The 72,089-nt window shown below is 37.6% G+C and overlaps 3 protein-coding genes and 1 long non-coding RNA gene across 9 annotated transcripts; 1 reads left to right on the top strand and 3 right to left on the bottom strand.

The window, feature by feature from the left end:
- The first annotated feature begins 24,115 nt into the window (after window positions 1-24,115).
- Window positions 24,116-26,257, top strand: LOC141614079 (uncharacterized). Of its 2 annotated transcripts, none has more exons than XR_012529308.1 (3): window positions 24,116-24,944; window positions 25,046-25,166; window positions 25,328-26,257. It is a non-coding gene; the product is annotated as an uncharacterized LOC141614079 (long non-coding RNA). The 2 variants fall into 2 exon arrangements; XR_012529307.1 differs by having other exon boundaries at window positions 24,119-24,944; window positions 25,323-26,257.
- On the bottom strand, window positions 26,175-41,579 carry LOC141614063 (putative disease resistance protein RGA1). Of its 3 annotated transcripts, XM_074432825.1 has the most exons (4): window positions 41,304-41,579; window positions 41,012-41,120; window positions 31,518-34,920; window positions 26,175-30,831 (listed from the first exon to the last, which is right to left on the bottom strand). In XM_074432825.1, exon 3 carries the CDS (start codon window positions 34,877-34,879, stop codon window positions 31,568-31,570), a length of 3,312 nt encoding a protein of 1,103 aa, XP_074288926.1. In that variant the 5' UTR covers window positions 34,880-34,920; window positions 41,012-41,120; window positions 41,304-41,579; the 3' UTR covers window positions 26,175-30,831; window positions 31,518-31,567. The 3 variants fall into 3 exon arrangements, with proteins under 3 accessions (XP_074288926.1, XP_074288931.1, XP_074288922.1); XM_074432830.1 differs by lacking the exons at window positions 41,012-41,120; window positions 41,304-41,579 and adding an exon at window positions 40,208-40,295; XM_074432821.1 differs by lacking the exons at window positions 41,012-41,120; window positions 41,304-41,579 and adding an exon at window positions 35,561-35,885.
- On the bottom strand, window positions 35,975-40,964 carry LOC141614059 (putative disease resistance protein RGA1). The gene is made up of 2 exons (XM_074432815.1): window positions 36,459-40,964; window positions 35,975-36,269 (listed from the first exon to the last, which is right to left on the bottom strand). Exon 1 carries the CDS (start codon window positions 40,517-40,519, stop codon window positions 36,479-36,481), a length of 4,041 nt encoding a protein of 1,346 aa, XP_074288916.1. The 5' UTR covers window positions 40,520-40,964; the 3' UTR covers window positions 35,975-36,269; window positions 36,459-36,478.
- A 21,023-nt stretch (window positions 41,580-62,602) lies between the features above and the next one.
- On the bottom strand, window positions 62,603-68,876 carry LOC141614085 (putative disease resistance protein RGA1). Of its 3 annotated transcripts, XM_074432843.1 has the most exons (5): window positions 66,564-68,876; window positions 64,773-66,428; window positions 63,799-64,125; window positions 63,465-63,658; window positions 62,603-62,889 (listed from the first exon to the last, which is right to left on the bottom strand). In XM_074432843.1, exons 1-2 carry the CDS (start codon window positions 68,861-68,863, stop codon window positions 64,787-64,789), a joined length of 3,942 nt encoding a protein of 1,313 aa, XP_074288944.1. In that variant the 5' UTR covers window positions 68,864-68,876; the 3' UTR covers window positions 62,603-62,889; window positions 63,465-63,658; window positions 63,799-64,125; window positions 64,773-64,786. The 3 variants fall into 3 exon arrangements, with proteins under 3 accessions (XP_074288944.1, XP_074288941.1, XP_074288940.1); XM_074432840.1 differs by having other exon boundaries at window positions 63,465-63,594; window positions 64,773-68,876; XM_074432839.1 differs by having other exon boundaries at window positions 64,773-68,876.
- Between the last annotated feature and the right edge of the window lie 3,213 nt (window positions 68,877-72,089).

Consider the following 72,089-nt stretch of genomic DNA (forward strand, 5'->3'; position numbering starts at 1 on the left):
TTAAAGTCATACTCTCAGTAATAGAAAAGTAATTCACTTGTTACATTTGCCATATCTTGTGTTTTACTAGTGCTTATTATAAATCAGTGAGATACTTTATAGGTCAAACCATCATTAAATTAGAAATTTTTTTTAAAAAAATAATAGTAAACCTAATAAGGTTATTATGAAAATCTTTAAATTTTTAATTAACTCTCATGCGTAAATACAATAACAATCACACGAAAACTACAGCATCATCAATCGACTATTCCATTTTATGAGATACACACTAATACACTATGCATTGTAATTTTCTAAGATATAGCATGTCGTCATAAGTGAAATTATCAAGACACTTGATAATTTACCTACTCTCTTTATACAATTCTAATTCTCACAACAAATAAGTATAATACGCATTGAATTTAGCATTATTTAGGTCCTGTTCTTTTGAATTTAATTTCAACTCATTTCAGTTCAGTTTAGTTCTATTCAATTCAGTTTTGTCCAGCTTAATTCAATTCAGTTCAGTTCTATTCAACTCATCTCTTCACAAATTAACTCGATCTTACTTTAGTTCAACTCATCTCCATTAAGTTCAAATCAGCTCATTTTCATTGAGTTCAGTTCAGTTCAACTCTTTTCAACCAAAAAGAATAGAGTCTTATATTTGATCAAATACAAGGTCAAACTTCTTAAATATTCTATTGTTTATTACCCCATATCTTTTATTAGACGAGCGAAATAAAACGAGTTAATTGTTTAACCAAAGAAATCTCAAAGTCAGAGTTCAACAACTCCTTTTCTTGATAAAAAGTAAAATTATAATATATTTTACATGAAACGTGATTTGATTTGGTTAGAAAATATACAAATAAACACACAAACGACTAATCGAACAACAAATCAACTATTTTCCACGTAATATGGAGGTGGATTACCAAAAGTAATAACTTTGTTTCCATTTTAGTCCAACTTAAATGATTACTATTACGAGAGCAATTAATTAGATGGAAAAACTATCTTTGCCTTATTTGTTCTTCAATCGTATTCATGAATCTTGAGTACATTGTTCACCTTTACAGTAGTGGATAAGGTACATATCAATCACTTTATTTCTTCCATTCACATGAATCTTAGAATTGTACTCCTATGGTAGATTGGTAGGTATGTATAGCTGGCATTTGGATCTTCTTTAAACAACCGCTCTTCCTCAAAACGGAGGTATTCGTTTTAATAATAAAATGGGTCAAATATTATTCTATATGGGCATATAAGACAAATCTTTTGTTTTTCCTCATATATTCTGTTTTTGTCTTATTCCTCTCACATGGATATATTCGGCTCATTTTAAGCTTAAGATGGATATACCCATCTACATAGATTCGTTACTTGATTATATACATCACAATTTTCTTCATGATAAAACCAAACTTTCTTTTTTTCTTGCTATTTATGAAAAATCGGACACAATACGAAAAAAACTCGTGTATTTCCTCACGTGAGTGTCCCATGTAGATAGAAGAGAAGAAAGTTTATCACTTTATAATTTAAGGACCCCCTATTGTTAATTGATTTTAGAGTGGACCTCCTTAGGCTTATATGAAGTGCACAATCTCTCTTCATTTGAGCGTGGCTTAGACCCGTTGCATGATTTCACATGACATCAAAGCCCGTGGTTATATCCTAGGTATGATGAATTGAACTGGCTCACCATCTGATTGAACAATGGGCCTCACATGTGAGGAATGTGTGGTTCAAACCCGTTGCATGATTTAACACACAACAGCTTTAGTTTGAAATGAGGCGGATTTCGAAATATAACCGAACAATGCATGTATAATGTATTTATAAAGTTTGGCAAAAAAAAAAACACAAGGAAAAAAAAGTTTTGCAAGTCAATGAAGCGGTCAATGCCAAAAAGATAGATTAGCGAACATTGGAAAAACGAGCAGTGAATCATTAGAGGCTTAGAGCATTTCAGTTGCCTTTCATCTGCAACAGCATGCAGGAAAGCTTCAGATGTTCCTACTGCAAGCGAACATGTGATGATATATATGGGGAGCGCTACATGTTCATGAACATGATGGTGAGGTAATTTGAGTCACAAAAGTTTTGCACATGCAAATTGGGATCCTTCAAAGGACTTCCCCAAATTGCTTCCTCTCCACAAGGCTAATGAAAGCCGGTTTAATCTCGAATTCTGGCGCGGTAATTTGAGTAGTTGTGATACCGGCCGGAAGCATGGCCGCGGTGGGCTTTGAATGATCGGAAAGTTTCACCATCTTTTTTGTAGTAGATGATGGTGGTGGTGGAGATGATGAACTAGAAACCTCCTCCTCTTCAAGAACTTCTAGATCGTCTAAGTAAGACTTTCTAGCATTTTCAATTTGGATGGGAGAAGTGGCTTCTTTCACTTCCTTCCAAAAACGTCGTCTTCTCCTAAAGGTTTTCTCGGGGTCGGAATCCGGTGAAAGCAATTCTCCTCGACGAGAGGACCTGGGCATAAGACAACAATTTCTAGAAAAATGATAAATAACGGTCTCAAGGAACAAGTGTTCCTCAAGACAAAATAAAACAAGATAAAAATCGACAATTCAAAACGTAATAAAATCGTTTCCCCGGCAACGGCGCCAAAATTTGATAGGCTTATCGCGTACCTATGCAAAGATAATTTCCCTAGACAACAAGTTAATGTAGCAATAGGGGTCGAACACAAGGAAACGGGAATTACGTTGTGAAATGCTATGGAAAGATTCTTATCAAGGTCGATTTCGTTTTTGGTTTGGTTTGTTTGTTTGATGACTAATGAAAACTATGGTGTAAATTATATAATTAAAAGAGAGTCTAAGAGGTTCGGGTCACACATGCAAAAGTAAATATATAAATATGATAAACTTGGTACCAATAACATTGTCAATTGCTTAGGCTTAAAGTTACCTACCTTACGGCATTAGTATCAACCATAGACCGGGTCCTAGAGAAACTTTCGTCCATGACTAGGTCGTCCTACTACACATGCTTTGTCTAATTCGATTCCATGCCTCTCGACTTTTAGAATGAATGAACAAACTTAATCTATGAATAAGACCTTAAACAAGGATTAAACATTATGGTGCAAACATGTGATAGAAGCAATATGAACAATATTATTTTTGACCTATTTTATCATGTTACATATTTGATTTATGCATGGCTCCCCTAGCCCTTAGACTAAGAGATTTAGCTACTCATATTAGGGTATAAATTATAAACTATGTAAAGAGAAATGATAAACATGATTGGGTGATTTATATGAACTAAATGATTTAACATGTAAAAGAAATTAAACTAAGTAATCTAAATAAAGTACTTTGATTATAAACTATGTGAAAACTAAAATAGAAATGTAGAATTGCAAACTAGAATTAGAAATACCTTAATAGAAGAGAGCTTATATGGAAGAACAAATAATAGTAACCAAATGCATGAATATCAAATGCTTGAACAATAGTTTGTAGAACAAAATGTTGAAAGATTAAACTAAAGGAATGCTTAACAATTTGTAAACTAAAATGAGAAAACTAATGAGAGAAAATATAATGCTTAAGGCTATTGTAAGTAAATTGAGACGTGAAAATCAGATGCATAAGCCTTGAAATGCCTATCCTATTTATAGGAGAGGGAAAAGAAACGTAAACGAACAAGAAGCAGCCAACCCCGATCGGGGCCGTAGTCCTCTGGGTAATTTCTCTTAATTCCTCACTTAATTGCTTGAGGAATCCAAAGTATATGCTTTAATGCTCCTTAATCACCCGGGTAAATGCTTCATCTATCATCTTTAGAGCCTCCAAAAAGTATCCCATGCATGTTGGAATCCTATGCTTTCCACCTTGACTTGTACTTGATCATTGGGCTTGACTTTGATTGTTGGCATCATTTGCATTACACATATTGATCCATCAATTTCTCCATGCAAAACTCATTCCATTACTCCATGCTTAGTCCAATACTTGGTTTTATTTTAGCTTAGTGAACTTGGTGTATAAAATGATAGGAAAAAGCCTCTAAATGCTTGTAGACACCTCGTTTCTGCACCTCTCGCAAACCACCCGGTGATGATTGGGCCGCATGTTTGATACGCGGAACGATTAGTGACAATTCGTAAGATTATCGTCAAGTGATTGCTCAAATATTAATGTCAACCTCTTAGTTGTCATCTACGTGCCGATACGGTCGTTTTGGCAGTAATTAGAGTACATTCGAGTCGGGTCAAAAACCGTCTCCATTTTTCGATAGTTGTTGAATCCGAGTCGAGAATGTTCTGGAATGTTCCGGATATTTCTATTCCATATTTCTCAAATTTTATCTTTTGGCAAATAATATCCCGTAATATTCAAAAGATAATCGAATTATTTCCGTCCTACCATAACTCAAACGCGGAAATCTTTCTTAAGCAGGAGGAAACCTCCTGGGAATAGACGCAGCAGGTGCTGCGCCTCTTCCAAGAGACGCAGTGGCTGCTGCGCCTCTTCCCAGGCCCTTCTTTGCATGATTTACGTATCTTTTTTATATCTTTCCGAGATTCACTTCCAAAGAGTCTCCGAAACCCTATTCCTTCACGTGATTAGTATAAATAGGAGCTTTCGTTCCTCATATTTCTCACGCGAGTGTCCGCCCTTCTCTTCTCCCTTTGCATTCTAGACTTCGTTCTTACTAATTGGCGCCTACGTGCTTGGACTTCCGACCACGTAAGCTCGGATCTTTCCGGGTACCAGCCTCTCCGTTGCATGACCGACCAATTTGACCAACTACACTCAATCAATCTAATTAATCAACTTGTTAAATCGTTTTCCTCTTACGAGGGCACTCTTTCCTTGCATTCGCGTCGAGCATTCACTAATCGATCTTCTTAGTTCTTCTCGTTCCGTCAACATGTAAGTCTGAGGGTGTATTAATCTCTCTTTTAATTATTGTATAACAATTGTAAGGTTTATGTCGAATACCCCATTAAAATCGATTTCTAAAACCGTCTTTCAAACCTTTTTTGCGGATTTCCAGTAGACAGACGTCGAGAAAAGACGCAGCAACCGCTGCGCCTCTTGAAGGAGCGCAGCACTGCTGCGCCTCTTCGTGAGGGCCGCCATGATTCTCGCTTCTTTTCTTCTTCCTCCGTCTCTCGTAATTCGTTGTTCAAATTTATTTCTTTTGTTTTGTTAGTCATTAATTCGTTCACGTGATAGTTTAATAATTCACATGTATATTAACCATCATCATTAACATGTTTAAATCGTCATAAAACCGACTCAAATCCCTAATAATCAATATTTGCGGGTTTTCGTCATTAAATTCAATTCGAGTTTTAGAGATTCAATTCGTTCATGTTGGGTTTCTGGGATTCATTGTTGATATATTTTCATCTGTTTAGTCATTAATTCATCGTCAATTCATCATGTTTAGTTAATAATTCGTTCGGTTAGTTTAATTAATCATTCATTAACATCGACCCTTCACATAATTAATCCGTCTTATTTCCGTCTCATCCATGTTTTACTGTTTTATGACCTCAATCATATGTAAATAATTCATTAATCACTTTCATCCGAGTCAATAATTCAATCAATCCATTAATTTACCAATTAACATTAACGATTTGCAGTTCCGGCTTCACAGCCAGAACTCACCCTTGGAACAGACGCAGCGTCTGCTGCGCCGCTTCCAAAGGGCGCAGTGCCTGCTGCGCCTGTTCCAGGGTGAATTCTGTCCCTGAACTCCTTTTCTGCCTTGACCTCGTTTAATTAGCTACGTATTAACTAACTAATATTCGTATTATCACCTTCTGACTTGTTCGTATTTCTTTATTTTATTCTTTTATTTCTTTTTCTCAAATTATCCGTTTTGAAGGTATTTTCGACATAAATCGCCTATCCAATGTAATTAATGTAATTTTTATTATTGTAATTTATTATTGTATATCTTTTTATTGTTTGTATGTTTTCACATGTAAATCAACCTTAAATCCTACTTCGACATTAATTGTATGCTAAACTACTTGTTCACCGACTTAGTTAATTCTCACATGCTAGGATTAATCTATGGATGTTGCATTGCATGCATATAGCCGACGGTATATCAAGTACGAATAACTTCCCTAATCATTAGTAGAGGCCGCTATCGAGGCGGGCGGGATTAGGTGTTCGATCAAAAGAGCTTCCTAATACGTACCCTCACCCCTTACTCCAGATCTCCGTAAGCACCCGTGTTCATTGGCATCCACGAGAGTCATTCTAGACATAGAATGCTAAGGGTAACGATTGCTTAGTGTTCATGTCACTACTTTGTGTCTTGACATGACACGAGGTATTCGAACGGTTCCAATTTCCCATAAAAATTGGTGGCGACTCCATACAAAATGCAAACGCTTGTTTTCGAGCCCCTTCACCAAGCGCCCCCGTGGGCGGCCCGCTGTCCACAGTTTGGCGACTCCGCTGGGGAATATACACTTACGTGTAGCTAAGGGTGAAACTTGAACAAGGTTAGGGAATAAGTTTGTACAAGACAATTGTCGGTTTTCATAACTCGGTCTTCCTAGACCGTTTAATTCGGCCTTCCTAGGCCCAACCCAACCCATTCGACCAATCGTCCCGTCTAAACGGTCCTAATTCTTATTTGGGCCTAAGGATGGATAGCGGTTGACGTCATCCATACCATGATGCTTACTCTTGTTTGTATCAAGGGCCTTCACTACTTGAGGAAATGGACTAGGAATCGGCCTTACTCTTGTTTGGCACGAGCCTCTCCACAGACTTCGGGTTTGATGGTTCGGTATGGCAACCCACCCTTTAAACCAAAACCTTCTAAATGCACTCAGCATCCCGTTATAATGCTTGTATAAATGTGTAAACCTTATGTGATCACCATTTCTAAACAAAACCATGACGAATTTTCAAAAAAATCAAAACCCGTTTTCAATCAAGAATTTCGAAATAGGGCCTTTAATTAGCACAAAATCCGGTCAAAACTCTGTCCATTTGTCGTGTCAAAATTCGGGCCACAAGCCCATTTCAAACCTCACCTCGAGTCCACTCCTACAACTACACTACAGTTGGCTAGGACACACATTTCCAAGAGACCTTGTCTTTCTTCAAAACTCACTCAAACACAAGTGGCACACACCCACTTCACGAGTCAAAACTTTTCCTCTTTTAGCAAGTGTGATAGAATGGTCGATCGTGTTTTGATTCGTCGCCGATCTCTTATCCAGTTTCCAAGATGCCTGGGTCAAGTGATGAAACGAACCTCCAGCAAATTCAAGAAAGTAATGATCGAATCCTAGCCGCGATAGCCCAAATGCAAATTACCCAAGAACAAACCTATGACCGCCTTGAGCTTATCGAAGGCCGTATCTTTGATGTAGAGGGAAAGCTACCTCCCCCTAAAGGCGGAGTGCTACAATTCTCCGATGACGAGTCTAAAGATGAGAATCCTGTCCTAGGAACAACGCTTGACTAAGAAAAGGCTCCAATACCTAGAGGAGCAATTGATGTACCTTAAGGGGATGACATTTACAGGGAGAACAATCGTAAGTATGAAGCCGTCAATTCCAAATTGCCCACTAACTTTAGCATGACGGATATCCCTAAGTTTAAAGGGCATGAGAACCCTTTGAACCACATCCGCGCCTTCAAGGACTACATGTCTATCAAAGGCATCAAACCCGAGATGTTCTTAAGGATCTTTCCTTCATCTCTTGACACCATCCCAAAGCAATGGTTCTACACTTTAGATCACAAAAAGGTCGCTACTTGGGAGGACGCCGCCATCGAGTTCTCAAAACAATATGCGGATAATGCTGAGATCCAAGTCAACATGCGCACTCTAGAGGTTCTTACCCAAAATGATAAGGAAGGATTCACCGACTTCCTAAGTAGGTGGAGGAAGACTAGTACTCAACTAGTTGAACGCCCGGATGAGGCCACTCTTGTGGAGAAGTTCGTGGACAATCTCAAGCCCATATATGCCAACCATTTGAGATATCAAAATATCAAGACCTTCAAAGACTTAACCGTGTTGGGGACACGAATTGAAGACGACATCCGTAAAGGACTCTTGTCCAAAACGGTAGGTCGAGGATATCAAGGGTCCACGAGTCGTTCATACGGCTCTACTAGCAAGACCGACGAAGTTAACCTTCTCGAGCCTTCCAAGAAAACTAGCCCACCAAGGAAGTTCACAAACCTTGGAGATACGTACTCCAACGCTCTAAAAAGGCTAATGAAGCAAGGCAAACTCCAACCCATTGGACCTACTCCCGAACCTGAAAGGAAGTCCAAATTCTGGGATGAAAATTCCTACTGTGAATACCATAGGGGCAAGGGGCATGACACAGAAAAATGCTACAAGTTGAAACACGTGCTTCAAGACATGATTGAAGATGGTCGACTTCCAATTCCACCAGGAGGTAAGCCCAACAACACTCAGAATCCTCTTGGAGTTCTAGTGATTACAAGTGACGAATCTACCTTAGATTGCTCACATCTCATTTCTCCCACCGAAAATGAAATTCATGCAATTGAGAAAGAAAGACTCTACTCTACCATCTCCCCTACCATCTCCGACTTCATCGCATGGGCAAGGAGTATAGATAGGCAAGTGTGGGAACTAGAAAACATGGTAACGACCTTACGCGATCCCAAGGCAACGCCTAAAGAGCGCATACCATTGACCTTCTCTCAAAATGCTACTATGCAAGAAGTAGTCGCCGTGGTTGATAAACTAGTTGATCAAATCATACAACTAGAAAGTGACATTATGAGGATGAAGGAACTAGCTGCGATCAATGGAGTTTGGGCCGATGACGATGAAGACGAATATCTCATCGAAAACTCTTTGGTAAAGGAAATAGTCCAAAATGGTGAAGACCAAAATATGGATCACCTAACTCGCTCGGGTCGTCTATACCAAAGCACTACTCAAAACGGTCCAACCAACGTCATCACACCAAATGACAATGAAGATGACCTCACTGATCATTTGCTCAAGCAATTACAAAAAACCAAGGCTGATCTTTCGGTCTGGCAACTAGTGGCAAGCTCATTTCCGCATCGCCAAGCTTTACTGCAAGCTCTGGCCAAATTGAATGTAGCACATAACTCTACTCCTGAAGATGTAGTCAACTTGGTCTTCCAAGAATCACCCAAGCTAAGTAATCCTATTACTTTCTCAGATGAAGACTTGCCACCTTTCGGCGCCAGTCACAACCTTGCTCTATACATCACTGTCATCTGTCTAAAGAAAAATGTGCCAATGACCTTGGTAGATGATGGCTCCGCGGTCAACGTCATACCCCTCAAAACGGCATACAAACTAGGCATGAAAGAGTCGGACTGGACCCCTACAAATCAAGGTGTACGTGCATATGACGGTACACGACGAAAAGTGGTTGGACTTGCTAACCTAACCATAGCAACGGGACCAATCGAACGAAAGGTTAACTTTCAAATAGTGGACATCGAAGCTTCATTCAACATACTTCTGGGAAGGCCTTGGATTCATGCTTCCAAAGCAGTAACATCCACCCTTCATCAAAAGATCAAGATCCCACTAAATGGCAAAGTTGTGACGATCACTTCGTCACCCATCAAGGCCATAATCGAGAAGCGATCAAACAATCAAGTCCTTACGGATCCCGTATACGAACTTGGGGGCTTCCAAAGTGTAAATGTCATAGAAAGTGAGTTGGCACCCTTGTACTATAATCCCCACTCTAACTTGGTGGTCAACCACATACTCAAAAATCAGGGATACTTCCCCGGAATGCCTTTGAACCCGGCTCGGAAGAACACCTTCGCGCCATACAAGAAAGGCAACTCATCGAGAATACCGCTTGGACTAGGGTACAAACCCACAACAGAAGAAGTTCTCGAAATGCTTGCCCAAGTCCAAAATCGCAAGTATGTAGGAGTCCAAATGAGGCCATATCTCCCTACCTTGAATGGATACTTCGTTCAAGAAGGAAGTTCGGAACTCTTTCACGGATTTCCCGAACCTTGGCATTACCTCGAGAGGAAGTTAGCCGGAATCGAGATCTTTCACGATTGCTACTTCATCCCTCCAGAAACGGTTCCTACCGTCAAAACCCGTCAAGCACCTTGCTTAGACGAACAAGCTGTTAGCCTTTTGTTTGGAGAGGACCGATTTGTTAAGGCGCGCGAGATGAGATCATTACTACGATACTTCAAGACGATCGCTTCAACCCCACCGCATTGATCACGGAAATCGACACAAAGCAGCAGAAAGGATGGAGAAAATCAATCAAATGGACCAACAATCAAGGAAGACTCTTCAAGCTCACCACTTGAGAAGGAGAGATGTTCAAAGGAGAACCAGAAGACGATGAGTTCGAGTCGGAATCGAGTCGGAGTCGGAGTCGAGTCAAAGTCTAGAGAAGTCATTAGAGAGTCTACTCTGTCGTCATCCCCACTCCCTTCGTTTCTCCTAGCTTATTTTCAAGTAGCCACAGTAGTTCGGGAAATGCCCCAATTCTTTGTCCCTTTACCGCACATGACCATGGATCGGTTGGCTTCTTTGTTTCAACTTTACTCAAATCTTAATATGAATAAATCGGGTTACGCTTACTCTTTGCGTTATCTTGAGTGCAATTGTTTATGATGATACCGAGGATGACCAAGACCCGGACTTGGCCGAAATACCTCCCTACGTAGCCAAAGAAATACTACAGGAAGGGGAAGGGGGACCCGTGGTGAGGACACCGAACCCATCAATGTAGGAACCGAACTAGAACCCAAAGAACTTAGGATAGGGACTACCTTGGGCTCTACCGAACGGGCCGATTTCATAAACCTCCTAAATGAATTCAAAGACGTTTTCGCTTGGTCCTACAAAGACATGCCAGGGATCGACAGGGATATAGCCGAACATAGGATTCCGATTAAACCAGGTTTCAAACCTGTGAAACAGAAGCTTCGACGAATGAGAACAGAGTGGGTTCTAAAGATTAAGGAAGAAGTTGACAAACAATTCAAAGCCGGGTTCATCAAAGTTTCCGAGTATTCGATTTGGGTAGCTAACATAGTACCCGTACCCAAAAAGGATGGGAGAATCCGAGTTTGTGTTGACTTTAGGGACTTGAACAAAGCAAGCCCAAAAGATGACTTCCCTCTACCTCACATCGACATATTAGTGGACAATACTGCAGACCACGCATTACTATCCTTTATGGATGGATATGCGGGTTATAACCAAATCAAAATGGCCATGGAAGACATGCATAAGACCGCGTTCGTCACCCAATGGGGAACCTATTGCTATACAGTAATGCCGTTCGGATTGATCAACGCCGGAGCTACATACCAACGCACCGCGACTACACTCCTACATGACATGATGCATAAAGAAGTCGAGGTATATGTAGATGACATGATTGTCAAATCCAAGGAAAGAGAGGGACATATTGCGAACCTTCGCAAGTTCTTCGCAAGGCTACGAAAGTACAACATGAGACTCAACCCTCAGAAGTGCACATTTGGGGTGACATCTGGCAAACTCCTAGGATACGTCGTTAGCCAACGAGGCATAGAAATAGATCCTTCCAAAATCAAAGCTCTGATCGAAATGCCACAACCTCAAACGAGAAAAGGAAGTCGGGGATTCTGGGAAAAGTGCAATACATAAGTCGATTCATATCGAAACTTACGATGATTTGCGAGCCTATCTTCAAAAAACTCAAGAAAACAGACCACACCATGTGGGACGATGATTGTCAAAAGGCGTTTCGACGAATCAAGGAGATATTGGCTAAACCACCAGTGCTCATGCCACCACAACAAGATCAACCTCTTGGTTTGTATCTCACGGTAATCGAAACCGCCATGGGCGCCATGTTAGCTCAAACCGTAGGAAGTGAAGAAAGAGCTATTTACTACCTAAGTAAGAAGTTCTTGGAATACGAGTGCAAATACTCACAACTCGAAAAGACATGCCTCGCTCTTGTGTGGGCAACGAAGAAGCTACGTCACTACATGCTTAGCTACTCCGTCAAGATATTCTCCAAAATGGATCCAGTCAAATACCTCTTCGAGAAACCCGTCCTCAACGGACGCCTGGCAAGATGGACCATGATGCTCTCAGAATTTGACCTCAAATATGTGCCACTGAAAGTTATAAAGGGTCGCGCCGTCGCCGAATTCTTCGCAGAAAATCCCATCAACGACGCACAAACCATAGATACTTGGTCATTTCCCGACGAGGATATACTTCAAACAGATGTAGACTCCTGGGACCTATACTTCGATGGAGCATCAAACCTAAGAGGATTTGGGATAGGAGTGTTGCTCATTTCTCCTGAAGGTGAGCATACACCGATTCTTTGTCAAACTCGACTTCGAGGTGACAAACAACGCCCATGAGAATATGAGGCTTGTCTAATTGGACTACAAGCGGCGAGTAAGCTTAGGCATCAAAAACCTCCGAGTGCACGGGGATTCGTCACTAATCATCAACCAAGTTACGGGATCCTGGAAAATCCGAAGTGAAAGCCTAGCACCCTATCAGGCTAGAATAGACCAAGTCGCTCAATTCTTTGATCACGTAACCTACTTACACCTACCTCGAGAAGAAAATCAATTTGCAGACGCTCTTGCGAAACTTGCATCTTTGATAAACATGCCAGATTACATGATGGAAATGCCTTTATGTATCGAACGACGGTCGGAGCCGGCTTATGTCCATCAAATTACCGATGAAGAAGAAATCGCACAGGAGCCCTGGTTCCAAGCAATCCTGGATTTCAAGCTCAATGGTACCTATCCGCCAGATATGGACAAAAGGGGACAACGCGCTATACGCCTACTAGCTTCCCAATACATCCTAATGCAAGGAGAATTGTACAAAAGAACACCTCTTGGTGTAGTCCTACGTTGCCTTGATCATTCGCAGGCACGAAAAGTGATGGAAGAAGTCCACGACGGAGAATGCGGTCCTCACATGAGTGGACCTATGATGGCAAAGAAAATCACACGTCTAGGGTACTATTGGACCACAATGGAATCTGATTGCATCAAATATGTGAGACATTGCCACAACTGTCAAATCTTCGGGAACGTACAACATGTCCCTCCTTCGATGACATCTCCTTGGCCATTCTCCGCATGGGGAATTGACATAATTGGGAAAATAACCCCAGCCGGAACAGGAGGTCACTGTTTCATCCTAGTAGCAATTGACTACTTCACCAAGTGGGTAGAAGCGGCTTCCTACACCGCTCTTACGGCCAAAAATGTAGCCAAATTCATACAAAACAACATCATCTGTCGATATGGTTGCCCACATGAAATCATTAGCGATAACGGGTCCCACTTCCAAGCCGAAACCGAACAATTGCTAGCCAAGTAAAAGATCAAGCATCATCACTCCTCGCCCTATCGACCACAGACTAACGGCGCGGTAGAGGCGGCTAACAAGAATGTCGTCACAATCCTTAAGAAAATGACTGACAATTATAGAGATTGGCCAAGCAAAATACCCTTCGCTTTGTGGGGGTATCGTACATCAGTTAGGACGCCCACTGGGGCTACTCCTTTCTATTTGACTTACGGCATGGAAGCCGTACAACCAGTCGAGCTAGAAATACCATCCTTGCGTATTCTGCTAGAAAGTCAAATCCCGGAGGCCGATTGGAAGAAAGATAGATACGAAGAACTCATCCTCCTGGATGAACGTAGGCTACGTGCCTTACATAATGTCCAAACATATCAAGCACGTATCAAACGAGCTTTCAACAAAAGGGTTAGGCCAAGAAACATCAAAGAAGGAGACTTAGTACTCAAATCGGTCGAGCTCTTTTACTGTCGACCCAAGAGGAAAATTCAAACCTAAGCGGGCCGGACCATATCTAGTCAAATCCATACTCCCGGGGGTGCGGTTAGAATCACAGACCTAGATGGGAACGAGTTTTCAAACCCCACAAATCTCGACCAACTGAAACGATACTATGCCTAGAATAGGACAAAAACGCGCCTCGCGTAAACCTAAGTGTCGCTCTTGTGGCACTAAATAAACGGCCCCTGGCCCATTTGAATGTCACTATGCTCTTGCATCTTGGCAAACTTGTCATCCTCATATCGTCAAACAAACTAAATTCGCACCTCCCGAGTAAGCAAAAGCTCATGCTTATTTTCTATGTTCATTACAAGCTCTTGCTTCGAACAATTATTCTTTTACATTTACTCGAACTACGCGCAAGGGTTTGATTTCGCTTTTTTTAAGTGAATACGTAGGCAATCCTTCACGGGATTCAACCCACCATTATATTTAAAATGTAAATAGAAGGACATTTGCATTGCATATGAAATTCGACAAGAATAATTAAAGAAAATCACAACGGTTTCATAACCAGTTAACCTTTTTATTTCATTCAATTTCTAATAATAATAATACGACAAATAATAAAAATAGATTAGGCTAGGATTCTAAAAATCCCTCCTTATTACAACAATAATAATAATAATTAAATAATAAGTAAGACTTGGGCTATTCCTCCATCTTTCCCTTGCCCTTGTCGTTCTTGTCATATTTCTTGTCACGACCTCGAGCCGGGCGCTCTTGCACCACTTCAGACCTAATCACCAACGGTCTTTCTCGAGGCCTGACTCTTCCATTCTTGCCAACCACCACCTCCGCGACGGGGAGTAGTCTTCGATTTCTTGAAGGATGAATGACTTGGAACCCGGCTTCTTCTTCTCCTTCTGTCAGATGCTTCTCCTTCTCTTTCTCTCCCTCTCGCACCCTGTAGTCAACGGGCTCGCGCTTCCTCAGTCTTTCGCGCTCTTCCGAAGTTGCAGCCTTCCTCCACCTCAGATAAGAGTCCGACACCCACAAGGCATTGGAGGAGAAACTCAAGAACCACATGTTTCTTTGGGCCCATTTCATAGACCACTCTCTTGGCTTTCGTAGTAAGCGCCATAGCGATCTGGAACGGTGTCAAGCCTAGGGATCATCCGCTTCAACCCGACTTGCCTCATCAATCTCTCGGGGAGATGCATACCATAAACTCCAATCCGGGAATGCGCACGGACCTAGTGGGATCCAAGGAAGACACTCCAAAGGATGGACTTGAGGTGCCACCACGGAACGACCCACCCGATCGGCGGGCCATCATCATTCTTGACTTGTTCTTCCAATAGTCGCAGATCCGGGTGAAGTCCACCATGTACAGCCGTGTCCTCATCGAAATCATACGGGCATGATAGGAAAGTGCATGAACTGGGGGCTCGAGCAATCGGAGCCGTTCCATAAGCCAAACCTACCAAAAAACAGGTATTAGACAAAAAAAAAAAAAAAAAGACAAAACGAAAAAAAAAAAAGAAAGAACGGTGTCTTTTACCTGTAGGATAACGGGACTTCCCAAGAACGGCAGATCACGGTTGGATTTCCTATTATCCAAACCCAAAATGATCTCCCCAGGCATAGACAGTGGGCTCTGCGCGACTCCATTTGCTCAATAAGGCCCGGAAGACGAGGATCGCCTCTCAAATCTTCATCAACATGTCCCTGGAAGACATATACATGCAGCAAACAGAAGCCAAATGCTCTCCTCCTAGCAACATAAGAGACAGTAGGGTCGGCCCTGTTGATGAATCGGTCTATAAAATCTAACATCCTCACGCCTTTCGGGGTAACTAAGCGATCCACCTCCAGTCTAGTAAGTCCAAGCAAATCTCTAAACTTGCTCTTATACCCTTGAGCAGTAGAAGGGATGGCAGGTAGATGTTCAGGGTCCCACCCACCAATAGCAGCAATTTCCTCCGGAAAAGGACAAATATCACCTCCTGGGAACGCAAAAACATGATAATTTGGGTCCCAATAATCAAGGCAAGCATCCAAGAACGGTTTTACAACCTTAATGAGTTTCAAACTCAACAAAGACCCAAGGTTATAAGCACCCATATCGTGTTTCTCAATGTTCGAAAACTCATTAGTCCATTCCTTCAAGCGAATCTCCAAAGTATTCATGATGATAATTTTCTCTTGAAAATTTATTGGGAGTTTTTTATGTGAGGCGACGAAGGAGAGACGGAAGAATTATATGATTTAAAGCTTCGTCGACGCTCCTATTTATACTAATTGCTGTTTCCAAAAATCCGTCAGAACCGACCTGCTTGGGAACAGCGCGGCACACTTTGCGCCTCTTCAAAGGGACGCACTCATCTGCGCCTCTTTGACCTCACTTCGTGATTTCCGCGTTTGGATCTTTCCTAATTCTATAAACGAATAATTTCCTATTCCTACGGGATTTTATTTTGGTAAATCCGAGAAATTCACCATGCTTCAGGTTTCCTTAATCCGCGGACACGCATTTCGAGGCGACATCGACATTTTCCGCCATTTTTCTCACACTTTTATATTTAGTTTTCATTTTAATTCTTTTTTATTTCAACATTTTACTTAGTCATTTCATTTTCTTAATTTCTATTTTTTTCCATTTTCTAACTTCTGATTTTCTTTTTTTTTTTTTCGGGGGTAACCCTCCCTACCGTCCGGTCATTTCCGGCAAAATTTTTGCATTTTCACGTCCTTTTGAGTCTCATTTTGCACTAATTAAAGGCCCTATGTGTATATAAAATGCATGTGTTGCGTGATTTTTCTATGTAAATTTCGGCAGCATGACGGCATAAGCCGTTGTCTACCAAACCTGTTCAAAAGCTAACCTGCAGGTACAACCAACACAACCCAACATCAAAAGGCACTCAGGCCGTCGTATATACAACAAAAAGCAAATGTACAAGCAAACTGGGGGCTTCGCCCCAAACAGGTCCAAATGTGCAAGTAAACTGGGGGCTTCGCCCCAAACAAGTCCAAATCCAAGTAAACTGGGGGCTTCCGCCCCAGAACAAGTCCAAAAATGTTCAAAATCAAAACCACGCAGACTACTGCTGTGCACCCTCCAGCTCGGCAACCCTCGCCATAAGAGCGGCAATCTCGGCGTCCCGAAACTCGAGCTCCCTCGACAAACGAGCCGTCTCCTCCCGAGACTGGGTCAACTCTCGCTCCAGCTCACGATCAGCCTGTGGACAACAATAAATTGGCTCATGTCAATCAGTCCAAACAAAACTGAAAAAACCAAAAAATCAAGGAAAAACAAATGAGGTTCATACCTGACGACCCCGACCACCGACGAGTGCCTCGATGGCGGTAGCTCGCAGCCGGTTGGCCACCCTCCATAATGCCACGAACCGAGATGGCGCGACCTGCATTTCAAAAGTAATTCTCAACAAAATTGAACAAATTCAATCAAATGTGTTCTTACACGAAAACTATGCAAAACGGGAACTCACCCTCCGAATCAGATGCTGCCAGTCATCTAGGCCAGCATCCGTCACAGCCACGTCAAAGTCACGCAGCTCGGAGATCGTCGTCTTCCCAGTAGCGTCAGTGTACTCGAGGGTCTCGGGATACTCTGGGGGCTCGATGCCCGCCGCCTCAACCTCCTGCAAAGACAAATGGCTCTCGTTAATCGATGATCTTTCGTCGCAATTCTCGAAAATCAAGATCCAACAAGAAAACAAAAGGTACTCACCACTACTGGCCAGTACGCCAACCTCCCGTAAAGGAACTCCGAGTAATCCTCGTCAGGGAGAAGAAGGTCGTCGCCGCTAGCGCCAGCCAAGTCCGCCTCCCTCTCAGCCTCAGAAGGCTCCCTAAACATCGTCCTAGGAGGATCGACGGGAACCGTCAACGCGCCCCGAAAGCACTGACGAGCTAACCGCTCGCCCATATACCACACGGGACCCATCGACGTCCACAACAACGGCCGACTCGAGCTCCTAGGTCGAAGGACCTCGGCGACAAAAGGAGGCGCTCCAACGACTCCGCCCGAGTGTCCAGGCACCCATGCTGCGACAATATAAAGGCAAAGGTCATTCCTATGATCAATTTAAAACAAAGTATAAGAAGGTGTGAATGAATACAAATGAGATACTCACGCCGCTTGCACGGTGAAGAGCGTTCACATCCCGCCGGTAGACATTGTGAGAAGAACGCTTGCTCTTCGTCAAGACATGACCCAATCCCTCACCACGGGATTGGTCCTCTCAATGACTCGTCCTCTTGGGCGCGAGGCCCGAGAAAGTAAGAGTACACCCACGCCTGTAAAAAGAATAGTCAATGACGATCTTTCGATCTTTGATAAAAGAAAGGAATTTACTTTGGTCTAAAGGAAGGTTCATACCTCCAACAGAGCCTGTGTCCGACGGCGCCGGGAGAAGTCCCCTTCTCCATCAACTCCGGACGAACCATGGCCCTCATAAAGCGGATGAGGACCGCAAAACCAAGATGACCCAGCCCCAACGCCCTAGGGAGCTCGGGACGAAAGAAAGGGGAGAAGCTTCGTCGTGACCTCTCACCCTTGTCTCCGAGGTAAATCGAAGACAAGAACCCCCAAAGCCACGACGCAGAGCCCTCGCTCATTTGTGCAAGGAGGAGGAGCCGTCTCCCTCCCATCGATCACCACCGATGCTGGGGTCTTCCCCGCAAAGTAATCTCGAACATAGGTACTGGGTACCAAACCCGCAGACCGCAGGCGGCCTTCGGCGACAAGTTCCGGCCGATCAACCTCCTCGCCTCGGCCGAGTCCGCCCTCATGCCGTTCTCCGGCCACACCATCTCCTCGATCCCCTTGCACGGCGGACGAGTAAATCATACCGTAGTCCTCCAAGGTGACTCCCACCTCACCAAAAGGCGGGTGAAACGTGGAAGTCGTATCCCAGAATCGATCCAAGAAAGCGCGGACCAAGCTAAGGTTGGCCCGCAACTTCCTCTTCACGATATCCCTCCGGACCTGAACCAGAGGACCAAACGCTCCACGCTCGATCATGGCCCTCTCCTCCTCCCGACCGCTCGTAATGCTCCATCATTTGTCGTGTACCCGAGAACGACCGGATGTTCCCGGCCTCCTATTATGATTTGGAACAAAGCTATCTTTAGTTTTGAGTGAATTTGAAAGAAATTTGAACAAAAATAGAAAAGGATAGGTAATGAGTTAGGGAATTCCTATTTACCAAGCTCTTCACCGTCCGTGGACAAGTGACCCTCTGCAGCCCACACAAGGTGCCTACTCTCCCAGTCTCGGCCACGCGGAGCTCCTCTCACCGACGACCCCTCGTCCGAGGTGGGCCCGTCTCGGAATCTCCTCCTCCTCGCCAGACCTCCTCCTCGGGAACCTCGTCGCAGCAGCCCATCACTGCGGCGGTGAAGGCTGCTCCAAAGCCTCCTCAACAACAGCGGCGTCTATGTCCATGGGATCTCTCCCAGAAGTAGAAGCATCGTCACCTGCAAACATTAAAGCAAATCCAGGCCGCGTCCCATGACGACAAGCCTTTGTTAAGAAATTTTCGAGCCTTCAAGGCCCCGGAATTCCCCATTTCTGGCCATCCTTGGCCATATTCCCACCAATTCAATCACTCATGTGATGAATTGAGTCAAGTCAAGTCCGAGTCAAAGCCTAGTCTCGGGTTCGAGTCGAAAATTCGGCAGCATTTCGCTATAATGGCGGTTATGCCCTAAAAAGTGTCCTGAAAAAGTTGTCACAAACCAAAATTCCGAGATGGTAGAAAGTTTACCCATCACCCAAGGATCCCAAATATCAAATTTCATCACAAATGGGCAATCCTAAGGCCATTTTCGAAGCATTTTACGATCTAGCTGTGAAACCGTCCCAAAATTCGCTCAAGGGCTCAAAACTTGATGAAAATTCAAAGTAAATACATGGTTATGTTCCTAACATTACCTGTTATCCATTTCTAGCATCAATTTGGCAAGACAAATCCATTTGGGGGAAAAGCCCCAAATTTTCGATCGAAAGGGTCGAAAACCCTAATGTTCGCGGCTCAAAATTCGACAAATATGAAAGATTAATGCAAGATTAAAGCACATACCTCGATTAGTCATATTTTAAGCAAGCTTTTGAATCCAACTTCGACGAAAATGGTGAAGATTTGAGAGAGAATGGAGTGATTTGTGTTTCGAATAAAATGAACATAAAACCTTCTGATTTCGCGTTTTTACGCAGAATTGCTGAATTGGGGAAAAGACGCAGCAGGCGCTGCGCCTCTTCCAAGAGACGCAGCTCTTGCTGCGCCTCTTCCTTTTGTTCCCTCCTTGCGGATTTTCAAAAATCCGTTATGAGTTCGTTATTCGTGGGCCCATCTTTGGTGCGCCTCTTCTTCAATGCTATTATGTTCTTTTGGTCCGTTTCGACGATTTTCTTTCGTTCCGGCCCACGTTTTATCCAGCGCGACAGTATTTTGCAGTATTGTCCGAATTCATTTTATCCCGCACAGCAGTATTTCGCAGTATTGCTCAATTTTTATGTCCAGCGCAGTAGTATTTTGCAGTACTGCTCACTCAAGACTTTCTTTCGCGACGATCAAGATGTTCCTAGTCGTCTATCCCCAGCGCAGTAGTATTTTGCAGTACTGCTCACTCAAGGTTTCCCCTACGACGATCAAGATGTTCCTAGTCGTCGGCATATTCTCCAACCCCGAGTCCGCTTGGGACCAACGCAAGCAGATTCAACCTCCAAATTTCGCCAGAGTTCGCTTGAGACCGACGCGAGCGGATCCCCAGCAGTTTCTACCGACGTCCTGCTGTTTTCAATATCTCTCTTATTTCCCCGCGAAGTTCGAGGAAATCTCAGGTATGATCGCTTCTTATGGCTGGCGAGCCTCCTTACGTAGTCTAATGGACTTTAAACGACCCTCCCCGATAGTCGACAGACTCTAAAATGTTCCCGACGATAGGTCCTTGGCTCAGACCCCTTGAGCCGCCTCGCGTCGCCATAGTCGTCAGGTTGTAATCTTCGATTGACCTGATGGCTATACTTTGACTTTCGCCTTGTCCAAGCCTCAGTCAAAGTGGGGGCTCTGTAGACACCTCGTTTCTGCACCTCTCGCAAACCACCCGGTGATGATTGGGCCGCATGTTTGATACGCGGAACGATTAGTGACAATTCGTAAGATTATCGTCAAGTGATTGCTCAAATATTAATGTCAACCTCTTAGTTGTCATCTACGTGCCGATACGGTCGTTTTGGCAGTAATTAGAGTACATTCGAGTCGGGTCAAAAACCGTCTCCATTTTTCGATAATTTGTTGAATCCCGAGTCGAATGTTCGGAATGTTCGGATATTTCTATTCCATATTTCTCAAATTTTATCTTTTGGCAAATAATATCCCGTAATATTCAAAAGATAATCGAATTATTTCCGTCCTACCATAACTCAAACGCGGAAATCTTTCTTAAGCAGGAGGAAACCTCCTGGGAATAGACGCGCGGCCAGTCTTTGCGCCTCTTCCAAGAGACGCATGGGCTGCTGCGCCTCTTCCCGTGCCCTTCTTTGCATGATTTACGTATCTTTTTTATATCTTTCCGAGATTCACTTCCAAAGAGTCTCCGAAACCCTATTCCTTCACGTGATTAGTATAAATAGGAGCTTTCGTTCCTCATATTTCTCACGCGAGTGTCCGCCCTTCTCTTCTCCCTTTGCATTCTAGACTTCGTTCTTACTAATTGGCGCCTACGTGCTTGGACTTCCGACCACGTAAGCTCGGATCTTCCGGTATTTTGACCTCTCCGTTGCATGACCGACCAATTTGACCAACTACACTCAATCAATCTAATTAATCAACTTGTTAAATCGTTTTCCTCTTACGAGGGCACTCTTTCCTTGCATTCGCGTCGAGCATTCACTAATCGATCTTCTTAGTTCTTCTCGTTCCGTCAACATGTAAGTCTGAGGGTGTATTAATCTCTCTTTTAATTATTGTATAACAATTGTAAGGTTTATGTCGAATACCCCATTAAAATCGATTTCTAAAACCGTCTTTCAAACCTTTTTTGCGGATTTCCAGTAGACAGACGTCGAGAAAAGACGCAGCAACCGCTGCGCCTCTTCGAAGGAGCGCAGCACCTGCTGCGCCTCTTCGTGAAATTTTGCATGATTCTCGCTTCTTTTCTTCTTCCTCCGTCCTCTGTAATTCGTTGTTCAAATTTATTTCTTTTGTTTTGTTAGTCTGTTAATTCGTTCACGTGATAGTTTAATAATTCACATGTATATTAACCATCATCATTAACATGTTTAAATCGTCATAAAACCGACTCAAATCCCTAATAATCAATATTTGCGGGTTTTCGTCATTAAATTCAATTCGAGTTTTAGAGATTCAATTCGTTCATGTTAGGTTTCTGGGATTCATTGTTGATATATTTTCATCTGTTTAGTCATTAATTCATCGTCAATTCATCATGTTTAGTTAATAATTCGTTCGGTTAGTTTAATTAATCATTCATTAACATCGACCCTTCACATAATTAATCCGTCTTATTTCCGTCTCATCCATGTTTTACTGTTTTATGACCTCAATCATATGTAAATAATTCATTAATCACTTTCATCCGAGTCAATAATTCAATCAATCCATTAATTTACCAATTAACATTAACGATTTGCAGTTCCGGCTTCACAGCCAGAACTCACCCTTGGAAACAGACGCGGCTGTCGTGTCGCGCCTCTTCCAAAGGGCGCGAGTTTCTCGCGCTGTTCAGGGTGTCGTCCCGAACTCCTTTTCTGCCTTGACCTCGTTTAATTAGCTACGTATTAACTAACTAATATTCGTATTATCACCTTCTGACTTGTTCGTATTTCTTTATTTTATTCTTTTATTTCTTTTTCTCAAATTATCCGTTTTGAAGGTATTTTCGACATAAATCGCCTATCCAATGTAATTAATGTAATTTTTATTATTGTAATTTATTAGTGTATATCTTTTTATTGTTTGTATGTTTTCACATGTAAATCAACCTTAAATCCTACTTCGACATTAATTGTATGCTAAACTACTTGTTCACCGACTTAGTTAATTCTCACATGCTAGGATTAATCTATGGATGTTGCATTGCATGCATATAGCCGACGGTATATCAAGTACGAATAACTTCCCTAATCATTAGTAGAGGCCGCTATCGAGGCGGGCGGGATTAGGTGTTCGATCAAAAGAGCTTCCTAATACGTACCCTCACCCCTTACTCCAGATCTCCGTAAGCACCCGTGTTCATTGGCATCCACGAGAGTCATTCTAGACATAGAATGCTAAGAGTAACGATTGCTTAGTGTTCATGTCACTACTTTGTGTCTTGACATGACACGAGGTATTCGAACGGTTCCAATTTCCCATAAAAATTGGTGGCGACTCCATACAAAATGCAAACGCTTGTTTTCGAGCCCCTTCACCAAGCGCCCCCGTGGGCGGCCCGCTGTCCACAATGCTTAGATTCCTACAAAAACGTAACAACACAACAATACACCTAGAACACAAGATTAGCTCAAAAATATACTATTTAAAGTATGATGAACAATAGAAACCGAGATAAAATGAGGGGTAAAAGTATATATAAAATGAACATATCAAACTCCCCAAGCTAAACCCTTGCTTGTCCTCAAGCAAAAAACCATATCCCAACAATTGCAATATCCAAACAAGTTATGCAAAATGATTTAAAAACCCAAATCAACATGGGCAAGGAATAAAGCAAAACATGGATGAGATTTACACGACGACGTAGCATGGAAAAACTTTGAATGAACCTTTAAGCTCTTGCATGATCCTTTGACATATGGACTCTCACGGTGCACTCAAACTTGTTTAAATGTGAAAGGACAATTTTGTGAATGAACACTCAACTATCCTCAACTTATAATGATGTGCCCGCAATCTAATGTGGTAAACATGTCAAAACTAGCAAGCCAAGACAATCAAATGTAAGCATGATAAAGAAGCCAAATGAGTAGGAAAAAGGCAAATAAACATGGGTAAAAAAGGGGAACAAAAGAGTTATGGTAATGTGGAGCTAAGTTAAGCTAGCAACTACAAAAAATGCAAAGATGCTCAATTCCAATTCCAACCCAATTTTCAATTCAAACCATAAGAAAAATCTCCAAAATAATATGAATAATGCTTGAGAATTTCTCGTATCCTTTTCTTCTTCTTTTTTTTCTTTCTTTGCATACTTCTTTTTTTTCATTTTCATGCTTTTTTTTATTTTCTTTTTCTTCATTTTTTCTTCATCTTTTCATTCTCATGTTTTTCATCATTTCAAATCATTTTTTTTCTTTCTTTTTTCTTGAGCATTAAGACCAAGCTCACATGATTTCCACAACCTTTGAAACAATTCCTAATTGAGCACCCAAACAAAACAAAACAAAGCTACTAGCTCAACAAGGGTAGACAAGTTATAATGTAGCTAAGAAGAATGTTTATGAAGGGGTCAAGAAGGCAAAAAATATCATGTGAATGACTCCAAAATGTTATAACAAATGAATGCATGCTTACCAAGAGATGACACGAGAACCACACTCATACGTTTTGATGAAACACACATTATAAGGAGACACCTACACTCACCTAAGAGAGACCGGATATGGATGCATCGGTCAAAAAAGGTTCTACCTTACCATTTTGTAGCTTGCCAAAAGTCAAGATCAAGCCTAGTTGATTCATTCTCCATCTCCCACCTACTATGTCAAGACACAAAGAGACATGTTGATAAGGGGGTCGGATGTACGAAACCAAACCTTTATCCCTGCGATTAAAACACAAAGAGGCATGTTTTCGCCTTTTTGGATGATGCTTAATGAAAATTGTGGTGTAACATGTAAAATGCATAAAGTATTTGGCCCAATTGAAATGGAAAGAATGTCGGTAGGAATTGAGCATATGCGGTAATAGGCACCGTCTTAATTGAGATTTGTTATTAGTTTTATTGAAATGTGAGGAGTATTAGTGAACAATAATCACATTTAGCATATCTAATGCTTAATACTCCCCTTTTTTGTCTAATTTTGTTTCAATTTGAGTTAGGGTTCTGACCGGTGTGTAGATGCAGTTGAAGCAGCTATTAAAGTCTTGGAGGTACATATATTGTCTTGAAAGTTCCTTACTGTAAGAAATTTGAATCATTTTGGTACTTACTGGTTTTCTTCTCTTGTAATATGGTGATTGTTGTATTGAAGGATAATCCTTGCACAAATGCTGGCCGAGGTTCAAATTTGACTAAGGATGGTCATGTTGAATGTGATGCTAGTATCATGGATGGGGATTCGGGAGAGTTTACTGCTGTCGGGGAAGTGCCAGGTACCTGAATGCTTACCTGCATTTTAATGTTCTCCTTTGTAAATAACTATATATTGTCGCTGTCAGTCGTTTATTGTCCTAAAACATTTTGTTTGCAGCCAACTATCATTTATAATTGCTGCCCTAATCAACTGATATAAATTTTGTTGGTTTTAGACCAGGTGTGCGAAATCCCATTAAAATTGCTGCCACTCTAATTAAGGAACAAAAGACTGGATCCTCATTGCTTGGTCGGATGCCTCCAAGGTACGAACTTCTACCAGCTGTTTAGAATCCGTATCCTTGCATAATGCTTTTCTTAAAATGTAGTCCTAGCAAAAGAATTTACTGTGATTCAACACACGAAAGCGAGTAAAATCAGCAAGTAAGCCTAGGTGAAAAGCCGGAGTGACTTTGACTTTTAAACTTGCCTCATCACGCAAATGAGCTCGCATGACTGAAGTCACTTATATGTATGCATGTCAAAACAAATTAGCACGAGGAAGAAGCAAGCCCCCAAATGTTCCAAATACTCTCTCATCCATTGTCCAATAAAAACACTGTTCTCTAAATATTGGTGCAAGTTACTCACATCTCCTTTGGATCCGTCATACACTTTCTCACGATTTTACAGAAATTTTATTTGGTTGAGGATCTTGAGGTGTCTAATGTGACTTGTAACCCGATGCAGCATGTTTCTAGTTGAACTATAAGCCACTTATGGACGCATTTCATTTTGGCCCTTCTACTTTCTTGAGCTTCTCCAATTCAAATAGTTTGGAGAGGAGTTGTTTTCTTCTCTCTTTATATGTTGTTTGTGTTCCACAATCCACATTGCTGAAGAGGTTCGTTCCACTAGTTGGCTCTTTCAATTTAGTGAACATGGTAGATTTTATTGATGAGTTAATTTTCTCGCTTCTTATTAGTCTGATTTCTGCTTCCTCTTATTTTGCTGTATATGAAATTAGTGGCTTGTGACCCAAAGAACTAAAGCACAATGGCAAAAGTATACAGCAATGCTTGATGATGCTAAAACACAAAATGGTGTTTATATGGAACCTTCTAGCAGCAGGGATCAGGAAAATGGTCTGTTATCAGGTACTTTCCTCTCCAGCAGGGATCAGGAAAAGTATACACAAGGCTAGTACAATAGAAAGGGAAAGGGAATTCGAACTTACGACTACGTCTATAGAACCTCCGTCACAACAGCTAGGCTAAGACGTCTTCGGTTCAAATATTAAGAATGAGCCAAAAGCTAATGCTTTATTTTTCTATGTTAATAGGTAAGCCGGCGAGTAGGATTAGCTGGGACATATGGCTCAGGTTGTTGGGCATCTTCAAGAGGTCCCTTTGGAGCTCCTTTCATCGTAGGCTGTTGCACTACCGCCGCCAGAGAGTGCTGCGCCTGTTGTGGCTTGTCTTTTGTTCTTAAGAATGCTGCCGGCCGTTGACCCCATTTTTCCTTCGCTATTACCCGCATTCTTGAATGGAATACCTTAACTTCCCTTGATTGAAGTGAAATTTTATTGTTTTAGCATCACAAAGTGGGTGTGATTCAAACTGCTTAATTGTTCATACTATTTTTGATGATTATAATAATAATAATAATAATGCAACAGGTCACAAGCAGGTCCAGCATCTGCCTGCATCAAAGTTCTGCGCTCAATCGTTCAAGCCTGCAATCAACAGGGAACAGATGGAAGTGTCGGAATCCTTATCGTTCAACCTGATGCTCCTTGTATTGTACGCTGTACGCACTTAACAGTTAACCATATGCTTATTGACTTATTTTCAGAAAAGTAAGCAATTCTCTTGTAAGACGGTCTTACAATTGAAAGTAAGAGGTCATTAGAATTTAGAAGCAATAAAATGACACTACTGATGACAAATATTCACTAAATAAAAGAGATCGCCCAACAATAAATTACAAGAAACAGTTGCTAACTAAAAGTCACTGTCGACATTAAGAGAATTATGTTAATCTCCGAGTAAAGTGGTCACAGAATAAATTATTATGGCAGAAATTCACATATTTCAGTCTTTCTGTCGGCATAAAAGAGTTAAAAACCTTTCCTGGTGATTTGGTACAGGCTCCTGTGAATGTACCAAGGCTGAAAGCAGTTGAGATTGCAGCAGGATTCTCGTCGCCATCATTCGGAGTAGGGAAAAGGCCCAAGGTACTCAGCGCCTTCTAGTCTTCAAATTGGTTTGGATTAATTCATACTTCATCTAGCGTTTTAGCCGTACAATCTTTAGATTGTAATGCATAACTAACTATCTGTCTCTTATTGAACCAGCAAGAAGTTCAAATTTGCACTGTTGGATTATGTATGTAATTGATCTTAATAATTTCTGCAGGTTACAATTTTACGGAACAAGCAGAAAAGCCACACTGAAATCAACCACTTTGAAGCTAAAATTGACCTAACAGATAAAACATGGGGGGACCCATATGCAACCAATTTTCTAAAACTCATCGGCCAATAGGAAGCCAAAAAAAAACTTAGCTTTTATATTATGTAGATGAACAATAACAAACAACAACAACAACATCAGAGCCTTAATCCCAAAATGATTTGGGGTCGGCTGACATGAATCATCCTTTCGAACCGTCCATGGGTGAACGCACGCCTCAAAATGCGAATAAAAAGGGAAGATGAAAAACAAAAAGGGAGAACGAAAATGTAATGGAAAGTCAAGGTGAACTTAGAGGTTTTAAAATCGAATTCCGTCTTTCTTTTATAAAAATTTAAAATTTAAATCGAGAGAAAAGATTAAAGCGATTTTTAAAAACCGAAATAGAGTTAAGGATCCGGAATGAACCAGGTAAAAACTATAAGAAAGTGGTTGTTAAAAAAGTGTGTAATAAAGGAGAGAAAAATAAATAACTTAATTTCTTTAAATTAAAGAAATAAAAAACACTAAATCTGTCAAAAACATCAAAAAACCTAAAAATCCACATGTATCCTTTCCCTCCATTGTGCCCTCTCCGTCACCATACTCTCCTCAAGCCCCAGAACTCTCATATCGTGCTCTATCACTCTCAACCATGTCTGTCTCGGTCTTCCTCTGCCTCTAGGGACCTTTTCTGTTCTCCAAGTCTCCCACCTCCTAACCAAAAGGTGCGTCCATAGGTCTCCTTCTTACATGGCCAAACCATCTTAATCGGTTTTCCATCATCTTGTCCTCTATTGGCGCCACTTTTACCTTTTCCCTAATCACCTCATTCCTTAACCGATCTTTCCTTGTATGTCCGCACATCCACCTCAACATGCGCATCTCCGCCACACTCATCTTTTGAATGTGACAATGTTTCACGCCCAACACTCGGAGCCGTAAAGTAGGTAAGGAGCCTAATTGCCGTTCGATAAAATTTTCCCTTTAATCTTTGGGGCATATCTTTATCGCATAGAAACCCTGAAGCACTCTTCCATTTCAACCATCCCGCTTTAATTCTGTGAGCCACATCACCGTCTAACTCCCCATCTTTTTGAATAATAGATCCTAGATATCTGAAGAAATCCGAACCCTCAACAACATTCCCATCGAAAATAATACTCCCCGCCTCTGTCGATCTCAACCCCGCCACCTTAGTGAATTGACACCTCAAATACTCGTCTTACTCCCTGCTCACTGAACCCACGAGTCTCTAAAGTCCGCCTCCACAATTCCAACTTTCTCTCCACCCCTCTTTTGTCTCATCAATCAACACAATATCATCAGCAAACATCATACACCAAGGGATGTCGTCCTGAATATCCCTTGTCAACTCATCCATAACTATAGCAAAGAGAAAAGGACTAAGTGCGGAACCTTGATGCACCCCGATGGTAATAGGAAATTCTTCCGTTCTCCCAACATTAGTGCGAACACTTGCACTAGCCCCCTCATACATGTCCTTTATGAGGTCAATATATTTTCGCGACACACCCTTTCTCGCCAAAGCCCACCAAAGTACTTCTCTTGGTACCCTATCATATGCCTTTTCCAAGTCAATAAAAACCATATGCAAATCCTTCTTCTTGTCCCGATGGTATTCCATCAACTGTCTCATGATAAAAATCGCATCCATAGTCGATCTCCCGGGCATAAATCCAAATTGGTTTTCCGAGATGTCTACATATCTCCTAAGCCTTTGCTCGATTACCCGCTCCCATAGCTTCATCGTATGACTCATAAGTTTAATTCCCCGATAATTGGAACACTCTTGGACATCACCTTTGTTCTTGTACAAAGGGACTAGAGTGCTTTTCCTCCAAGCCGATGGCATCTTGTTGCTCCTCCAAATCTTGTTGAAGAGCATGGTTACCCATTCAATCCCTTTCTCCCCGAAGCACCTCCAAACTTCTATGGGTATACCATCCGGTCCCTCTGCTTTCTATGGGTAGATGAACAATGAGGAGCTCAATTATACAACTTTAATTATTGTTCAAGTCCCACCACTCTAATTTGTGTTATTTGTCAGACCTACACTAGTCCTACCACTTATACGCCGTACAGAATTAGTGGGGAGACACAGAATGACGAAGAAACAACTCCGTTGTGTAAACCGCCCTATAGCTATAGACGGGCCAAATATAACAAGTAACACAAATGAGGAACAATATATAGAGGGGAAAACGAGGAAAATATTTAGTACGAGAAAAGGATGTCCCTAATTCGAAAGTGAGAAGGTGTTGTCAAGATTATAAATGAAAATATTTTAATTTTTGGAGAAGACAATTAAGCAACTACATCCACCATTCCACCCGTATTGGATTGATTAATGTTAATTAATTCACTCGTATTATGTCCAGATTGTATATTACATAAGCGATCACACAAAGTAGGGGCAGTGAAAATGGGATTAGGTAATAAACTAAACTAAATTAACACGGAATCCCATTGTAGAGCGTACAATGACCCTAATTAATACTGCAGCAAGTAAAACATAGTGACAGTTAGAATGCAATAGCTGAACTGCATATGTATGAGCTTACAGGTCCCAAAATTGCGTAAGCAACAGTGCAAGAAACACTGACATGCACTGTGCGTCAGATACTTCTACGGTTCTACCCCAGTCTGAGTTGCACAGGCTCTTGGTTTCAGAAAAAGCCATGGTAACAAGAAACTTGGCTCAATGACCACTTAAATGTGGCATGAGACTACTTAAGAGGCATCCAGTTGTTACGACATACTTATGTTACTTACGGGTGTCATACATTGTCATGAGTCAAATTTTGAAATGATGAGACACAATGTTTAACAGCATCATATAGCATTACTAAATGGCTTGTATAGAAGTCTCTTTCTCGACTTTGCCTCCCTTTATTCCCCACTAGAAAAGTATTGAGTAATGATTGCAAAAGTGAAAGGCGGAAGAAATACTGCATAGGTTCTTTAGTGACATTCATATAGCAGTGCATCAAAACTGGACGTTTACCAATTCCCAAACAGATACACGAGATATAATACATACACGGAGAAAGTAGTTACCTCATGGGGTAATAGCATTGTAAGAATATCCAACTGCAGGAAGCCCTTGTTGCCTAAAAAAGCGACAACCAGTGGAGCCAAGGGATATTTCCGGTTTCTCAAGTTTTCCGCCAGCAATCAGGATGTCTTCTTCTAAGAGGGTCCACCAGGGGTTCCAACTGTTGGTCACTGTCAATGTGGTCTTCCCAAATTTGTCAGGCACTGAAACCTTCTGCTGATACAGCCCAAGCAACAGTTAATCCAGTCATGCAACAATGATTTGGAAGAAAAGCTAATTGCATTGACTATGGCGGACGAAGAATATTTTATAAGGTGCCCCCTAATAAATTTCCGAGGTATCCATGTATCATACACTCATATCCATGTCCAAGCATCAAGTGTTGCACAAAATAATATGAAGACATGGAGTAACATCGACACATCGTATATGAATCATGGATGATTTTCCATATCTCAACATGAACCAGCAAAAAGGGGTGTAGTTAAGGAGTAAGTTCCTACTCAAGAAGGATAGGAGTACATTTTATCTGTTGACGAAGCATTGTTGCACTCTCCTAATTAAATGAGATACTTAAAAGGTATGCAGTTGTTGATAACTTGATATTACTCGGACTCGCGTACAGCAGTAGAAGCATCAGGTACCAATGTGAGTACATTTAAAATAAAGTCTCATCAAATCGACACAAAACCTTACATAACTAATCCCGAAAAAAGACTTTTAGGATCCGTCACACATGAACAAACTAGAATACTTTATATAGCAATATATAACAAAACAGACTTGCTTCCTGAAAAGATTATTAAATGAAACAATCTCAGGAAGCAGGTTGCCAAGGAGAGAAAGGCAGCAATTTTATGAATTACCAAGTTAGATTTCACTAATTGATCTTATTGTACCTTTCTAATGGCTCTACAAGCTTCCATTCTTGTTCATGGCGCACCTTAATTTATTCCCACGAGTGGGAGAAGGAGATGCGAGGGATGTGTCGAACATTGGGCCACTCCTTGCCACTTGGTTCCTTACACGCTTCTCTTAGTTCTGGGCAGTCTATGATCTCAAGTTTCTGAAGGGAAGTGATGTTTTGGATTGCGCCTAATGAGGTGATGCCATTGCAGGAATCGATCCTGAGGGAATGAAGTGATGATAAGCAACTTATCCATTCTGGTAGACCTTTCAATGACTTACAATGAACAATGGAGAGGTTTTTGAGGGCGGTCAAGTGCTTCATCCCTCTAGGCAGCATTAGCAGAGTGCTAAGAGACCCTAAGAGGAGGGAACGGAGATTGTGTCGTAGGGATCTCCAAGGCATGTCATCGTCAAAATGCCCGTCCACTACAGGTACACCAATTAGTGATAGCGATTCCAAGGCAGTGAGATGTTCCAACGCTCCTGAAACACTTGTTAGTCTTTTGCACCACACAATCTCAAGGCTTCGTAAGGAAGAAGAGCTCTTGAACACCTCAATTTCCGATAGCCTCTTCAATTCATCATCACGTTGTATCACGATATTGGTAAGACGTCTAGCCGGCAGAGTAGTGAGATAACCCACACTGTCTACTTTCACATCTAATTTGAGATCTAAGTTTGCAGGTCCTTCAGCTGGTAATATCCGAAACGCCTTGTTGCAGCCCTCCACCTCTAGTGATTCGAGGCTCGGACAAGGAGGAAGAGATGTCAACATGGGGCAGTTATTGATTTCCACTCTCAAGAGACGAGGAAATGGTGGTTGCCAATGCGGCATATCACTGCTGCTATCACTTTCACCAACCCCGCCCCACCATCCCTTCAGCCTTACCAAATCCACAAGGGTGAGAAACTCGAGGGATGGGAAGAAGGGTAAATCCTTTGACCGAGAACTACCAAATGCATCGGTCTCCATGTACTCCAAACTAAGCAAAATCCAAAGAGACAAGGTTTTGAGATGCTTCAAATTACTCAACACTGGGATACCATGCAAACTCTTACCTCTTACGAGCTCAATGGTGACAAGATTGGGAAAAATAATTGCCCAGTCATCATGTGCTCTTCCCCACCTTGGAATTTCAGTACCATTATAATCATTCAAGTGAAACTTCATGAGATTTCGGTTTGGCTGCAACTTCTCAATCACATCCTCATGATTGGATGCACTAGCTTCTTTAAATTTATCACAAAATAATATATTTACCACCTTCAAATTCTTAATGTGCTCCAAATAACCGCCTTCCCATTTATTTTCCTTACTTAAAAGACCTCCATAGATCCTAATTTCAAGCTTGCCCCTTAAATTGACAAGGAATTTTAAGTCTTTCAATTCTCCTCCAAATTGCTTCCTAATTGAACTCACCCCACCCACTTTAAAGTAGGATAGGTATCGTAGGTTAGTCAACTGGTCAATGCCCAAAGGCATGCAAGTCAACTCTCCACACCAATTTATAACGAAGAGCCTAAGATTTACCAATTTGCAAAAATCTTTTGGCCATTCTTTCAAGCTAGAACAGCCTTCCAAAATTAAACTCTCTAAATTATATAGTTTTGTGATTGAATTTGGGAGTGTCTTGAGATTCTTATTATGAGAGAGACAGAGATATCTTAAGTGTAGCAATTCACCAATTGACTCCGGCAAATTTTCGGCATTTGGCACATATAAGCTTAACGATCTAAGGCAACGCCAATTGGCTACTAGTGTTTTCACCACGTCGGAGTGGATCTCTATATTCATAAAGCATGTACGAATATTTCCTTCAGGGAATGAGCTTTTTGTCCATACTTCTCCGTTAATAACTAAATGGCGTATTTTTTTGCTTAAGTTGTTTGACGGACTATTTGCCACACCAATCTCGTCTCCCGCGACTTCTTGAGCAAGATCGTGCATTAAATCGTGCATTTTTAATGATAAAATATCACCGAACTCATCTCTTTTCACATCTTGAAAAAAGCATCGTTTCAGTAAAATTAAAAAGTAGTCATCACTATCACCAATATATCCTTGTGCCACCCAAAGACTAATCAACTCACGTTTCTCCATTACAAAACCCTTTGGGAATAAAGCACAGTGCTTAAAACAATTTTTCAGAGAAGGTTCGAGGTTGTTGTAACTGAGCTTTAAGATTGACATAATTGGATTCTTGGCCGCTTCAATCTGAGGTAACCGATTCTTTTCAAATGATTCCCATCTATGTGTTTCACCATATAAAAGAGTTCCTAGAACTTTTATAGCAAGGGGAACATTGGAGCATTTTTTAACAATTTGTTTGCCAATTCTAGTCAAATGAGGGTCGTTTGCTTGATTTGAGTCTTGTTCAAATGCCGTCAACATAAACAAACGCCACGAATTGTCATCAGATAAACCTTTTAACATATATATATTAGAATGAATGACTTTTCCTAATACCACTTCAGCCGTCTTTTCAGAACGGGTAGTAATGACAACTCTGCTTCCACTAGCACCAATTGTCAAGTATCTTCTCAACTTACTCCACTCATAGGGATCTTCTGTCCACAGATCATCTAATATAAGTAAGTATGTTTTATTTTTCAGTTCTTCTTGAAGTTTTGATTGTATGGATTGCATAGTGGAGACATCACTAGGCTTTTTATTTGTTGATGATTCTATAATATTACCTAATATTGTTTGGACATCTAATCCTTTTCCATCGTGGTCGGAGACACATACCCATAACTTCTTTTCAAACCTAGTTCCGACCCTATCATGATTATACACAAGTTGAGCAAGAGCGGTTTTCCCCAACCCTCCTATTCCCACAACAACAACAAACCCAACATTTTCCTCAACATTAGGATCAAGCAACATATCCACAACCAGTTTCACATCATCCTCCCTTCCAATAATATTCTCATGGGTTTCATCTAAAAAAGAACATGTGTCCTCTTTCCTTTTCAAAGTAGCCTCATGGTCAACCTTAAACTCATATCTAGCATGATCTTTAGCTATAGCATCCAACTTTTGCTGGATGCTCTTAACCTCTTGAGAAGTATTGTAACTAAGAAGAATATGGTTCTTAGAAGAAAAGAAACGACTGACCTTATCTAAGACCTTCTTAGAGAATTTCGCACCAGCATTGAGTTCCTTTTGCTTAGAGATGGTGATAACCTCATCAAAGAGATCATCAGCTTCATAAAGAACTTCCTGGAGTTCCTCTATCCAACCCTGTTCTCCATGGGAGAGCTCGGGTTTCATATCTGCATCGAGGAGCATGTTCTTGATGAATGACACGGACTTGTTCAGTTTTCCGAGATCTGATTCCCAGTCTTTCATGTCTTTGAGGACCGGAGACTGTAATAGTTGAAAGACCTTTTCTACAATAGTAATCAGTGTTCCTAAATCAGCCATGATTTTGTAGAGTAGGTAGAAAAAAACAGGAAATGAGTAACAGGATGAAAAAGGGATTAAAATGAGTAATAATAAAAATAATAAAACATACAACTACTGATCATTTATAAAATGAGTTGCTCCAAGCTACGCCATCACTCCAATTGACTGTTAAATAATAATCAAACATACAACTACTGATTATTTATTAATAAAAAGAACCGCGTATTAGTTGAACAAGCGTGTGACTGGCAGCTGCCACTGCATTTCCAAGAAAGTGATGTCCTACTGGCTACCATGCATTTTCCGACTAAATTAATCTGGAATAAGATAGAGAGGAAAAAGGGGACAATAAAACTGGAACGGAGGGACTACCAATTTACGACTTCAAGTTGAATTGTGAAATGGGTCTCAAAGTAACTAACTAAATTAAAAGCATTCCATGATCATTCAGCATTGTTCAATAAATTAAGTAATCAGATTGAATTAAAGTAATAGGAGTAACAATGAGAGACGGGTAGCTGCATTTGTAGAAACAGTTGTAATGAATACTCTGTATATGTTATATTTGACACGAGTTATTAAGAATCAATAATACCGATTCAAAAAGAATGAAGGAGTTTTCACCATTGATCCATACAGGAACATGAGCCATCAATGATTAAAGCAGCTATAACTGCATTCCATAACACAGCATCGTCCTTGACAGGAATTTCATCAAACAGTTTACGCAGCATTCTTCAAATTACCCACGAGATGCATACCCAGTAATCAATGCCGTAAAAGACACTGGATGTCTAAGAGGACTTTCATCGAACACCGATCGTGCACTTCCCCAAATCCCCATACCGAGCATACATATTAATCAACGACGCCAGTTTAGACGACATTGGTGTGGATTTGTGAGAGGAGATGAGTTAAAGAGGGTTGAATATGAAGAAGATTGATTCGGAGTAATATGTTGACAACGAATAGGATTGGGTTATTCAACGACCAAATGGAAGTTGAATATAATTGTAACTTTGAGAAGACGGCCGAAGTGTATGTCTTAAACTTAAATTAATTGTTGCATTGGTGAGACTGATTTAAGAGAAAGTTGGAATTGTATATTACCAATCACTATCTCATAAAAGGAATTATATTAAACATACCAAATTAATCGCTAAAAATAAAAAAAAAAACTACAAAATTCGTACAATGCGTGGGTGTAAACTTACAACATGAAACAAAAATACCGCTTAATAGAGAACCACAGAACTATAGTTCATCTTGGATTGGCCTTAATGATCGAAGCATAAACGTCTACTCCTTTCATATATTCTGCTTCATCTAGGAACTGCAGCAAGTAAAACATAGTGACAGTTAGAATGCAATAGCTCTACTGCATATGAAAGAGCTTACGGGTTCCAAAATTGCGTAAAGAAACATCGGCATGCACTGTGTTGTTACGACATATGTTCCTTACGGATGTCATTCTAAGAGAGAAAGGCAGCAACTTTATGGATACCAAGTTGATTTCACTCACTGCTTCATTTTGTTGTAGCATCAAGGGAGGAAGATGTAAGGAATGTGCTGAATATTAGGCCACTCTTTACCCCTTGGTTCTTCACATCTTTCTTTTAGGTATGAACAACCATAGATATGAAGTTTCTGAAGGGAAGTGATGCTTTGGATTCCGCCTAGTGATTTGAGGTTGTCGCAACAGTCGATCATGAGGGACTCAAGTGATGATAAGCAGCCTATCCATTCCGGTAGACCTTTCAACCACTTACAATCATCAATATAGAGCTTTTCGAGGGCGGTCAAGTGCTTCATCCCTCTCGGCAGCATTTTCAGAGCGTCAAGGGACTTCAATTGAAGGGAACGGAGATTGTGACTTAGGGATCTCCAAAGCATGTCATCCTCGAATTCCTCGTCCACTATAGGTATACCATCTAGTGATAGCGACTCCAACGCAGTGAGATGCTCCAACGCTGGTTTAACACTTGTTAGTCTTCCGCAGTTCTCAATATCAAGCCTTCGTAAGGAAGAAGAGCTCTTGAATACCTCCTCAATTTCCGATAAACTCTTTGATTCCTGATCATCGTTGATCGTGATGCTAGTAAAGCGGAAAGCAGACAATGTAGCGAGATAGCCCACACTGTCTACTTCCACATAGAAGCTGAGATCTAAGTTTGCAGGTCCTTCACCTGGTAATATCCGCAACACTTTGTTGATCCTGTTCAACCATAGTGATTCTAGGCTCGGACAAGGAGGAAGAGATATCAACTTGGCGCAATCGGTGATTGTTAATGTCGATAGACGAGGAAATGAAGGTAGCCAAAGTGGCATGCCGCTAGTGCTATTTCCGTCACCAACCCCTTTCCACCATCCTTTCAGCCTTTCCAAACCCTCAAGTTCAAGAAACTCAAGGGATGGGAAAAAGGGTATATCCTTTGACCCAGAACTACCAATGCGGCTAATTGCACTAATCTCCATGTATTCCAAATTATTCAACTCGGAAAGAGTCAAACTTTTGAGATGCTTCAAATTACTCAACACTGGGATACCATCCAACCTCTCACAATTACTAAGCGTAATCTCGACAAGATTAGGAAAGGTAATTGCCCAGTCATCCAACGCAGTGAGATGTTCCAACCCTACGGAAACACTCGTCAGCCTTTTGCACTTTTTAATCCTAAGCTTTCGTAGGGAAGAATAGGAGCTCTTGAACACCTCCTCATAATCCGATAACCTCTTCAATTCATCATCGTTTTGTATCACGATATCGGTCAGACATCTAGCAGCTAGAGTAGTGAGATAACCCACACTGTCTAAATTCACCTCTAATTTGAGGTCTAAGTTTGCAGGTCCTTGACCGGGTAATATTCGCAACGACTTATTGCTGCGCGTTAAGTGTAGGGATTCTAGGGCCGGACAAGGAGGAAGAGATGCCAACTCAGGGCATTCTTCGATGGCCAATTTTGAGAGACGAGGAAATGGTGGTTGCCAATGTGGCATGCAGCTGCTGCTATCTCCTTCACAGACCCCACCCCACCATCCTTTCAACCTTGTCAAACCATCAATACGGAGATTCACAAGGGATGGGAAAAATGATACATCCTTTGACCTAGAACAACCGCGGCTAATTGCACCATGTTCCATGTACTCCAAATTACTCAACCTGAAAAGAGTCAAAAATTTCAGATGCTTCAAATTACTCAACAATGGGATACCATGCATCCTCTTAAAGTTATAAAGCTGGATGTTGACAAGTTTAGGAAGAAAAATAGCCCAGTCATCCTTTCCTCTTCCCCACCTTGGAATTTCAGTACCATTATATCCATACAAGCACAACTCCATGAGATTTCGATTTGGCTGCAGCTTCTCAATCACAGCATCATTATTGGATTCACGAGCTTCTTCATTAAAAGATATTGATATTGCCTTCAGATTCTTAATGTGCTCCAAATAACCGCCTTCCCATTTATTTTCCTTCTCAATTACCAGGTTTTTATTGATGGTCATTTTAAGTTGACCCCTTAAATTGACAATAAATTTCAAGTCTTTCAACTGTCCTCCACATTGCTTACCCACTTTAAAGTAGGTTAGGTCTCGTAGATTAGTCAACTGGTCAATGCCCAAAGGCATGCAAGTCAACTTGGAACACTCACGTATATCCAAGAGTCTAAGATTTACCAATTTGCAAAAATCTTTTGGCCACTCTTCCAATCTACTACAATTACTCAAAAACAAGCTCTGTAAATTAAATAATTTTGTAATTGAATTCGGGAGTGTCTTGAGCTTCTCATTTCTAGAGAGATCTAGATACCTTAAGTGTAACAGATCTCCAATTGACTCCGGCAAATTTCTGGCGAACGGCAAATACAAGCGTAACGATCTTAAACAACGCCATTTAGATACTAGAGTTTTCACCATGTCCAAGTGGACCCGGACGTCATTATTCATATAACATGTACGAATATTACTTTCAGGGAAATAGTTAATCGCCCCTGCTTTCTCATCAATAAATAAATGGCGAAGCTTTCTGCTTAAGTTGTTTCGCGGACTATTTGTCACAATAATCTCGTCCCCCGCAACTTCTTGAGCAAGATCGTGAATTAAATCATGCATCTTAAATGACACGATATCACCGAAGTCATCTCTTCTAACATCTTGAAAAAAACAGCGTTTTAGTAAGATCAAAAAGTAATCCTCACTATCACCAATATATCCTTGTGCCATCCAAAGACTAATCAACTCTTGTTTGTTCATTTCAAAATCCTTAGGGAATAAAGCACAATACCTAAAACAATTTTTAACAGAAGGCTCAAGGTTGTTGTAGCTGAGCTTTAAGATGGACATAATTGGATTTTTGGTAGTTTCAATGTGAGGTAGTCGTTTCTTTTCAAACGATTCCCATTTTTCTTGTGTTTGACCAAATAAAAGAGTTCCTAGAACTTTTATAGCAAGGGGAACATTGGAGCATTTTTTAACAATTTTTTTGCCAATTGTAATCAATTCAGGGTCGTTTGCTTCATCGGATTCTCGTTTGAATGCCGTCAGCATAAACAAACGACAGGAATTCTCATCGGACAAACCTTTCAACATATACTTTTTAGAGTGAGCAGCTGTTGCTAATACCACTTCAGCTGTTTCCTCCGAACGGGTAGTAATGACAACTTTACTTCCCCTACCACCAATTGTCAAGTATCTACTCAGCTTACTCCACTCATTGGGATCTTTAGTCCACACATCATCTAATATAAGCAAGTATGTCTTATTATTCAGTTCTTCATGTAATTTGTTACAAATGGACTCCATTGTGGAGACATCACTTGGCTTTTTTTTTGTTGATGACTCTATAATATTACCTAATATCGCTTTCACATCTAATCCTTTCCCATCTTGGTCGGAGACACATGTCCATAACTTCTTCTCAAACCTAGTTCCAACCCTATCGTGATTATACACAAGTCGAGCAAGGGCGGTTTTCCCCAACCCTCCTATTCCCACAACAGCAACAAACCCAACATTCTCCTCAACATTAGGATCAAGCAACATGTCTACAACAACCTTCACATCATCCTCCCTTCCAATTATATTCTCATGGGTTGCATTTAAAAAGGAACAAGTGTCCTCTTTCCTATTCAAAGTAGCATGAGGGTCAACCTCAAACTTAAATCTAGCATGATCCTTAGCTATAGCATCTAACTTTTGCTGGATGCACTTAACCTCTTGAGAAGTTTTATAACTAACAAGAATACGATTCTTAGATGAAAAGAAATGACTCACCTTATCTAAGACCTTCTTGGAGAACTTAGCACCTGGAGCATTGAGTTCCTTCTGCTTAGCGATAGTAATGACCTCATCAAAGAGATCATCAGCTTCGTAAAGAACTTGATTCAGCTCATCAACCCAATGCTGTTCTTCATGGGAGAGCACGGGTTTCATATCCGCGTCCAGGAGCATGTTTTTGATGAAGGAGACAGAGTTGTTAAGGTTTTCGAGATCGGATTGCCAGTTTTTCATGTCTTTGAGGACAGGAGATCGTAAGAGTTTAAAGACCGATTCAGCAATGGAGATCAGTGCTCCCAAATCAGCCATAGCTTTGTGAAATAAGCAGGTGAGAAAAGGGATTAAGAGATGTATGTTTGTTTTGGAGTAATGACTACACCTTCACAAATTGTGATGTTTATATAGCATACAAGATCTACAACAGCTTCCTAGTATGTGGTTAGCACTTAGCAATCTACTGTACTTGCTCAAATTATTTTTGGGGGACAATGCTTGGGGAGTTAGGACAGTGACAATATCTTTGTGGTAGAAATCAGCGATAAGGAGCACAATTATACAACTTTAATTATTGTTCAGTCCCACCACTCTAATTTTTGTTCAGATGGACAAAGACTTGATTAATTCGGACACTAGTTCTAAGACGGTTTTATTTAAGATGGTCACCTTAAATAATACCCGAAGTAATCATTTTATCTCAATTGTTTGTTTACCTTTGTTTAAATACGCTTATATACGCCTCATAAAAAATTGAAAAAGTAAACAATTAACCATAACAGACGGAATAATATACAACGGTCTTACCTAATTAGCTGTACTGCTGTAGTGTGAAAATAAAGTTGAATGTACTTGGTAACTCTTTGTAAGAAAGTGGAATCCAACGAACGATGAAATTGAGCAGAATGTCTGGGCCCTGATTTTACAAAAGATGATTGTAAATGTAATCCCAAAATTACTGGCTTTTACCCTGGGCCGAGTTGTATTTGTTTATATATGACGTTTTTTATTTCGAGAAGATAATTATGTAACTAAATCTATGATCTACCATTGTTGGATTGATAAATGAAAAAATTATGAAATTGACGGAAAAACATACCTGTTTTTGATTAAGACTGAGAATATCATCTCTCAAATTCCCATTTCTTCCTCAAATTCCCATTTCTTCCTTCTGAAATTTAACAAACTATTACTCTGTATTTTTGCTGGGAATTGGGGGATTTTGAAATCAAATTTCTTTTGCTGGAAATTGGGGATTTTGAAAATAGGAAATTGGGGGACTTTTAAGTTTATTTAACCCTTTTGCTTTGGTGAGACTTTACTTTGGTGAGACAGATTTAAGCTTAAATAATGAGATTACATTCCGTAATTTTTTTTGGTGAAAGATTACATTCCGTAATTGCGAATTCAATTGTATTACTAACAACTAGATTTTGTGTCCGTACGTTGTACGGGTTATAATATTGATTCGTCTCTAATTGTATCTTCGCAATTGAGAAGTTATGTTTACTTTCTTAACATTAGTTTTCTCGTGAGAATGTGAGTATATACAAATACATTAAAATATTTTTTTTAGAATATGATATATACAAATAAATTAACCTTCTTTTTTTTATGATTTGTGTATATAAAAGTTATAATCGCTATGCACGAGTAACTAAATAGTGTTCTGTTTGTAAGTGAGCTTGTACAAATGTAGTTTTTTTTGCATCTGGAAAATGTAAGTTTTCTTCGTAGAATAAATAATTAATGAGTTAAATACAGGCCTGACTAACTCAATATTAATTGTTATATGTTATATTTGAAGAATAATTAGAAATTATTATTATTATTTTAAATATTTTAAATTACAAAAATAATTGAAAAATCAAGTTTATATATTTTATTAAATTAATATAATTTTTATAAATTCTTCACTATAAGTATGGTAAGTAATATTAATTATAATATTATTATTATTGAATATGATTGCTTTTGACAAATAAAATATACCATACCAATCTATATTTTGACATGTATTCTAATTCTACCTCGACCCGTGACCCGTATAAGCCCACCCATATTTAGTCTGACCCGTATTCGAGTTTAACATGTATGAACCGCCTTAGCAGCCGACCCATCCAACCCGTTTGAGTGGTCTAGCAAACCTTGTATCAAAGTCATGTGGTAATATCTAAATTTTTGTCAACCGTATTCGAGTTTAACATGATGAATCAGCTTTCAAGAATGACCCATCCAACTCGTTTGAGTGGTCTACAACTGTTTTAAAATTCTTATCATTTTAGCTTTTTATTTTTAAAGTTTATATATATATATACTAATATAACTCTTCATCTTGATTGGATAAAATTTCCATAAGTTTGGTGATAGTTCTACAAATAACTTTATCACCTTGATCGGATAGAATTTGCATAATTTTAATTTATAATTTGAAATTTTATTAGGTAGTTAAAAAAGTAAAGTAAGGTAATTTACAAAGTATTAATTTCTGCCAATATCCAAATCGCGTGGTATTATTTTTAGAAAAAGAGGATGAGTCATTTGAAAATTTCTAACTCTAATAAACTAATATACCCCTAACTGTAGTCCTTGAATAATACCGTCCTGTAATTAATTATATCAATACTTTGCGAAAGGCCTGGACTCATCTTGCTATTTGGCTATGCTTTGCAACTTTGATATATACAAATGCATGTCTACATTCTAATGCTCAAAAACAAAATTCACACAGGAAACACCGTGGATTATGAATATCATCGAGACAAATCAATGGGTGGCAGAAGAAGCTCGGTGCTCTGGTGGCTGTCGAAGTGGTGGACTCGGGTTTTGCTGCCACTTCGGTTGAATTTGTCGACCGTGGTGGTCAGATTGGTTGCAGGTCACGGTTCAACTGCTCGGAATCGATGATGAATGATGGAGTGGTGGTGCTGGCAGTCGAACTGGCGGTTTGATGGAGATGAATCGAGACATGGTGGTTGTAGAACGGAGCACAGGAGAAATGGAGGTCAGGCGACAATGGTTCGAATTTACGGCGGTCGTACGGTGGCAGGCTGCTAATGATTGTTGCTGCGGTGGACAGAGGAAGGCGAATCAGTGGAGCTGCTGCTGCTGGTTGTCGAATTGAACGGAGGTCTTCAATTGAAGGAGGTGAACCCGGGTTTTAATTCCGAGTTCGGAATTGAAGATGGAGAATTGAATTGGGTGGTTGTTGTGGTCGGGTAGTGGTGTTGGTGAACGATGGTGATGGTGTATATATATATATATATATATATATATATATATATATATATATATATATATATATATATATATAGAAATAGGATCATATGAGTTTGGTTTTTTTTGGTGAGTACACCCTCTAAATCAACCACTTATCTAATCTAAGATGGATGGTACTGATTAGATTAGATCTTACCCAACCTACAAATACCCACTTTTTCCTCAATATCCCCCATTATTAGAAAAAATCACTCTCTCTCCTCTTTCAACCTCTAAAAACCGTAACCAAAAAAAAAGAATCGATAAGAATTATGAAATTCAATCTTCATCAATTTCGTTCAAATTCAAACTACAAACACAGTCTTTCATCATACTCATTCAAATTCGTCATCAATTAAGGAGATTTTTCGTCACTTTCGCCTCATCTTCGTATTGCATTTCAATTTTACAATAGGTAAGTACTAATTTTGTTTTTCCGGATCCGATTTGTGCGTTTTCATTATCGTTCTTATCTAATGTTCGTTTCATTTTCGTTGATTCGTTGTATATCTGCTTGTTCTTATGTCTTTGTTGTTAAATTACTTGTTCTCTCATTGTTTTTGCCAATAATTTCTAAGGTTTTGAGTTTGAGATGAAAATTCTAAATGATTTGTGCATTTTCATCTTGTTTGTAAGGTGTTTGAGTAGGTTTTTTTTATTCAATTGTGTTTTTTGTATCTTTGATAATATCTCGAATTCTCTGGTTAATCTGTTAATAGCAGTTATTGTATTACTTTAACCGAGTTATTGTATTATTCAAACTCAGTTATTGTATTTTGTATTTTGTATTTACTTCTTGTTTGCTATGTTTGAATATATTCTGTTAATAATAGTTATTGTATTGCTTTAACCGAGTTATTGTATTATTCAAACTTAGTTATTGTATTGTTTTAACTTAGTTGTTTCAAATTAAAGTTGTTGTAAGATGGCGTATTCTTATATAATCTGTTTAGGTTGGTTATAATAATATTACACCTCAATTATTGTATTGTTTTAGCTTAGTTATTTCAATTTGGAGTTATTATTGTGGTCTCATATAATATGCTTATAGTCGGTTATAATAGTATACTTTACTTCTCTAAAATATCCAGTTATTTTATAGTTGTTTTACGGTTATTGTATTATACAAACTCAGTTATTGTATTTTTGCGATTTACTTTTTTTTTTGTTTTAATCTGTTAACAATGATTATTGTATTGCTTTAACCGAATTATTGTATTATTCAAACTTAATTATTGTATTGTTTTAAATTAGTTATTTCAAATTAGAGTTGTTGCAAGATGACGTCTTCTTATATAATCTGTTTAAGTTGGTTATAGTAATATTACATCTCAATTATTGTATTGTTTTAACTTAGTTATTTAAATTTGTAATTATTGTTGTGGTCTTATATAATCTGCTTATAGTTGTATAGTAATTTATAACTTACTCTCTTTTTGTTTTTATTTCTTTCAGTGGGCTTTTGTTGTCTGCTAGTTCAGCCCACATCAATAGGCAAGACATGGTTCTCGTCGGGAAGAAATATCGGTGGAAGAAACGTGAACACAACGGCAAGACACGGTTCTCGTTGGAAGAAATATTTTTAGACGTTGTAATAGAGATAAATATATGTAATATTTGTGATGTACTATTGTTAGATGTATTATTTGAAATGCTTAGATGTAATGATGATGATGCTTAGCTATAATTTATTGGAGATATTTAAGTGTAATGTGTTGGAAACAAAATAGTTATATAATAAAAGTAAGTGATTTGTTTTAGCCATGTTATATATGATTATTTCATTTTTCAGATTTTGCAATTGCATTAACCAATCTCAATGATTGATTGAATGGAAATGACTAGTTATTCAATTAAAGAAGATGAAAACAAACACACGATAGATATTTGAATATATTTGAGTTTCATCTTAATACAATAACACAATTTACTCATTACAATAACCGAGTTTCTACATTACAATAACTACAAATACCAGAGTTTTACATTACAATAATTGAGTTTCTACATTACAATAATCGATTTTCTACATTAGAATAATTACAAATACCGAGTTTCTACATTACAATAGCCGAGCTTTTCTACATTACAATAATCGAGTTTCTATATTACAATAATTGAGCTATTCAATTAAACAAGATGAAAGCTAACAACAAATGACCAAGTATATACATCAATTTTTCCATTGAATGTCAATTATCCGCGTCTATCTTGATTCAATCTGCAAATCACCAAAAAGAAGAATATAACTTAATAGAACATCATATAGAATGACTCGGTCAATATATTATAATAACTAGACTATAAAATAACTGTAATTGAGTTTAAACAACTAACGAGTGAATAACTGAATCACATATAGAATAACTGACTTTATTCATTACAATAATCGAGTTTCTACATTACAATAACTACAAATATCAGAGTTTCTACATACCATAACTGAGTTTATACATTACAATAACTGAGTTTCTACATTACAATAACTGAGTTTCTACATTACAATAATCGAGTTTCGCATTTGAATAACTATTAAATAACCACGTTTCTTCATTACAATAATTGAGTTTCTATATTGAACTAGACATTATAACATACAATTGGTGTGCTAAGTTATATTACCAACAATTTTTCAGGATTATGATAATAAATCACCAATCAAATGCCAACGGTATGATAGACAAGCATATTAACGGAGTAACAATTGAAATAACTCGCAAAATAACATATATTCACTTACATAATCTACACTTACCTTCGTTTTGTCGATTCGCGCAAAGGTTTCTGCAAGTTTTAGGCGAAAATTGATGATTGAAGAGTGTATCAATCAAATTGAACGAATATGATGAATTAATTTTGTGTTTTTGACTTGAATTACTCGAGTTTTTATGAAGATTTGATTGAATAACGTCTTGAAATTGAAGAAAATAGGAAAAAGGAGAGAAAGAATGAAGAAATTAGGGAAACAAGATAGAATATGAAGAAGATGAACAATACAGGAGACCTAATTTTGTGATGCGTTAGTTATTTTCGTAGATTAGGATTTTTTTTGGGTTTAATCTCAGCCATTGATCTTGTTAGATCCAATGGTATATAAATGCGGGGGTAACTCACGAAAAATGGCAAACTCACCGGATCTTGCCTCTCTCTATATATATATATATATATATATATATATATATATAGAGGCCGGATCAGGTGAGGCACCTCATTATGGCGAGGCGGCCGGTCTCACCAAAATGATACATGTTGACCGGACTGTGATATATTGCGCGGGCTTAGATTAAAATTGACTCAATTACATTATTACAAACACACACTCAACCCTATACAAACAACGTTCTTTCTTCATCATCAAAACTCCTCTCAGCCATCTTTCCCAAATCAATCTCCATAACCTAATCAAGTGAAGCAATTGTTCGTAGATTGCAGCGATTTTCCGATCAATTGTAGCGATTTTCCAATCAGTTTGATCTATTCCAGATTTTTTTTCGATCAATTTGATCAATTCCGGCGTTTTTTCGATCAATTTGATCAATTGAGCATTTTCAGATCAATTGTAGCGATTTTCCAATTGCATGACCTACCTGCATCCACAAATTTGGATCATTTGCAGTATAAGAATAAGACTAAAACATGATGATGATGAGTCTTATTCTTCAATCATGGGTTTGGGTAACTTAACCTTGTCTGACAATTACACAGGTTTTTATTTTCTCCTTTTTTTTACCCATTACCTAATTTTTATCAGTTGTTATGCGAAGATTTCTTCTTTTCTTGTTTGCGATCTTTTTCGTTGTTGTTGTTGTACTTGTTATAATTTCGGAATTGAAATTTTCTTGAAGAAGCACTAGTGTAGTGACTATAGTCCAAGTTTTGTTAAAATAGCATTCGATAACAAGCGTCTGCTGTCTGCGCTAAATTGCATCAGTATAATTTATAAATTTCCTGGTTTGTTTTGTGCTGGTTGTAAATTGACAGTCTTGGTGGATTTCGGAATTGAAATTTTCTTGAAGAAGCACTATTGTAGTGACTATAGTCCAACTTGTTAAAATAGCATTTGATAATAAGCGTCTGCTGTCGCCTGTCTGCACTAAATTGCATCAGTATAAATTTCCTGGTTTGTTTTTGTGCTGGCTGTAAATTGTCAGTCTTGCAATAAAAACTCTGTCCTTTAGTTTATCGGTTATTGCAATAAAAAATGGGTCAAAGTGAATGAATTTTGTGGCTCTGTAAAAAATAAAATTGAAATCTGAATGAGATACAAGGGAAAATGGGTCCAAGGTGAACAAACCTTGTTGATATCAGCTAGGCCGCCTTCTGCTTGTCCATATAAGAGATACTCAGTTGCAACTCCGGCCAATGCTATACATGAGAATCTGTTCAGCATCTAATTAAGATATACTGGTTTAGTAAGCATGAGTAGCTCCCACCAATTCACAAAATAATGAAAATGAAAGCAAATAAATAGTATGCCTGATAAAGTTATGACTCCAGACAATTAGAACATACCGTAGCTGTTAGTTTTCCAGTGTTGACCTGAAAAATACAGTCATTTTCATGGATCAATGAATAGTGGTAGAATGATTTTGTGCATTGCAGAGTTCAGTCAAGATAAGTACATAACCAAAAGAAGCTCATTATGTGTATGAGAATCTCAACATTTGCTCGGAACACCATCTTAAGGAAACAACTCCTGCTGTCTCAAAGAATTTTGCCCATGGCACTATGGCAGGGGAAGAGACAGAGATACTATGTTTAGATGACTAATAAAGATGAAAGAATACATATTGTAGTGATAGTGCATTGACTCGTTGAAAGACAGTTTTCTGCGGAGTAAGATATTTTACTTGGTAGATGTCTGACGGCCATTAATCAACCAAAAATCATTTGCCCTTTTTCTTATTTGGTGAATCTCAGACCTCGTTTTGTGAATCTCAGACCTTATTCTGTTAATCTCAAACCTTATTATGTGAATGTCAGACCTTATTCTGTTAATCTTAGAGCTTAATTTGTGAACTTAGAAGCTAATATTCTTAAATTTTGTTATAAGTGATAAGAGATAACCTGTTTTGCTCTTCTCCTGATTTTGTGAATATTTATCCTTATGTTGTGAATCCTATAGCTTATTTTGTGAATCTGTAAGATAATTTTCTAAACTTGGTCATTATAGGTGTTAGGAATCACCTATTTTGGTCTTTGCCTTATTTTGTGAATCTCAGTCCTTATGTTGTGAATCCTAGAGCTTGTTTTGTGAACTTGTAAGATAATTTTCTAGAACTTGGTCACCATAAGTGTTAGGAATCTCAGTCCTTGGTTAAAAACACCTTTTTTGTTTTTTTCCTTATTTGGTGAATCTCAAACCTTATTTTGTGAATCTCATACTTTATTCAGTGAATCTTAGGGCTTGTTTTGTGAAACTTGATCATCATAAGTGGTTAAAATCACCTATTTTGCTCTTTTCTTTATTCGGTGAATCTCAGACTTTGTTTTGTGAATCTCAGACCTTGTTCAATGAATCTTAGAGCTTGTTTTGTGAAACTTGGTCATCATAAGTGGTTAAAATCACGTTTTTGCTCTTTTCCTTATTTGGTGAATCTCAAACCTTACTTTGTGAAACTTGGTCATCATAAGTGGTTAAAATAAATGGGGGTATGATTTTCTTTCACATTCTTTCAAGATGGAATGAACTAAAGTAGCACATATTCAAAAAAACCGCAATTAATTTTGTTCCTCAACATGAAGGTGGAAAAAGATAAGGGAACAACTCACATGATGAAAACTAGTGGAATGATTTAATTATTTTAAAACCAATTAGCTCAAATGGCAGAGCGTTGTGCAATGCACAAGGTGTGGGTTCGACTCCCATGTTGGTTATTATTTGCTAGTGTTACTTCAAAGCCTAATTAGTATTTGTAGTGGACTTTTGGATTTTGGCCTTTTCTGTCATGTCCAATTGCACCCAATTTAGATAATCCATTAGTTGCGACGAGTTTATAATGATCCATGGACGATCTCAATAATCCATTAATTATGAAATTTATCATTGTCGAAAATTAATGGCCGTCAAAAATTATAAATATACACTTTATCTCAAAGCTCGATATTAACATACTTGTTAAAATATTATAAATATTAACATGATATTAATATATTTGTTAAAATATTATAAATATTATAAATATTCGACTTCTCATAGTCAAAGTTAACAAAATTTGACCTTATATACTTGTTAAAATATTATAAATATTAACATGTTATTAATATTTTTAAATTCATAGTATGTAAATAAGTTTTTCACAAAAATATTTTCGGAACGAATGAAGGTATTATAAAAATGTGGTTAAAATCACATTTTTTGCTCTTTTTCTTATTTTGTGAATCTCAAACCTTATTTTGTGAATCGCATACCTTATTAAGTGAATCTTGAGGGTTGTTTTGTGAAACTTGATCATCATAAGTGGTTAAAATCACCTATTTTGCTCTTTTCTTTATTAGGTGAATCTCAGACTTTGTTTTGTGAATCTCACACCTTGTTCAGTGAATCTTAGAGCTTGTTTTGTGAAACTTGATCATCATAAGTGGTTAAAATCACCTATTTTGCTCTTTTCTTTATTAGGTGAATCTCAGACTTTGTTTTGTGAATCTCAGACCTTGTTCAGTGAATCTTAAGGCTTGTTTAGTGAATCTTGATCATCATAAGTGGTTAAAATTACCTATTTTGCTTTTTTCCTTATTTGGTGAATCTCAGACCTTATTTTGTGAATCTCAGACCTTGTTAAGTGAATCTTAGAGCTTGTTTTGTGAAACTTGGTCATCATAAGTGGTTAAAATCACGTTTTTGCTCTTTTCCTTATTTGGTGAATCTCAAACCTTATTTTGTGAATCTCATACCTTATTCAATGAATCTTAAGGCTTGTTTTGTGAAACTTGATCATCATAAGTGGTTAAAATCACCTATTTTGCTCCTTTCTTTATTAGGTGAATCTCGATGTGTTTTGTGAATCTCGGACCTTGTTCAGTGAATCTTAGAGCTTGTTTTGTGAAACTTGATCATCATAAGTGGTTAAAATCACGTTTTTTGCTCTTAAATTAACTAGGCTATATGAGATTCGAACTCATACCTTTGTGCAAGATTTGCACATTGCTCTCCCATTTGAGCTAATAGCCGTTAAGATATACGAGTACATAACAAAGATTAAATAAGGGGAACCTTAAGCTAATAGTCTTTAGATATGCAACAATGAAAAGACTAACCTGCGATTGAGTGTCAATGTGATGAACAACCCTAGATTCATTACCATATGACTCCGTGATTGTAGAACGGGCATCAGGAACGAACTTCGAAAGTCTCTCACAAACTGCACTGAAGTGAGATTCTTGTTATTTTCATTGATGACCATACAATTATTGCTCCGTCCATAAACGTCTTCTTGTTCAGTTACAGAATTTAGGCCACATGGATCGCAACCAGGAAAGTCAAAAATCACAACCAATTTCGTGAGCAACTTATACTGACTCTGCGGCTCTATATAAAATGAAATGAATTCCCTCTCAAAACAACAATAATAAAGATCGTAATCACCAAACAAGTGGTTTTCAGCGGTCTTTTTCTACGCCTTAATGCTAACTACGAGAGATTTCTATCTAACTTACAATCGCTCCAAACTGGTCTCAACTCTCACTCTCACATGTAATATTGTACTATCTACACATAAAAAAGACGAATGTTTCTACGTAGGCTAATCCGATTATCAAAATGTTGGCAGTGGTTCAGCACATCATCTAAAAACAGACGATCGGTCACAACTGTCATCTATACGAATCAGAAGCTATAACCTAAATCAAACTTCCAGTAAACCTTAGAAAACAAGCCACAGACCCACAGTTAACCAGCTCCCTTTCTCCCATAGCAGTTTCCTCATAAACCTTACCTCCACATAAACGGTACCCTAGATGGATGCACATAATCAAACTTTAGAATGACAGAAATTGTGAAAAAAACTATTGACATACACTAACATATTCCTTTCACGACGCAAAAATCACCACTAGTTCGTACCAATATCATAGCAATTCAAATTTCAGCAATATTTATTATAACTATATTCTACAAAAGGTTAAAATTACAATCTAAACAACATGAACGAGGGTAAAATTACAACTACGATTATATCCATTATAACTATATTCTACAAAAGGTTCACACACTACACCACAAAGACCTACTACCATTCGATCATCCTTTTAACTTGAAAATTTAAGTCATAAGCAATTCTAGTGAATACTGAAAGCATAACGGTAAAGCCGAAGCAATAGCCAGCATCCCATACCATACAGTGATGTATGTACTCCTGCTCATATAAGATCTGATCACAGTGACCAGACGAAGCTGACCAACATGCCAAAAAATTAACACCCAGGAGAAGCATAATAATAAGCCAGGTGAAAATGGTTGTATCACACAACCCCTGTGTATTCACCCAAAGTCATAGTAAGTGGTAGCTGCAAGATTATAATGCTAACCAATTACTGTACAAATTAATAAAACAAGTGATACAGATAATAATACCAAACTAAACGTGTTTCAAAATAACATAAGATTTAGAATAAAGAGTCATAAGTAAGACCACACTTACCACAATTTAGTTTCTTATTAATTAATTAAAGCAATTGAAGCTCAACAGCAGACTTTATACCACTACTTGTCTTCTTCAACAAGTTTTCCCAATTTATCTTTACCGATGGATATCTTTGCGCCACTTCTCGCAAAGATCGATAATATCGTCGATGCCGGACACCTATTTTTAATTCTTTAATTAATTAATAAGAAACTAAATTGAATTGTCCCAATCATTTGTAAATACTCGCTCCGTCTCAAGATTGGTACGGAGGGAGTAATAGAAAAGGTAAACAAATGATTGAGACGGAGTGATTATAAATTAGAAATGAATAAGAGAATAAGAGAAAAAAAAACCGTTGGAGGAGAGAATAGGCGTCTTCTTCGGTGAATTGATTTTATGCGTTCATACTGTGCTCGATTTTGATCAATAACGATTAAAACCTGCATTAAAATAAATGAAAGTACAGTGATAATGGCGAAAACGAGATGAATCGGAGAAGACGGAATGAAAATTACGGATGAATTGAAATGAAAACTATTGAATCGAAAGTACCTAAGTTGAGGAGGATAATGGCGGATGAAAAGCTCACTATCAATGGCGGTCGGAAGCTCGGCGTTAATGGCGAGTGACGAGATGAAGATGAAGCTGAGCTGAGGAGAGAGAAGGAGGACACCGTAAATGGCTTTGAGATGTAAAGTGTATGTGTTAGATAATATAGGGACATGTGTCATAATCTGATGAATTTACAATTTTTTAGATCCAATGGTTTAGAATGGGTACAGCTACCTCACCCTAAGAAGGGTGCCTCACATGATTCAATCTCTCTATATATATATATATATATATATATATATATATATATATATATATATATATATATATATATATATATATATATATATATATATATATAGAGAGAGAGAGAGAGAGAGAGAGAGAGAGAGAGAGAGAGGCGGGATCTCGTGAGTTTGGTTCTTACGGTGAGTTGTGAGTTTGGAAAATCTAGACCATTAAATAAGAAGAATTAAAGGGCTGAGATTTAATCGCGTAAAACAAACTGAGAATTTGAGATTAAAAAAATCTAAGGCAGATGACAACACACAAATAAAAATCAAAGTCTATTAAAAAAATAAACCCCTCTCTCTCAAAAATGGCGGACTCATCTCCACCTATATCCGCCGCCGAACACTTTCTCTCTCCTCCGTTCTCTCCTCTTCAACTTCTCCAACCTCCGATATCTACCCTTCTCTTGGACGACATCGTCCCGATTCTTCTCCTGTAACTCGCATGACTCGGTGTTTAATCACGAGTTGAACGCAGTCAAGGAATCGAAGCTTCGTAACTTAGGCTTTATCGATGGAGATCGTCGTGAAGGAGGAGGCTATGGCTATCTGTTTTGGTCAGTTCAAACTCGGCAACCCGGGACCGGAGATCTAAAAACTTCCCAAATGAACCAGGAGATCTTAAAACTTCAAACTCGGATATCTAAAAACTTATTAGATCTTTATCAAAGAGTTCACGAGGAACATTCCCTTCAAACTCGTTGAACCGGAGATCTAAAAACTTCAAACTCGGCAACCCGAGAACCACTGTCGGAAACCTCCCAGCGAACCGATTATTACTAAGATCCAACTCGAACAACAACCGCAAGTTTGAGAATTTGTGAGGGATGGTCCCACAAAACCGGTTGGAATTGATGTGGAACAAGACGATATCGCGTAACAGACCGAGCTCTTCCGGAAGGTAACCCGCAATGTCGCAATGGTTTAGATCGATGCCGGCTACGGTGATGCTTGAAGAGTTACCCGGTGCGGGTGCCCAAAAAACGCCATGGTTATCTGTTCAGTTCTACTCAGTTGCCATTGCCTTGCTTTGGTGGAGGTTTATTTGTTTGCACATTCCTCAAGAAAATTGGAAGATGTATCAAGCTTCGCCATGCTTCTCTCCTGTGATTGTCTCCGTCCTCATAAAATGTTGCACATATCTGATAGTCTCTGGCTGTAAGTTGTAACAATTGCAAATTTGCAATGAATGTAGGATCAAGGATGCATCATATTTGTTGATGACGATGCTTAGTTCTGGTGATTGATCTATTGGTTGAATGGTGGGCTGCAAACTGATGTTGGTTTATCGATGCAGGCTGCTTGATTCCAAATTGAGCGTGTTTGAGTGTTTGTTGATGGCGGCTGAGGTTGGGTGATTGGGGGATTTGTGTGTATTAAATTAGTTTCAATTGGAAACTTGTTACCAATTGAACGTGTGTTTTAGCAAGTACCATGTCACCATATGCATTGTTATGGAATAAAGTGCGTCAAATTCCGAATATAACCCAAAGGGACATCGAAATAACATCAAAATAACACCAGAATAATAATACGGCCAGAATAACAGCACAATAACATGTGGTTAAAAAAGAGTAAAAAAATCAAAGTAGTCAAAAAATTAAAGTGATACCGGAATAACATCAAAATAACACCAGAATAACAGTAGAATAACAGCACAATAACACATGGTAAAAAAAAGAAAAAAAATCAAAGTAGTAAAAAAAAACAAAGTGGCACCGGAATAACATCACAATAACACCAGAATAACAGCACAATAACATGCGGTAAAAAACAGTGTAAAAAAATCAAAGTAGTAAAAAAAAATTAAAGTAGTAAAAATATCAAAGTGACACCGGAAAAACATCACAATAACAGCAGAATAATAGTAGAATAACAGCACAATAACACGTGGTAAAAAAAAAAAGAAAAAAAAATCAAAGTCGTAAAAAAATTCACAATAATAGCAGAATAACATCACAATAACAGCGGAATAACAATAACAGCACAATAACATATGGTAAAAGAAAAAGAGAAAAAAAATCAAAGTCGTAAAAAAAAAATCAAAGTAACAGCAGAATAACATCACAATAACAGCGGAATAACAATAACAGCACAATAACATGTGGTAAAAAGAAAGAGAAAAAAATCAAAGTCGTAAAAAAAATTCAGGTAAAAAAAAAACACAATAATAACATAATAACACGAGGTAAAAAAAATAAGAGTAAAAAAAATTTCAAGTAAAAAAAAATCCGGTACAAAAAGAAAAAGAAAAAAAAGGTAACATAATGAGTAAATTAAAGAAAAACATAAGAGAAGACAAAAATCAAAGTGGTAAAAAAAAAAAGCATAATAACACGAGGTAAAAAAAAGAGAAAAAACTTAAAGTAAAAAAAAAAAAGTAACATTAGAAAAAAAAGAAAATAAGTAATGACAATGGTTTTATATGACATGTAAGATTTGATCTTGGCCACTCATCTCTAATATAATCTAGTGGCTGAGATTCCCCCAACTCACAGCTCACCATAAGAACCAAAATCACCAAATTCAATCTCTATATATATATGTGTATGATTCTTTGGAGATTTAGCTTATGTAGGATTCAAAAATAAAACTCAATCTTTTTTGTAATTTATTATATCTCTTGTTTTATTAGCTCAAAAATAATTATCTTCAGCTAAGTTTATTATTAAAAATAAAAATCGTGTTTTAAAATAGTTGGAGTCTCTAGAATTGCCTGAAAAAAGCCTCTTTTATATATATATACTAGATTTACTGCCCGTGCGATGCACGGGCCTGTTTGTAGTATTTATCTTTACATTTTCATGCATTACATTTTCATGCATGCTCGATGCAGAGAGTCGATGGTCAAGAAAGAGAAGTAGATAAACATCCTCTTTCGATAAAATACGCTAATTACTTGTCTGTTTGTACTTATTATATAAATCTACATTGGAAGGCATGATCTCAATTCTTATTATATAGTACACCCTCCATTTATCCTTTAATGTGATGATGATGAGCATTTAAACAATCGCTTTTTCTCCGCTGCGACCTACCCTTTGGTGATACAAAGTACAATCACCCCGTATATATACACATCTTTGCCTCTGAGATTTGGTACATGTATGTTGAGACTTTTAATTCTCACAGATAACCATTTAATAACACGGTATGAATGACGCATCTTTCAATTAAGTTAAAATTTGTATTTATGTGAAACCTGGGGCTTAAGGGGGTATGTCCTAGCCAATAATTCTGAATTCTTTTGTTAATCTAGTTTGTGTAACGTCAACAATTCGAATACGTCCTCCATTAATTGAGTTCGTATAGGGTGAGTAGAAGATTTCTAACTCGTGATTTACATTTTTAAAACATACAAAGTTGTAAATTAAGATAATATTTTTATTAATTAAATTCATGGTACATAAAAAAACAAAGAGACTATCTCGTGATGTATTAAAACCAAATCATTTACCATCTCATAAAATAAGAATTCATACTCTTTATAACATAGAGTTAGCTTATCCGTCATTGTCACTAAATGAAGTTGATGTGGGAGCGGAACAAAATAGTGTAAAGTTAAGTTAACCGTGTTTTTTATATACACTCGCTCTGACTTTGAGATAACAATTCTCTATTCTTTATTTTGCTTGTCAACAAATTTCCAACACTCGTCATGTATAAGTTATGTATATAGCTTAGGTAGTTGAAACTTAAAACTATACTAATTTCAACTAGATTGATAATTATATTTCAACTTTTATATTATAATCTCTATGTAATAGTTGTAGTTGTATGAAACTCAATTACAACCTAAGATATGTTTTTTTTTGTTTATGAAGGAATTGATTTTTTTTTTAATTCTTGTCAAATACGTTATTGAATCAATTTATGTTATATTTTATTTATATTTTCAATAGTTTATTTGAATGTATTGTAGGTAGTTTGAAAAAGTTTGACTCGATCTCTTATATCATGTGAAACAGTTATACAAATCTTAAGTTAAGAGGTACTTATTTTTCATTCACCTTTGATTTGTTTTATTCCCTAAAATTTCTAGTGAGACACTATTTTTTATTTTTCATTCACCTATAATCATAAGTCAAGAGGTACTTATTTTAACGGTAATCCGTTAAAATTCTCGCATAAATATCTCGTGCAACTTATTGTGCTATTTTTGTTTCTAAATAGCACAAAATCTACTACATGCATTCATATCATGATATGATTTTACATTGAATACATTAGTTCTCAAATGGGTATTTGTCTGACTTATGGCTTATTTATAGTGCGATCAAATGTAATCCTCTATTCTTGTTATACTAGTTTGAATGCCCGTGCGTTGCAACGGGGTAATAAACTTATTTATAATGCAAAAAAAAAAAAAGTTATAAGGGTTTAATGTTTACATCCTATGTCTAATGCTTGGTTTACATATTATTAAAATATTCGTACAAAAAAAAAACATATTATTAAAATATCTCTTTCAAAAAAAATAAAAGATTAATATATACGTGGGTTAACTCTTATTTATAATCATATAATCACCCTACCTTATACTAATCTTTCGATGTGGGACAATTCTATTATTTATATGTAATATATTCACCAAACTTGGATTATTTTTCTGATGTGGGACAATTCTACTATTTATACGTAATATATATTTATCAAACCTGCATTATTTTTCAATGTGCGACAAATAACATACTCAGAATTACACTATCTTTTTTTCACTTAGTTCGACATCCAACCAGATCCCGAATACCAAATACGGACAATTACTACTCATTATATCTAATAGTTATATTTAAATTTAATAATATGATCAAGTACTCTCCATTAATATTTGTGCGTTGTTTTTCTTCAAAAAAAAAAATCATAATTGAGATACGGAAATTTTCCGTGGTACCCCTTAATTTTGTCAGATTTTCCATGTTACCCCTACTTTTAAGAATCTGCCTACGGTACCCTTGAGGTTCCATTTTTTTGCCCATGGTACCCCCTAATGTAAAGGTTATTAAATGGACGTTAAGTTTGATGGCGTGGCAATAAAATAACAATTTAAAAATAATTCCCTCTTTATTGTTTTATTGGTACGAATATATCTCTCTTTTAAATGAAAATTTAATTAACTATATATCATTATAATATTAGAAATTTCTCATGGTAACTTTGAACTTTGATAGATTACACATGGTACCCCTAATTTTAAGTTTCTACAGATGATACCCTTGTGTTCACCTTTTTCTTTCTCAGAATACCATTTGACAACTTCCGTCATAAGCCCATTACTCTTATGACTTGGGGACGCCTTTTTCTTTTGTTATCTATTACACAAACACTTCATTATCTAATTCCTAAATCCATATTTTATTTAATAAACTAACATTTAATACCTAAATAACAAAACACAAATAACATGACATGCTCAATTACTCATCTAGTTACTCATATGAGTAATAGCGTTATGAAAAAAAGTAAACACAAGGGTATTATATGTAGAAACTTAAAATTAGGGGTATTATGTGTAATCTACCAAAATTCGAGGGTATCATGAAAAATTTCCGTTATAATACTGACCATTTTATCGCTCTTTCTCCCATCTAAAAAAAATGTTACAACTTTAAAAATTTAACATTTAATTCAAGATTATGTTTAAAGTCTCTTATATAATAAGTATACTTTGAGAGATTAATATATTTGGGGGTGATACCTAAGTTCCAAGGATAAATCCTATTTATAATCATGGGATCACCTCAGCTTATGATAATCTTCTGATGTGGGACAATTCAACTATTTATACGTAGTATATATTTATCACACCTATTTCAATGTGAGACGAATAACATATTTAAAAGTACACCATATTTTTTGAACCTAATTCGACATCCAACCCGATTTAATAATAAGTAAATACTATATTATCTATTAATATTCATACATTTGTTTTCTATTTTTTTTTTATCATAATAAAAATATGTGCAAATGATATGAACCTATATTCTAATAATAGAAATTTTTTTAACACAATTCTAATTATATTATTTAAACGTAGTATATTTACCACACCTACATTATTTTTTAAATGTGGGACATATAAAATCAATAGGTAGAAAATATAATGATATAAACTTTTAAGAGCACTCCAAGACAGTACTTACGATACTCAAATGATTTTGGGTTGATAGCTAAGTTCCAAGGATGCCTCTTATTTATAATCATGGAATCACCCACCTTATGTTATATTTCGATGTGGGAAAATTCTATTTTTTATATGTAGTATATTTGTCACACCTATATTATTTTTCAATGTGGGACATATAACATACTGTGAAATACACCATCTTTAATATGTGCAAATGATATGAAATTCTATACATACTCTAATGATAGCATTTCTTACTATGAATCTAATAATATTATTTTCATAATTTTTTTACCGACATTATTTCTTTAGTTTTGTACTCTATCAGGAGACTAACATTAGTAAAACCTTTAGTTTTGTATTTTTTTTATTTTCTTGCTCATGTTCCTAACTCTTTCCCGGGTAGTTCCCAACGATTTCCACTTTATTTTTTATATCATATCGTAGATAATGATTGAAAATCTTAAGAGCTCTTTAAAACAATATTTATGAGACTCAAATTTTTTTGGGTGGATCATAAGTTCCAAATATACCTCCTATTTATAATCATATGATCACATCACCTTGTACTAATCTTTCGATGTGGGACAATTCTACTATTTATATGTAGCATATTCACCGCACCTACGTTATTTTCCAATGTGGGACAAAACATACTAAAAAGTACACAATTTTACATATTACGAAGTACACCTTCTTTAATATGTGCAAAGAATATGAAATCTATACTCTAATGATAGTATTTTTTTACCACAAAGCTAATTACATTATTTTCATAATTTTTTTAACGATATTTTTTTGCCAAATGAAATGTAGAAGGTTGATATAAAAATTGGAAATATCACTTGAATATAATTTAGGAAATATACATATTATAATAATTAAAAGATTCTCCACCTTATTTTTTACATTAAAAATTATACTTTCCTAAATTGATTTTTGATGATGTGGACGCTCTCAGATCGCTCGAAAAAACTCTCTTTTATATATATATATATAGATATATAGATTTTGTTTTAAGATATGGAGTTAGAACTCATACATATTTAAAGTTGTTTGATTCAATCCGAGAATGAGAAATAATCTTGCTTGAATTTACAGGCGAATAAAAACTTTAAAATTCCAAAGGTAGAGCTCTCCTATAGCCTTACTCATGGAGTTATAGTGCAACTCGACTCAAATATATAGTTATAGCCAATCTGTAACTTATAAGCTTACGATTCTTCTAAAACACTATGTTTATACCTTAACGTTATGACTATAGTTTTTGCATGCTATAGAAAAATAATATTGGTAATGATCATTAATATTGTTGTACTATGGAAGAGAAATATGTAATGAGAAAAACAGTATAATATGATTTCTTTCGGTATATTGTATTTATCTTTCCCCGTTTGCACAAATGATTTTGAAGGGGTAGAATCCATTTAAAAATCTATTTTCACTAAAAAGAAAAACAACCGTGAACACCATTGAATTACACTTTTCATTCCCAAGATAGGGGTTCAATACCCACAATGTCTTGACTTTTTATAATAAGTTTATGATTTAAAACTTGTTCTAAATTGAGAATGGAAAAAATCTTAGAATTCTATAAGGAGTAATGGAGTACCCGACTCCTAATTTATTCAATGTAAAATATTTTTATAATTTAATATTTAAATGTAAGGAGTCTTTTCCTAATCTTAGATTATGACTTGCATGCATTGTATGAAAAAATACTGCAAAATATAGAAGAACACAAAGACTCGTTTAAAACGGACACTATTCGTCAAGTTTAAGACGGATCAGATAACTATCACTTTTATAGATAAGACAAAAACAAAATGCATAGATATTAGCAAAAGACTTACTTTTTGTTTTTGCAAGTGACATGTATTTGACCCGTTTTAATCGTAAGACAGATACGAGATACTTATGATAGAAGAATGATGTAAACTAACCATGAGAAAACGTGGTATCTCTTAGCCTTACAAAGTAAGAAGTACAGACAAATTTGAAGTGTAATTTTTGTTACTATATTCCATTGCAATTGACAATTTTTGTTATTTTACACGTTTTTTTTGGAGAATCCGTGGAATCTTATTACACCAGGTCACACCTACAAAAATCATAAAAAAAAATCATCGATTAGTAGATGAAAATAATAGAAGAAATAATACAAAACGTATATAGTTATAAAAACTTGCATGCATTATATCATAATCAGTACCACAAATCAGCAATAAGCAAAGATAATACAACAATATAGTAATAAAATAAAATAAAAAATAAAAACATATTAGAGCGGGCATTGCCAAATTGAAGCATAGGAATTGAAGGCTTGAACTTTCCTTTTATCACAAATTCTCATTATAGACGGACAATATCCGTCTATACGTATAGACGGATACCATTTTCCCTCACAAAATACCCATTTGCCATAAAGTGGGAAGCACATGGGGGGTGCCCCACCTTGTCCCCCTACCCATTTTATTAGAGGTCTTTACCCGTCTGTTCGCCCCACCCGTCTATACCAAGACCTATTGTCCTTTTATACGAGTACATGCACAAGCTCATTATTTCCCATTCAAACACAAATACAAACTCCAAGAGTCCAAGGTAAGATGTGCTAGCATTGTCAATAAACAATTTGGCCAACTTGTATCAAGAGATAAACATAAAATATAATCTTATCATTCCTAAGTAAATAGGTAGTTTAACTTGAACGTAATTCGTTAATATTGGACTCTCTATAATGCTCGAAAAAAGCTTCCTTTATTAATATAGATAGATAGATAGATAGATAGATAGATTGATATTGATCATATAATGAAATTATATTTTTTTAATTATTAATTACATTTATTAGTAAATACAATTAAATTATAAATAACTTCCTTATTTAAAAAGATGATTTTTGGGGGGAAAATTTGTAAGTTCACCTATTCATTTAGTAAATAGGGGATAATCAAGTTGATAAAATTTCATGAACTATTCTTACATTTATAATAAATTTTCTAACAATTGTATAATTATAAGAAAATACTCGCCATTACAATTATATATTTTATAAAAGTTATAAAGTTATAAAAAATAAATTTTGTATTTGATTAATTGTATTATTAAATGAATTTTGGTGGAATTTCATGAAAAATCAAATAACGATGTTTAATTTCACTTTTCACTAAAGTTATGGGGTTTGATTGCTACAAATAAAACTTAAGGGGCCTAATTTCACCATTAGACAAAGTTAAAAGGGCAAATTGCCACTTTTGCAATTTACATTCGGTAAGTTTGAATTGGTCGAGTCTTACCTTCAATAAACTTGTACAAGACCGTCTTACACAGGTATTTGTGTTGTAACTTGTAATATAAGACCTTAACTTTGACCAAAATTTACATTCAACTCAATTTTTGTTATGAATCTACTAATATTATCATTACTTCCCCGGATCACGGGGAAGTTATGTCTTAGGTTTATTATGCAAATAGTAGATTATACTCCGTATTATGAGTCTCGGACTGTCCCTCTAGGAGATAAATAATGTCCATATTAAGAGGGTATCAAGACTCGGTTTGAGCATACTCTATTAACAATCAGTGCTTCAAATCTATACCAATGAAGGATTATTTTAAACATACCGAATTATTCGCTAAAACAAAAAAAACCTACAAAATCTGTACATTGCATGGGTGTAAACTTACAACATGAAACAAGAATGCCGCTTAACAGAGAAACACAGAACTATAATTCATCTTTGATTGGCCTTTGGTTCTTCAAATTGCATAAGCTTTAATGATCGAAGCATAAACGTCGACTCCTTTCATATATTCTGCTTCATTTAGGAACTGCACCAAGGAAAACACAGTGACAGTTAGAATGCAATAGCTCTACTGCATAGTGCATATGAATGAGCTTACAGGTTCCAAAATTGCGTAAAGAAACATCGGCATGCACTGTGCGTCAGATACTTCTAACCCAGTCTCAGTTACTTAGGCTCTTGGTTTCAGAAAAAGCCATGGTAACAAGAAACCCGGCTCCATGACCACTTAATTGCAGCATGCGACTACTTAGAGGCATTTGACAGTTGTTACGACATATGTTCCTTACGGGTGTCATACATGAGTACATATTCAGCTACCAGCTTGTCATGAGTCGAATTTTGGAATGATGAGACACAATATTTAATAGAATCATATAGGACACTAAATGCTTGATATAAAAGTCCTTCCTCTACTTTGCCTCTCTTTAATCCCCACTAGAAAAGTTGTGAGTCAAGATTGCAAAAGTGAAAGGTCGAAGAAAATACTGTGTACGGAGTAGGTTGTTAGTGACATTCATAGAGCATTGCATCAAAACTGGACAGTTACCAATTCCCAAACAGATACACGAGATACATTAAATACGCAGAGAAAGTAGTTACCTCATAGTGGTCATGGAATAGGGGTGGAGTATTAGCAATGGGAGAAACCCAATTGCAGGAATCCCTTGTTGCCTAAAAGAGCGAGCATCAGTGGAGCCAAGGGATATTTCCGGCTTCTCAAGGTTGCCACCTGAAATCAGGGTAGCTTCTTCTAAGAGGTTCGGACTGTCAGTCACTAAAACCTTCTGCTTATACTGCCCAAGCAATTCAACAGTTAACCCAGTCATGCAACAATGATTTGGAAGAAAAGCCAATTGCATTAACTATCTGTTGATCATGAACTGTTGCACTAAAAAAAAAGGTTGTGTCAAACAAGACAAGTCAATGATTTTACCTTGAATGTCACATTGCGTGCACAAATTCTCATTATCCGTCTATAGTTATAGACGGGCCAAATCTCCACCCACTTTAAGCATAAGACAAGCAACAAGTTGCATGGTAGGGCTAAAAAATGTCACCACTATAGACGGGATATATCCGTCTATAGTGGGACTAATTGCATTGCGTGATGCAGGCGTCTACTCATCAGCAGTACGTTGTTCAAGTGCCGCTTGATCAGCTGTCGGTGGGACTCGGATATCAACTTCTGCTCAGCTCCAAACAGTTGCATATTCATGAGAAACCCTGATAAACAACAAGTTTCCGTACGTAGAATAGTTACCTAAATAACAGAAGACAAGTAAAGATTCAAATTTCAAACAATGGAATGTTCCTACTAACAAAGATCTAAATTGATAAGGCTGGTTAGTTAACAAGAAGAACACAGATGAACAGCAAAATTAGCAAATGTTTTACCATTTGGACCTCATCTTATTTAACTACCACTATAAGGTCGAAAGAAAAAAGTATGATAAAACATAACTTCTTGACTTGTCAAGTGATACAACTTAAACTAGAAAACTCGTGATCCAAAGAACACGAAAACTTAAATAAGTTCATCAATGGCATATTTCGGCCTCAACGTCCGAAATCAACCAATCTGAGTATCTGACATGCTTCACTTCAAAGAAACATCATTGTTTAAACAAGTTAGAAATAATTACATAAAATTATCCAAAGCAAGTTGATATGGCAAGAGAATTTATGACCTAAAGATCGAGGTAACCATTAAGCAAACCCAGATTCTTGAAACACATATGCAACACTTAGCTTAAACAAGTTCCTAATAAGGTAAAAACAAGTGAAAAGAGTCAAAGGACTCAGAAAGAGATTAAGAGGAGAAAAACTCAAATCTTCACACGGTAAAGAGTGAATTTTTGTACACAGAAATTTAACAAAAAGTAAACAATTTAACAGAAGTAAACATGCCTTTTGTGGTAGCATCAATGTCTATGCATAAGCATATATTTTCCAAGGGAGATGTGAGGAATGTGCTGAATATTAGGCCACTCTTTACCCCTTGGTTCTTCACATGTTTCTTCTAGGTATACACATTCATAGATAACAAGTTTCTGAAGGGAAGTGATGCTTTGGATTCCGCCTAGTGATTTGAGGTTGTCGCAATGTTTGATCGTGAGGGACTGAAGTGATGATAAGCAGCCTATCCATTCCGGTAGAGCTTTCAACCACTTACAATCAGTAATGGAGAGCTTTTCGAGGGCGGTCAAGTGCTTAATCCCTCTAGGCAGCATTCGCAGAGCGTCAAGGGACCTCAACTCAAGGGAACGGAGATTGTGACGTAGGAATCTCCAAGGCATGTCATCCTCGAATTCCTCGTCCACTACAGGTATACCACCTAGTGATAGCGACTCCAACGCAGTGAGATGCTCCAACGCTGGTATAACACTTGTTAGTCTTCCGCAGTTCTCAATCTCAAGGCTTCGCAAGGAAGAAGAGCTCTTGAATACCTCCTCAATTTCTGATAACCTCTTTGATTCTTCATCGCCACTAATCTTGATATGAGTAAGGCGGAAGGCAAGCAGTGTAGCGAGATAGCCCACACTGTCTACTTCCACATAGAATTTGAGATCTAAGTTTGCAGGTCCTTCACCTGGTAATATCCGCAACGCTTTGTTATTCCTCTTCACCTTTAGTGATTTTAGGTTGGGACAAGGAGGAAGAGATGTCAACTTGAGGCAATTGTTGATTAGTAATTTTGAAAGACGAGGAAATGGTGGTTGCCAATGCGGCATGCAGCTGCTGCTATCACCTTCACCAACCTCTTTCCACCATCCTCTCAGCCTTTCCAAACCATTAATACTGAGATACTCAAGGGATGGGAAAAAGGGTATATCCTTTGACCCAGAACTACCAATGCGGCTAATTGCACTAATCTCCATGTATTCCAAATTATTCAACTTGGAAAGAGTCAATCTTTTGAGATGCTTCAAATTACTCAACAATGGGATTCCATCCAACCTCTCACAATTACTAAGCGTAATCTCGACAAGATTAGGAAAGGTAATTGCCCAGTCTTCCAACGCAGTGAGATGTTCCGACACTTCTGAAACACTCGTCAGCGTTTTGCACCTTATAATCTCAAGCTTTTGCAGAGAAGAATAAGAGCTCTTGAACACCTCTTCACATTCCTGTAACCTCTTCAATTCATCATCGTTTTGTATCACGATATCGGCAAGACATCTAGCAGGTAGATTAGTGAGATAACCCACACTGTCTACATACACCTTTAATTTGAGATCTAAATTTGCAGGTCCTTGACCGGGTAATATCCGCAACGACTTACTGCTTCTCGTTAAGTGTAGGGATTCTAGGGTCGGACAAGGAGGAAGAGATGCCAACTCAGGGCATTCTTCGATGGCCAATTTTGAGAGACGAGGAAATGGTGGTTGCCAATGTGGCATGCAGCTGCTGCTATCTCCTTCACAGACCCCACCCCACCATCCTTTCAACCTTGTCAAACCATCAATACGGAGATACACAAGGGATGGGAAAAATGATACATCCTTTGACCTAGAACAACCGCGGCTAATTGCACCATGTTCCATGTACTCCAAATTACTCAACCTGGAAAGAGTCAAAAATTTCAGATGCTTCAAATTACTCAACAATGGGATACCATGTATCCTCTTAAAGTTATCAAGCTGGATGTTGACAAGTTTAGGAAGAATAATAGACCAGTCATCATGTGCTCTTCCCCACCTTGGAATTTCAGTACCATTATAATTATCCAAGGACAACTCCATGAGATTTCTATTTGGCTGCAGCCTTTCAATCAGAGCCTCATTATTGGATTCACGAGCTTCTTCATTAAAAGATATTGATATTGCCTTCAGATTCTTAATGTGCTCCAAATATCCGCCTTCCCATTTATTTTCATTCTCACTTACAAGAATTCCACAGATCCTGATTTCAAGCCGACCCCTTAAATTGACAAGAAATTTTAAGTCTTTCAGCTGTCCCCCAAATTGCTTCCTAATTGGACTCACTTTTCTCACGTTATAGTAGGTTAGGTCTCGTAAATTAGTCAACTGGTCAATGCCCAAAGGCATGCAAGTCAACCCTGAACACGAATTTATATCCAAGAGTCTAAGATTTACCAATTTGCAAAAATCTTTTGGCCACTCTTTCAAGCTCCAACAGTCTTCCAAAATCAAACTCTGTAAATTAAATAATTTTGTAATTGATTTCGGGAGAGTCTTGAGCTTCCCATTTCTAGAGAGATCTAGATATCTTAAGTGTAACAAATCTCCAATTGACTCCGGCAAATTTCCGGCAAACGGCAAATACAAGCGTAACGATCTAAGACAACGCCAATTCGATACTAGAGTGTTCACCACGTCCGAATGAATGCGGACGTTATTCATATAACATGTACGGATATTACTTTCATGGACATAGCTAATCGCCACTTCTTTCGCATCAATAAATAAATGGCGAAGCTTTCTCCTTAAGTTGTTTGGCGGACTATTTGACACAATAATCTCGTCCCCGGCGACTTCTTGAGCAAGATCGTGCATTAAATCATGCATTTTCAATGATACAATATCACCTAAGTCATCTCTTTCCACATCTTGAAAAAAACACCGTTTTAATAGGATTAAAAAGCAGTCCTCACTATCACCAATGTATCCTTGCGCCATCCAAAGACTAATCAACTCACGTTTGTCCATTTCAAAATCCTTAGGGAATAAAGCACAATACCTAAAACAATTTTTCACAGGAGGTTCGAGGTTGTTGTAACTGAGTTTTAAGATAGACATAATTGGATTCTTGGTTGTTTCAATGTGAAGTATTCGATTCTTTTCGAATGATTCCCACTTATGTGTTTGCCCATATAAAAGAGTTCCTAAAACTTTTATAGCAAGGGGGACATTAGAGCATTTTTTAACAATTTTTTTGCCAATCGTCATCAATTCAGGGTCGTTTGCTTCATCTGATTCTCGTTCGAATGCCGTGAGCGCAAACAAATGCCACGAATTCTCATCAGACAAACTTTGTAACATGTACTTTTTAGAGTGAGTGGCTTTTCCTAATACCACTTCAGCTGTCTTCTCCGAACGTGTAGTAATGACTACTCTACTTCCCCTACCACCAATTGTCAAGTATTTGCTCAGCTTACTCCACTCATTAGGATCTTCAGTCCATACATCGTCTAATATAAGCAAGTAAACCTTATTTTTCAATTCTTCTTGAAGTTTTGTTTGCATGGACTCCATAGTGGAGACATCACTAGGCTTCTTATTTGTTGACGATTCTATAATATCACCTAATATTGCTTGGACATCTAATCCTTTTCCATCTTGGTCGGAGACACATGTCCATAACTTCTTCTCAAATCTAGTTCCGACCCTATCGTGATTATACACAAGTCGGGCAAGAGCGGTTTTGCCCAACCCTCCTATTCCCACAACAACAATAAATCCAACATTTTCCTCAACATTAGGGTCAAGCAACATGTCTACAACCGCTTTCACATCATCCTCCCTTCCAATTATATTCTCATGGGTTGCATTTAAAAAGGAACAAGTGTCCTCTTTCCTTTTCAAAGTAGCCTGAGGGTCAACCTTAAAGTCATATCTAGCATGATCCTTAGCTATAGCATCCAACTTTTTCTGGATGCTCTTAACCTCTTGAGAAGTATTATAACTAACAAGAATACGATTCTTAGAAGAAAAGAAATGACTCACCTTATCTAAGACCTTCTTGGAGAACTTAGCACCTGGAGCATTGAGTTCCTTCTGCTTAGCGATAGTGATGACCTCATCAAAGAGATCATCAGCTTCGTAAAGAACTTCATTCAACTCGTCAACCCAGCGTTGTTCTACACGGGAGAGCTCAGGTTTGGCTTCCACATCGAGGAGCATATCCTTGATGAAGGAGACAGATTTGTTAAGTTTTCCGAGATCGGATTCCCAGTCCCTCATGTTTTTGAGGACAGGAGATTGTAAGAGTTTAAAGACATTTTCAGCAATGGAGATCAATGCTCCCAAATCAGCCATAGCTTTGTGAAATGAGCAGGTGATAAAAGGGATGAAAATGTGTGTTTTGAGTGATGACTACAACTTCATAAATGGTGATGTTTATATAATAAGAGGTGCAGCAGCAGCAGCTTCCTAGTAGGTGTCATTGAGGTGCAGCAGCAGCTTCCTAGTAGGTATTATCTTGTGAACAAGTGGACTTCTGAGGCTCCAATTCTATAGTGGAAAATGAAATGGTAGAGTTTATTCCCGGTTTCAAGTATATTTCGCATTGCTTTAATTGAGACGGTCTCTCAAGATACTTAATTTAAGAATCACGGTCAATAAACAGCGTTTTAACGTTTTAATTCTGATTGTATTTTAGGCAGCAGCAGTGATGACTGTCCTCTCAATTACACAAATTAACTCAATTTTTCTATACGTTATTATCAAAATAAACATTTTTCTTTTAATTGGACAGTTTCGTCGAGAATAATCCAAATTTATCCAATTCACCAAATCTAATCCCAAATTTGAGTATTCCCAAAATCATTTTCATTGTTCCATTTCTGCATTACTCCTATTGAAAAAGTCTCCATGATATTTTTGAACAAGTACCATGTGAGAGTAGGTCTATTACACTCAAACAATCGAAATTATAAGCTCGATTGCGAATTATATTCATTTTCCTACTCAAAAATGGTGCAAACTTCGACTATTTTCTGAACATTTCCTGCAAGACTGCCATCATAACTCCATTTTTTTGCTAAAACAGATGACCTTTTTTTTTTCGTCCGTAGCGATCAAGAATGATCGTTACCTCTAAATTATTAAAATTGCAAACGGAATTAAGAAAATAAAAATTTATCCGAAATCCATTGTTTGGTTAGCAAAATGAAATCGCTGTTTCGGTTACTGATTAGAATGCAATCAAAGGAAACAAAATCGCTAAATAATGAAATAAAGTTTGCTAAATAATGAAATAAAGTCTCCCTTATTTCATTACTCGTCGGCACCGCCTTAAATATTTCCGCCCCCTAAATAAAATCGCTGTTTCGGTTACTGGTTAGAATGCAATCAAAGGAAACAAAATAGAAGAATTGAATGCAGATCAAACATTTGTAACTAGAAATTGGCAATTCAATGATAAGAAAGGAATTGAATTAATGAAAAACTTACTTGAATTGAGCAGAGAATCGGGACGCCATTGATGAGATGTTGAAGAAAGTGGAAATTGAATGATAAAGGCGATCATTTTGAAAACCTTAATTTCACTTTTATTCTGGACAACCTTTATTTGTTGTGTTTACCCTATCTTATCTTTATCATTAATTTATCTTTTTTTTTTTTTGGAAATACATGTTAGGGTAGGATCCGTTAATATGCAATGTATTTATTTCTTCAGAATTCCGGCTATACAAATATGCGACAAATTCCGTCTTAGAACAAATACTATGAAATAATACTATGAAATAATTTTATACATTCCGAATAAATGAAATTAATGGCATATAAGCGGAATGAATTACAAATCGGAATAAATGAAACTAATTACAAATAAATGAATTACATAATTTTTAAAAAAAAATTAAATAATAATAAAATTACATAATTACGAGAAGGAATTACATTTAATTACGGGATTGAATTACATATAATGCGAATAAATTACATGCATAATTTTTAAAAACTAGATAGTATGATATATTTTAAAAAAAATATCCTTTGTTATTTCCTCTTAAACCATTGCATGTGAACACGTATTTGTAACAAGTTTAAACATTAATTATGTAGATCGCTGATTTAGACCAACTAAATAAGTACAATAGAAATGCAAAAAAAAAAAAAAAAAAAATCCAAAAACATTAATACCGGCCCAAATACATACCCGTGCAATTTTGCACGGGTTTAAAACTAGTTTTACTTAAATTTAGTTCAATTCAATTCCTTCAATTTAATTAAGTTCACTTCAATTTAATTCGGAATAGTATATAGTATGAGACTATGAGTGTATATTTACGTTTGTTAGAGCAAGTCCAATGGTAAGGTAGTTGCGACTAGCTTACCATTGCCAAATCACATTTTAAGCTATTTTATTTTTAGACTACCAATTCATTTCAATGGTTTAGCTTAAACTTTAACTAGCTTGATCCAAATTTTAATAAATCAAACTAATTTTATTGGTTGCATTTTAGTGGTAAAGTCATTTAAGCTACAGCTTAATGAAACTAGTTGTTTGGTTTAAGCTATACTACATGGACTTGTCCAATGGTTTAGCCACTAGCTTGCAATTTCTTAAAATTGCAAGCAAGTCCCTAAGGCAAATCATTAGACTTGCTCTTAAAAGTTATTGAGATTGAAGATTAGCTTTATCAAATTCGAGCACGCGTTATATACAACTGGCATATTTTATTTTTATTATTATAATTTATAATTATTTATTTTACGATACATTTCGTCTTGTATGTAAATAAATATCGAGACAAACGAAGTATAATGTGACCAAAGTTTTTTTTTTGAGGGGAAGTGAGTTAAGTGACCTAAGAGCAAGTCCAATGGTAAGCTAGTACCTACTACCCTACCTTTGCCATATGAAATTTTAAGCTAAAAATTTTTTGAGCTAAAAATGCATTCCAATGGTTTGGCTTAATTTTTCACTAGCCAAATTGGACCCACATTTTAAGATACTAACTTTTTATTGGTTGTTTCTTTGTGGTGGGTCCATTTAAGCAATTTCAAGCAACTAGCTTAATGAAGCTAGTAGCTTAAACAAAGCTAATCTATAAGGGCATTTCCAATGGCTTGGCTACTAGCTTGCAATTTTAAAAAATTGCAAGCAAGTCCCTAATCCAAACCATTGGACTTGCTCTTTAGTTTTAACACAACAATAATTTTAGAGGTACTCGAGTTAGGAAGTGGAAAGATTAATGGAGTGAAGGTGAGGCCAAGAGTGAGGATTCTCTCTATTTCTCATGCAAAAAAATGACCTCCATTTTTTATGAACGACTCGGATGATATTGTATGACGATTTAATAGTTGTAGTTATTTCATAAAAATAATGTTTTAATGAATGAAGAGAGAAAATATATTATAATATGTGTATATTAGAGATGAAATGGAGAGAAAGAAATGAAGAGGATCCAAATTGAAGAAATATCTATCGTGCTTGTTTAGTCGGGTTTGGGTATATGATGATTTTGGGTCAAAATTGAGTCGTTCAATTGGTCTTCTCAATGAACAAGTAATTTTTAAATTTTTTTTTGTCAGA

The sequence above is a fragment of the Silene latifolia genome, chromosome 1, assembly GCF_048544455.1.
Source record: "Silene latifolia isolate original U9 population chromosome 1, ASM4854445v1, whole genome shotgun sequence".
In the NCBI taxonomy this organism is placed as follows: domain Eukaryota; kingdom Viridiplantae; phylum Streptophyta; class Magnoliopsida; order Caryophyllales; family Caryophyllaceae; genus Silene; species Silene latifolia.

Excerpts from the sequence above, each read along its gene's own strand:
- LOC141614063 (XM_074432821.1), bottom strand. The coding sequence starts at position 35,588 with ATGGCTCATGTTCCTGTATGGATCAATG. Across the intron at positions 34,921-35,560 it reads TGTTCCTGTATGGATCAATG|AAAAGGTCTTTCAACTATTA; the intron begins GTGAAAACTCCT and ends TTACTATTGTAG.
- LOC141614059 (XM_074432815.1), bottom strand. The coding sequence starts at position 40,519 with ATGGCTGATTTGGGAGCACTGATCTCCATTGCTGAATCGGTCTTTAAA.
- LOC141614085 (XM_074432840.1), bottom strand. The coding sequence starts at position 68,863 with ATGGCTGATTTGGGAGCATTGATCTCCATTGCTGAAAATGTCTTTAAA.